At 42.7% G+C, this 72,089-nt stretch overlaps 1 protein-coding gene across 2 annotated transcripts; it reads left to right on the forward strand.

The window, feature by feature from the left end:
• The first annotated feature begins 25,394 nt into the window (after window positions 1-25,394).
• PLPPR4 (phospholipid phosphatase related 4) lies at window positions 25,395-57,643 on the forward strand. 2 transcript variants are annotated; one of them, XM_065672709.1, is made up of 7 exons: window positions 25,395-25,472; window positions 40,394-40,579; window positions 45,054-45,183; window positions 46,850-47,045; window positions 52,237-52,294; window positions 53,942-54,115; window positions 56,208-57,643. In XM_065672709.1, exons 1-7 carry the CDS (start codon window positions 25,395-25,397, stop codon window positions 57,543-57,545), a joined length of 2,160 nt encoding a protein of 719 aa, XP_065528781.1. In that variant the 3' UTR covers window positions 57,546-57,643. The 2 variants fall into 2 exon arrangements, with proteins under 2 accessions (XP_065528781.1, XP_065528782.1); XM_065672710.1 differs by lacking the exon at window positions 53,942-54,115.
• The last annotated feature ends 14,446 nt before the right edge of the window (window positions 57,644-72,089 follow it).

A 72,089-nucleotide genomic window follows, 5' to 3' on the forward strand; every position in this document is an offset into this window, starting at 1 on the left:
GATTAGTTTTGGTAGATGTAAATATCATTCATTACTGCTCCCATTAAAGACCAATTCCAGCTTGTGTTCAAAGTTAAAAACTCAACCTGTGAAATTTGCTATTTCTAAATCTTTTTTTTTTTTTTTTTTTGCCAGAAAAAGAAAGAAATGAGCAGTGCTGATGTTCACCAAAAAGTACACACAAAGAAGCAGCAGAAGCCACTGCAGGAACATGCATATCAGAACTGGTTTGTATTTAACAGCTGCATTTCAAGTTGTCTTGAACTGCTGATCTGCAGGATTCCCGATGCTGATTTTTGGGCAGCTGGGCTGAACACACTGGAATGGTTTTATTCCCTGCCTTTCTTTTGCAGGTTAAGGACTTTCCTCATGTGGCTCTCTGAGCAAATTCTGTATTGCCAAAAAGATGCGCTGGATCTTTTCCCAGATGGGAGCGGATCCGATTCTTTCCTCAAAACCAGAGGTCACCATGTCACTGGTGAGAGTCCCCATGATACGGCAACAATCTGCTCACCAACGATTTCTCCTTTAGTCCAATGTGAGGGAAGCTGGCATGGATACATCTCTATATGCTGTTTCTTCAGTTTCTACTTATTTGTCCTATTTCCTTCTGGCCAAATAAAGTCAGTTCATTTCAGCTCTTGAAGACTAAAACCTGGCATTATTTCTGTTGAGATCAAATTCACTGACAGTTCTCAGCTTCTGCTAAGACCTAATTTATGCCTAATAATGACTGTAAAAAGCCACAATTAAACTTCAAAGAACTTCAGCATGATAATCATCTTTCTACTTCATTAAACCAGTAATGACTTCACATTTTTCTGCAGAATTGTAAAGATCTCCATTAGCTGATGTATGGGGCTTTTTTCTTCTTTCCCTCTATTCACTAAAAATAATCATAGTAAATATTTTGGAGGAAAAAAAAGCAGAAGAAAGAAAACATGAGGGTTTTTTCCCCATGGGATATATTGAAGTACAGACCCATAGGTGAAGGTATAGGAGTCGACTGGCTGTGTTCTGCCCACACTGGCCACTGCTAAATCCCACAGACTCCTCAAATACAGGTACAGATTTCAAAATCTAAGTGAAACAGCACTTCCAGGTTGTGTTTGCATCATCTGGTGATAAATTGTATTCTTCTTATTCAGGCAACCGGGATACCGCACAAAGGGTGGGTGTGAGCTGCGGGGTTCTGCTAAATCCCATACTATAACTGAAGGCCAAGTAAACAGAAAATGTAACCTCAGTATGTGTATGGGAGGTTCATCACAAACAGTTTGTGCTGTGGATCTACCCATGACAGATTCATTTTCTAAATATGTTATTGCAGCCAGTGATTCAGAAGTAGAACACTTCTATCTGGCAACAGATGGTCAAGATGCATCTTATCTGTAGGAGAGTCTTCCGCTAAAGAACCAGTTCTCGCCACAATCTGTATAATCAGATAAGCAGCTTCTTTCTAGCATTACTGACATGAGAAACCACACCAGCACCTTATCTCACAAGATCCATCAACCTGTATACAGCTACATCCCTGCTTCAGTATTAAGCATCCTCCTATGTGTCATAGCCACCTCTGCATTTCACTGCTCATTTCTAGTGGGCAACCTGCATGTTACACATGTAGCAGCCATGTAGTTTCCCTAACATGCTAATTGGTGCTCTGAACCTATGAAGCATTCAATCCTATGTTGGGATGAGCTTATCAGTAGCTTATCAGTTCTTATTGACTGAGGGGCCCCTGTAGCTTCCTAGTAGTGTTTGCCAAAGGTTCGCAAAGCTGTTCCCTCAGACTGAACCTACTGAATTGCTTTTAATCACTCATGCACAAGGCGGCAGTGTCTGTGGGAGTAACAGATGGCTGCTAACAAAGTTGGTTTATCCTACTTCCTCCCTCACCATTCCAAATACGTACAGCCCATTGCTAGCTTTCTTCTCTAAAGGTTTTGGGAAGAATATTCCAGAGCTCAGCACACCCTAACAAACCATTCAAGATTCCCTCTTTTTCAAAATCCAACAGATTCTGTTTTGCAAGAGCTAGAAAAGAAGGAAACAAAAAAGGGTGACATTCCCCAAATGAGTTGTTCCTTAGGAGATGTTCACTCAGCTCTACAGAAAAGGGCTCTAACATCAGCTCTATTGGAGAGTTATGAGTCATCAGATGAGAAAATTCAGCTCAACCCATTTTTATGTGATCTGGTAAACAAGAAAAGCTCTGCAGAATTAATTCAGTGCTGGCTTTGGTCACGGAATCTGAGGCGACTGTTGCCATGGGTACATAGAATCAAGTTTCTAAAGGGGATTTAAGGACGTGATAGAGGAGAAAAGGCAGCATGGAAGATTCAGGAATTGTAGATCTCTTGAAGAAAATAAGGATCTGAAACACAGAGAACGAGGAAAGAAAAGTAACTATTCATGCCATGTAGACAAGGTAAGAGCGAAGACAGCCCACTGAAGCAAGAAGAAATTGGCAGACACAGTGAGGGGCAAAGAAGAGCAATGAGCTCCGTAAGACAGGAAGAGGCAATGAAAATAAGCAGGGACTGGATCATGAGAACAATGTATTGCATTAAACAAAAGATCATGACATCACTCAATAGAGGACTTTTCAGGAGGAAGGACTTTCTAAGGAAGGGACAGTAAAGAAATACAAAGGATAATATTAAAGAAAACATCAGCTGAGTTGGTGACACAGGTACAGAAAGTAGCTTAAAAAGCCCCCAAAACAGGTAATTTATAACCTGAAATCTATGTGCATAAATGAGAAAAACCTCTAGGGGGAAAGCACGTTGAGTTAGCAGTTACGACAAGTACACCAGCATCACAAAGAACTTGGTGGCCAGGAGAGGGATACAAACCTAAATATAGCGAGATGTCATTTTACAGTAAAGGTGGGACAGACTCTAAAGAAGTAAGAAGGGCTACTGTGGGTGAAGCAGAACCTAGGTAGGCCAAAACCAGTGTGTAAATGCAGTTCTGCTGAGTAGTGTCAGAAGTGTGTGATCACCTCAACTGCCTCTTTGGATCTTTGTTGTGAGATCAGTTGCAGTAAATGTCCATGTAAGTGCTCTTATCTCAAAGCACTTACCAGAAAATACAGGGTTACCTGCTCAGATGCATTCACCGAGGATGTGATCAGCTTTTAAACATGATGATCCAGCTGAACCTTCAGGTTATAAAGCATTAAATCTGGGATGTCTTTCCAGGGAAGGATCATTAAGATATACTCTCTACTACTTCTGCTTCTTCCTTAAGCATCTTTTAATGGGCACAGTCAGAAGCAGGAGTCAGGCTTGACAGCCCTCTGGTCTAACTCACTGTGTCTGTGCTTCAAGTTTGATATTGAAACACACCCTTGTAGTGTAACAAGAGGGAATAAGAACATTTACATCCCTGTTACTGATTGTCTGACTTCTTTATCTTATGGAGTACGGAGTGGGACACAGTGATCACACAACGAGCCTTCACTCCCTACCCTTTTTGCAGACAAAGCCAGAGGGCTTAGTTTGATATGGTAATAACTCCACACTCTTGGACAGAAGATGACTTGAGAGTTGGAAAGTGCATGGAAGTTAGTCTTATCCGTGGCTACTTCCAGGACTTTACTGTGTGAAGCAACAGTGCAGTCTAAAGGAACATCCTGGAATATATGCATCATTCATAGAAGTGACTGAAAACCAAAGTTCATGCACTATGGCAAAAAACAATGGTAACTTATTTCAGCTGGATTACTTCCTTTTCCTATTAAGAAAGGAGGTCCCTCAGCTGTTCCCCATCACACTTGTGCTCCAGGCCCTGCACCAGCTCGTTGCCCTTCTCTGGCCCCGCTCCAGCACCTCAACGTCTCTCTTGTAGCGAGGGACATACCCTGGAAGAACACCCATTTGGGCAAAGAGGAATGCAGGCGAAAATGACCTCTGCACAGTCACAGCTCTTTATTTAGCACATGCTGTATTGAAAATCGAACTTTGAAAAGTTTTGGACTATGGATATAGCCATGATCCGCCTTCAGCTTAGCTACAGCTATGACTCCTAGTTCTGCTGGGCTTCTGGCTAACTTCCCTCACAGAAATGCACAAGTGGCAAGCACAACATAGTAGAAAAGGGGGCAAATGCATCCTGCTGTCTCAGCCAGTCACGGGTTTTCTTTCATGTTTTTCTTTATTATTAATACAGTGTCTGTTCCAGAGGCCTAGATGGTACTGCAATAAAACCAGTACACGACATAGATGGAAAGACACATTAACATCTTGTTGCATATCTTTAAAAAGGCACCTATTGTGAATAGACTTTTGTCAAAGGCAGCAGTAGTAATAATAGAACAGGCAGTGACTACCTGACACTGAGATTTGACACTGACATTTGAAGGATCGCTTGAATTGTGCTATTTGAAAGATTCTGGAAGAGCATTTATTGCTTCTTGATAAAGATTTATTTTTGGTGTTCTCAGTTATTTCCATGCTCAAAAAAAAAAAAAAAAAAAAAAAGGATAGAAAGAAGACTAATGACCCTTCCTTTCTCTGCTGAAATGAATGGGACTTTTGGCCTTAATGTGCAGTAAAAACAAATCTCAGCATCCTGCTATTTTCTAAAGAGGTTTGTGCCTTTCCTTTGGGCCTATCACTTGATTCTTCCGTGTATAACTTCCAACATCTGATGATACCATTTCTTAAGATGGCATTTATACCTTTCTAAAAAATACCCTTTGGAGCTGTTGACACTGATGGCACCCAGACTCACTAGTTCGTGAAGTGCTAACTTCAGGTGCTCTCAACATCTGCTTGTTATTTATCTATCCAGCAAATTCTAAAGTGTGTTTGCAAGACAACAGAAGGAATCCTGCCAGATTTTCTTGCCCTAGCAGTATATCTGCTTCTGTCTGTTCACAGAGGGTGGATACTTTCATCCTTTCAGATTTCTACAGACGGCTTTTAGGCAATGAAGCCCTCAGTCTTTAGAGAGCTCTAACTTGGTGTTGTCTATATCTAACATGGACTGACACTAGTACATCAGACTCTTCCTCAGTGCAAAGTTTCTAAGCTTCCTACCATGTCCCCAAAAGCGCAGCATCAACTTCTGGGTCTCAGCTTTCATCATCAACATCTAAAGGTCTGTGTAAGTTTGGGGATAAGGACAGGAACACAACGGGCTTTTTTCTACCATCTACAGATCACTCCAGTCAAGTTGAAGGCTATGGAAGAACTACCACAGGAAGGCTCATCCATAACCTCCCGCTCCAAGAGGACTGCCAGCTCCAGGATAAATCTAGAGCTGCATGAGCATGTGTAGTCTCTCTGCTTCCCATCTACAATGCCTACTTTATATTTGCATCTGAAGGAAAGAATAAGGCAGAATGAACTGGTGTCATGGGTTCTAAAGAAAATAATTACATAGCCCACTAGGCTTCTGAGAGGCATTCAAGACTCTCTGGCAGTGACAATATAGGAGGAAACGGGAAACAGATAAAAACCATGCGGGTAGAAGCCATTATCAGTTTGCCCAGGATATTTCTGGGACTCGAAGCAATGTAAACCATGCCACTGTCTCCCTTTGAATGCCTTTTTAAACATCATAAAAGTATAACAAAATCATTACATTTTCTGTCATACAATTTAAAACACAAGACAACTATCCTGTAAATCACAGAATCCCAGGTTGGTTTGGGTTGGAAAGCACCTTAAGCTCATCCAGTTCCAATCCCCGCCATGGGCAGGGATGCCTCACACTAGACCATGTTGCCCAAGACAAATGATGTCAGGTTTAAAATATCACCACTACAGAATCACCAGCTAAATGGATAGCACATAAAAATAAGTAAACACACAAGAGGATCTTTGAGATCCAGCAAATCCCAGATGAATTTTTAGGAACAGTGTAGGTATAAGTTTAAGAAAAATTCTAAAGCGGAGAAGAGGACATCAGAATCAATTAAGTCATTACTTTGTGCCTGCAGAAGCCTGGCACAAAGCCTGCCTTCACTTCCAAGCGTGATATGAATTTATGAGCACTCAACCTCCTTTGTACTGTGAATTTGCCTATGTCTCATTTTACTGGGCAATATCACTGGTGGACTAGACAGAGAGCTGGGCTGCTCAATCACAGTACTCAATTTCAGGAGCACCTATACAAACATGTATATGAGTACCACCACAACAAACTACAGTCCATTAAGCTCATTAACATCTTATTTGAAACAACTCCTAGGGCTAAAAAAGAGGAAAGGAAATGAGAATCTACTCACACAGGAATAAGTAGTGCTGACATCACTGGTCCACCAGGTCAAGTAGATCTCTGATGACCTTACACTGCTGGTCACTCCCCATAAGCATACCAAGAAGTTGCTCAATTTTTCTCTGTACAATTCCCCTCTTCAAAGTATCCAAAGGTACCTTACTTTGTATTTGATTATTTCCAAGAATAACAAGTTTTTCCTAAGTATTCAGAATCATAGAATGGCTTGGGCTGGAAAGGACCTTAAGGTCATCAAGTTCCAACCCCCCTACCATGGGCAGGGACACCTCACACTAAACCGTATCACCCAAGGCTCTGTCCAACCTGGCCTTGAACACTGCCAGAGATGAAGCATTCACAACTTGGCTGGGCAACCCATTCCAGTGCCTCACCACCCTTACAGTAAAGAACTTTTTCCTTATATCCAATTTAAACTTCCCCTGGTTCAGTTTGAACCCGTTACCCCTTGTCCTATCACTACAGTCCCTAATGAAGAGTCCCTCCCCAGCATCATTATAGGCCCCAATGTACACAATGTTTCTCATGTACACAGAGGAAACCTCAGAGTAAATAGGTAGTAGAAAAATAATGGGAAACTGAAGGTTATAATTCCTGGAAGATGACCAGGAATTTGCGCTTGATTCATTGAAATCAAGCGCCTTACCACCCTCAAAGCAAAGAACTTCTGCCTTCTATTTAACATGAACTGGTCACTGCATTTAATGGAATTGCTGTCTCTTTTCTATTCTCAGAGGAAAAGCTTCTGTGCAAGGGGGTTTCTGGTGGCTGGTGAATGAAATCTGCTTGATCAGTTCTGATATTGCCAAGTACCTATTTAATATTTTCCATTTTCAGTAAAACATTCACGTTCTGCACCAAATCCTACCACTTGGGTGATGCAGACAACTGCTTCTGTGGAACACTGCGTGTGAAGGAAGCAAGTTTTGTGTGGACATTTGCAACATTTCTTTCTATTTTAGTTTTCCATAGCAATTCAGGAACCTTAGAAGCACCATAGAGGAAAAGAGCAAAGATCCATCTAGCTTTATGTCTTTCCTGAACAACCACTACTACTCCCCAAAACATTAAACTCCAGGAATGAACTGACAGAAGGATGCATTTCTTCCCTGAGTAGCTGATCATTTTGTGCCCCAAAGCTTCAACATTCTTGGTGCTGCAGCGCATGCAGAGCACACCCCAGATAACATATGTAAAGTTCAGTACAGAAAAGCATCATATCTCTCATAGGTTGAGCTGCACAGCTCTAGTGCAGAAAATACCTTCCGTCAACATCCACAAGTAATTTGTGAGATGGGAATTGTATATTAGAAGACAAACCAACCTGAAAAAACAGGGAAATACAGAGCAGTTTATTTTTATATCCCAGCTATTGCCTTCCAGTACTTTATTCCCCACTCAGTAAGCCCTTGACATCAGCAAAACCCTCCCTGTTCACATCCTGAAAGCTCTGCACAGATTCATCCTGTTAGATGAACACCCCTAGAAATCAGATTCCACTTTTCCAGGGGTGTTGTACCCAGCTCTGTTACAGCTGTGAGATGCTTGTTCTCCTGATTCACATGCCAATCCACCACTCAGCACATACAGATGTTAGCCACACAAATACACATGTACCAGACTGCAGGTAGTCTGGTTTGTGTTCTACACTCTAATGGATTGTGAAGACACAAAGGTTACTTTTTAGCCTGTGCTCAGTAGAGCAGTCTTTAACTGTAATTAGTATTCCTAAATACTAATCAGCATTTCATCTATGTGAGTTCTAACATATTCTGTTCCCCAATGCATTACAGAGCATTCCACTGCTTATTTCAGTCTCTTTGCTTCATTTCTTCCAGAGAACAGATAATTTTATGTAACTAAAAAAGTATAACTGGCCTTCTTAGCAACCTTTTCTATTCTTTCTGCCTGTTAAATCAACATCAATAGAATCAGGTGCAAAGTAACAGGAGTTTTCTGCCTCCTTACAGCTGCTGCCAGGAGTAAGAGAAATAACAGGGTAAAAATGTAAAGCTCCAATAGCTTCTGATTGCTTCTAGATTACATGGACTCACTGAATGAAAGAAAAGCCCAAATGTTTTGGGGGGTTTCTGAAGCAATTTTGATGCATATTCACTGCTGAATTTCACACTGCACTGTGTTGATGAAGTGGAAAATCCCAGCAGGGATTGCCAGCTGAATCAGGATTATGTACACATGACTGGCAGCCCCTCACAGTTAAGAAGCAGCAAAGCAAATCACTGCTGATTGACTTTTACAGACCAATTACGCTCAGAAAACAACACATTTCTATCTCCTATACAGAATTCCTGGTTTGCTGTTGGGATAGCAGGACTAGAAATGGATCTTCCTCATGGATCCCACAGATGAGAACCTGGGTAAAAATACTAATGACACATTCTGGCACCATGAAAAGAACTGAAAAGAAAAGGAGCAGAGCCTGAGATGACAACAATCGCGCAGGTAAGTGCAGGGAGGAGACCAATGTCCTTACCATCATCAGCAGTGCTCAGCAGAGGGCTCCAGCCCTGCATGCACAGTTCACTGCAGGCACCCACACACAAGAAGGAAACTGCAGTTTGTCCAATCACAGGGAATTTAAACCTCTGTCTTGTAATTAACAGTTATTTGTTGGATTAAAAGGAGAAGAAATAGGTTTCCTGTTTTCTGCTTATTCCATTATCTGGAGATCATTGTTATTCCTCGCAGAAGAGAAAAATCAATGGTGTTTCTATACTGAGGAGCTGCAGAGACTGAAATAATATGTCTCACATCCTTTTAGTTTCTGTGAAACATCCAGCACACATTAAAAAGCAGACAGCAGAGCAGGCACCATGCCTAGGTTTGTGTGCCCATGCACTCTGTATTAGTGACATACCATAACTCGTTCTGCTGGAATCATCAGAGCAAAATACTTGTTCTCTCTCATTAAAGATACCCTTAAAAACACACCTGGGTGCCACAGAACAGTTTGGGTTGGAAGGAACCTTCAGAGGTCCTTTGGCCAGAACCACATCCAACTTGGCCTGGAATGTCTCCAGGGATGGGGCATCCATCACCTCTCTGGGCAACCTGTGCCAGTGTTTCAGCACCCTCACTGTAAAGAGCTTCTTCCCACCCAGCCTGAATCTCCCTCTGTCTGTTTAAACCCATCACCCCTGATGGGCCCTGCTCAAAAGACTCTCCACATCTTTCTTCAGGCCCCTTTTAAGAGCTGAAAGGCTGCAATAAGGTCTCCCCAGAGCCTTCTCCAGGCTGAACAACCCCAACCCTCTCAGCCTTTCCTCACAGCAGAGGTGCTCCAGCCCCCTAATCATGTTGTGGCCTTTCTCTGGACTCTCTCCAGCAGGTCTGGGTCTTTCCTGTACAGAGGACTCCAGAGCAGGATGCATTACTCTTGATATGGTCTCAGACCACATGTCAGTTTCTGCTCCCACCTTTTCCTTTACTGAGTGCTTTCTAGGCCATAGAGAAAACACTGGAGAAGTCAACTACCAACAGCACCAACAACTACTCTCAGCACAGAAGAGCTCTTTTAAAGTATGCCAGTAGATCAGTTCTTATTCTAAATTAAACCACCTTTGCAAGAAGATCCAGAGTCTGTAACCCACCCTTTATGTAGTGCTTTCTCAAATGTTGTCTAGAAGTCATACAATTATCACTTCCGTTTTATTAGTCATATGTGGATGATCAAAAAACTAAAGCAAGGTTTCTTTGTGCTTAGCACTGTGTATTGACCCAGCGGTACAGCCTACATCCACTGATTATTGTGGTCTTGAATGGTAGACTAGAGGACATTTGTACATCCTTAACATACACCAACACATGTTGCCCGGTTCTGTAGTAGTTACTACAGGACAGCAACACTCCTATTGCTTTTCAGGTCTTTAAGATCTTTATGCCATTTCTCTAAAATCTTGTTGACTGATAAATAAATTTTTTCAGCTTTCTCCAAATGTAGAGAATTTTGTATATGGGAATCTCTTCTATTATCAGGAAGGTTTTTATTCCTCAGTGTTTATTGTAAGCAAACAACCCTCCCTCACTGAACAAACATTCTAGCAAGGCTGAAATCACAAACTCTCCATTTATGACAGGTACCCTGGAGCTGAAGGTTTTCTTTGGTAGAGATGTTGGCCAAAGACCCGAGATTTTGCTTCTCATGATGTTCAGTGCGCAAATATCTGTTCACTCGGTAGAAACATCCAAACAGAAAGAGAACTGTCCTAATGCTGTATGTAATATGAGAGACCACTCTACTGGTTGTGCTGGAAAGCACTAACATGCCAACAGAAGATGCCCTGATCTCACAACTGCAACTGCTGGCAAACTGCAATATGGAACAAGGCAGAAATATGAGGGTTTCTCAGGACAGCCATCCATGTACGTACCCACGCAAAGCCTGGGATTGTTACCATCCCTTTTCTTTTTGACTATAGGTAGATGATGATTGTACATTTATTTTCCTGACGAATTTGAAAGCTCAGGAAAAAAAAAAACAAAACAAACATCCAGAAAGGAGAAAATGCAGCATTAGGATAGAAGTGAAGTTCATAGAATCCCAGACTGATCTGGGTTGGAAGGGACCTTGGAGCTCATCCAGTTCCAACCCCTGCCATGGGAAGGGACACCATATACTAGACATCCCACTGCCAGAGATGGAGCATTTACCACTTCTCTGAGCAACCTACACCAGGGCCTCACCACCCTCACAGTAAAGAGCCTCCTTAAGGGAACACTGCATGTCTTCCACACCTCTAATCTAGTATAAACAGGGAATCCTCACTCTTTTGCCTAAAAATTCCCCTAATTTCAATACACCTATTTAAGACAGGGAAGATTTGAAAAACACCGTTCTTAAAATACACATCCCTATCCTTCTCTGACTTGTTTTTATTAAGCAGCAAGGGAGATCAGGAGTAGGCCAGGAGAAGTGTATGCACAAAGGGGAGCTGGAATGAATATAGTCATAACAGCTTTTACAAGGTAGTACATTCAGGACTTAAGACTGTCATCTGCTAAAGAACCTTATCACTGTAAAAAAAAAAAAAAAAAAAAGAGTACATAAGCTCAATAAAACTATGTATCTACTTTAATTACACCCCCAGCAATTTGAAATAGAAAATGTGCATTTTAGAGCTAAGGAGAAGTGCAGTTTCTCCTCTCCGGTTTGCTTGGTTTCTGTGCTAATGGGAGTTAAAGTTTTCTTCTCCCTATTAAATAATAAAACACTCTCAGCGCTATGATAGTCGTTTTCATGACTCTATTACTGAGAAAGAAATTTAACAGTTTATTAGCTCTTTCAGAACAAATGTAGCTCTGCACTGAAACCCTGCGTCATCGAATGCAGAGATTTAGTAACTGGTAGCTTAATGTTAGAGTGCAGTTAAGACAGTCCTTACCAAGAACCAGGAAGCTCAACCTCTACAGGTTTAGCACCTCTTTTATCCCAGTGAAGTCTATGGGGTCTAAAAGACTCCATTTTAGAAAAAGGAAGAAGAAAGTCTGTGCATGGAGCCAGATTTACCAGCTACATGATACAGCAAAGACCACCATGAGTTCAGCCATGCCTGGTGTGCTTTAGCAACTGGAGCACAGATAGACCTTGATACAAACATGAGCTCTGTGACAAGGAGTGCTCCACTCCATGAAATATGAGGTTGTGATTTCATGTTTCCACCACAAACATGACTTGGTGTTACGTTCATTGAAGCTCCATTCTAAAGCGTGCAACTCACAGTGGGTCTTAGTTTAATGCTCTATGTGTGAGAAGCATTCTTCTTTTCTAATTAATCCTGGTACTCAAAGAGATGTCTTTTCCCTGGCATAGCAGAGGGATAAAATACATACCAAGGCCTGGATTCATCCAATTGTACTCCATGGAAAACCTGGGGACTGAGAGCCTACACTTGGGCAGAACTAATCTGTGCCCAGATACCTGGCTTAGTTGTCTGTGGCCTCCACATGACATGGAACAATACAGCACCAAGCGAGAGTATTGTCATACAAAGAATAATAGTCACCATGAGAATGCAGCTAATACACTACCCAGCTCACTGGAGAGGTAGCAAAATCACCCCTCTCTAATGCTGTGCAAGACATTAAATATACCTTTACCATGAGTTCTTTTCTCCTTACACAGCTATTTCCATTAAACACAGACCACTGCACTTGTGAGCTGCCAACAGAATAAAAACGATCAGTTGACCACAGGACACTCCATAATGACAATTTTTCTTCCAGAATTGATAGACTTCGTATAAGTGACAAAAAGCAGTTTTTCTCCAAGCATCTTCCATGTATTTTCACCACAACACATATCCCTGATAACTGCAATGATCTATGTGCCAAAATAGCCTTGCTTTTCCAAGCAGGAGGGGGAAAACCCTCAGAGAGGAAGGTGAAGACAACTGTATGTGTTTCAAAGCACATATTCCCTTTGGCACTGCATCTTCAGGCCAACTCCAGGTCTTCCCAGTTCTCAAGTTTGGGACAAGCACACAGGACATTCAGAGAACTACTCTCGGCTTACTTCCAATTTGAAAATTAATGAGACAACGTGACTTAAAATATACAGTAAATAAATGCCCCAAATCCACATCGAAAGGGAACGTGTATTTTATTCCTGCAAAGCATCCTAAATGGACCTTCTGCATTACAAATATACTAAGTCAAGGCCTTTTGCTCAGTGGAGCTCTACAAATTTGCTTTATTGATAACCTTTTCCTTCTGTAACGTGTAAGTTTGGAGAGACATAAACCCAAAGCACTAAGGTATGCTCCCAAATCCTCCTGAAAACAAAAAGCACCCCTCTGAAACACCAGGAAGTAATATTTGCTTCTGACAGGTTTTGCACACAAGGTGGTTATGTTCTCAGTAGTATCTACCAGGCAGATAGTCTGAAAGCTTCATTAGATCCACTGACCTCAGCCATATGCTAGTTTCACTGGCTTGCAATAAAAATGAAGCCAGAATCAGGCTATTCCTTGGTTCAGAATGCAGCTGCATGGAAGCCATAGCAGCACAGCAGGAAATAGCAACATTGGTACAGCAAGGTTTGAAGATGTGAGAGATGAATTAAGGCTTCAGAAAGACTGCTCAAAAGCTAGCTTAAAAAGTGTTGGCAAGCCTGGACAGAACTGCCCTGTGTGTACAACAGATCAACGTGAGCTTTATGGAGGCATCATTTAATAGTCTTCCTCCTTAAAAGAAAGGAACACAGCTTCATCCCACAAAGCCATCTCCTTAGAGAGACAAAGGAGTGCAGGTCCTCAAGAAACACCTAAAATTACAGTTTGTTTCAAGTTATGAACTTCAGTTGGGCCCAAATTTTTCCCTCTTAAGTGCAGTATTAATCTGAAAAAGGATTATGTTAAAATAGTCAGGTTTTCACACAGTGGATATCATCTCTATTGAAATATTAAAGGCTGAACTTGATGACCTTACGGGTCTTTTCCAACCTAGCTGATTCTATGATACCAGGACTCAGTAACTTCTATTGACCACAGCCACAAAACTATTGCCTTTACTTCTATTTAACTCCTAAGAAAGCATGAAGCAAGCCAACATCTTTTTGCTTGGTTGGCTGGTTTGGATCAGCACAATCATTTGCTAAACAACACATTCTCAAAGAGATTGGGGCTGTTTTGCTAAATACCATTAGTGTCCCCCAGGTCCTAAACACAATATAACGGCCTGTAAAGTCTGGGGGTAGGGTTATCTCAGTGAAACCTCCACCACCTCATTAAATACAACTTAATGCAACTGGTCAAAGGAGCAAGGCCAGAACATGGACAAGCTTCATTTTTGCCTTCCTGGAGCCATTTAGCCATGTAAATTTGCCCAAGGAAGTTGTGAATTCTCCATCCCTGGCAGTATTCAAGGCCAGGTCGGAAAGAGCCTTGGGCAACTGCTCTAGTGTGAGGTGTCACTGCCCACAGCAGGGATTGGAACTGGATGATCTTAAGGTCCTTTCCAACCAGTCTATGATTCAATGAAACTGTAACCCAATTGATAAGCCAAGCCAAGCCAGACTTAGCAGAGGGCATGGCTGAGCAGGTCACTTGTACAGAGCAAGCTGCTTGGGCCTAATGCTCATCGCTGACTCTCCCATAGACAAGCAGAAGGCAAGGGGCACAGCACAGGGGTCAGCTCAATGTCACCTGAAGGCATTGATTTTATCAGGCATAAGTGAGTAACTAATTCTAATCTGCCTCAGTTTAATTGCACGTGGGGATTCTTTGGAGGAAAAGACTCTGCATGATTCTCCCATCATCCAAGGTAAAGCACTCAGGCTGCAAGTGAGGACAAAATACTGCTGCTAGCTTTCAGCAGTGTTTACAGGGAGACTCCTGAAGGGAAAGCTATTGTCCAGCTATGCTGATTACTGCAAAATCCAGTTCAGGGCAAAGTGGCACTTAGAGGAATGTTCCACTTCCAGGAGGTTGAGTAGGTTACTTGAATGAGGTGGGAAAGGGCAGGGGTGAGGAACACCTATCAACACTTTAAGCTTTTGCATTGAATGCAAAATTAATGATGACTGACGAATTAAATGAGGCATAAAGTGCACCTCTCTGCTCTGTATCTTACTGCAATTGTTCTTGCTGAGATGAGATTATCTAGCAGCAAATTACTCAGACAAATGCTTTCCCTTTTCCTTTTCTGTGAAGTAGCCTGTTCACTACAGAACTTGTGGCAACAGGGCTGACCGGAACATCTATGTAACTGGCACCAATGGGTGCTCCTCCATCCTATTCCTGAAGTCCACCCAACTGCTGAAGTAAAAACCCACTGAGGAGTGTTACACGTAAGGTGGAAAACTCCTTTTCAAATACACATTCTTCTTTTTTGCCCTCCTGCACATGCCAGAGGTATGTTTCTAGACACACTTTTTAGAAATGACAGAATCCCAGACTGGTTTGGGTTGGAAAGGACCTCAAGCTCATCCAGTTCCAACCCCCTGCCGTGGGCAGGGACACCTCACACTAGAGCAGGTTGCTCCAAGCCCCTGTGTCCAACCTGGCCTTGAACACTGCCAGGGATGGGGCAGCCACAGCTTCCCCTGCTCATCCTTGTGGCCTCCTCTGGACTTGCTCCAACAGCTCCATGTCCTTAAGCTGGGGACACCAGCACTGCACACAGTGCTCCAGGTGGGGTCTGACCAGAGCAGAGCAGAGGAGCAGGATCACCTCTTTTGACCTGCTGCTCACGCTGCTGGGGATGAAACCCAGGACATGGGTGATTATAATATTTTGTTATAAAACTGCACAAGAATCAGCTTCCATCTCTCTGCTATTCAGTAATTCTCCAAACCACAAAAAGCTGATCTTTCTCAGAGCCAATTGCCATGACATTTGATCACTGCACACCTCACACTACTGTTTCACCACATTTCCAGCATGGGAACAAACTGGAAGATCTCAGCAATGTTTTGCCAACCTTCAGGTTTTTTTTCTTTGCCATTTTACATATTAAAACATTCCTTGGACCCCCAGAAAAGACTGAGGAAAAAAGTGTTTCAGAATTCAAGTACAGCAACAGATGACAAATCATTACATTTATATAGGAATCTTCTGTGTTATATTTAAAAGGAAAACCTGTGCTGGAATTCATAGCACAGTACTAATAATAACCCAGATTTCTGGCTTTCTGTGACATTTCTACATTAATCCCTTTGTGTCATTAAAAAAGAGTCACTGTATTAAAAAACCGAAGACACCAGCCATGGAAAACACCCATTTAAAGGCATCACCTCAGGTTCACTGTCTCCCAGAGGAACCTTGTATATTATAGGGATATTTTCTCTGCAGACGCAGCAGTAGCTAACAACTCTTGTATAACTATTTTTTGACAGCGTGATTGGAAGAGGTTAGACAGAGTAGAGGGTGAACGTCCTATTATCACACCTGATTCCAAAACTTCTAGGGATAGCAGAGGATTCCCGTAGCTCCCCTGGGAAGAGGACTCTGGCTATAATCAGAATGCACAGAGGCAGAGATTTTAAGTATTCATTCTAGGTCTCCAACATAGAATCATAGAATCAATCAGGTTGGAAAAGACCTTTAAGTCCAGCCATTCCCCAGCACTGCCAAGGCCACCCCTAACCCATGGCACATCTTAAGCTGTTCCTGAAAAATTCCGATTCCCATCAGCATTGTTAGAAATTGCACCTGGGTATCCTCAGTTACAGCAACAAGGAACTTTCTTGTAATGATCTCACAGCATTCGGTTCAACTATGGTTTACAGAACCCCCGTATCACCTAAGGCTGAAAGGGATGTTGTCCTCATGGTACAAAATGTAACTTCTGCATAGAGAGCTCATGAAAGATCCAACAAGAGCATGGAACAAAGTTAATGAAAGAAACACCACCAGTTTCATGCACTGTCCAAGTGGCACCCTCCTGCTTTTTGGAGGGGGATGTTACAAGCCCATTTTTCTGGGTTTCAGGAATAGTCCCTCTCCAATAACTCTTGGAAAGAGCAGCATAAGTGGGGAAACTGAGTCACTGGGGAAACTAGCTCACTTCACACAAAGAAGTGTCAGATATACACATTAAGCAAACTAGACCACAGACAAACTCTCTCTAACCCTCTGTGTAGACACACTGCTCCTTGAAACAGATGCTGAAAATATTCCAGGCAAGGAATATGGTGACTTAGTTGAGAATGTCCATGAAAACAAGGTATTGCTTGGAGCAGAGAGAGGTAAAGGTTGATCCTTTGTACCTGTCAATGTCTCTCACCACATCTTTGATACACCAGATATCCATTACATACATTCTAAACAAAAGGTGAGCAGACTGTGCTTAGGTGTCAGTTCATGACACTGACAGCAATTCACAGAAGCTCATTTTTTTATGCATTTTCCCAAACATTTGAAAACAATCAAATTATATGAATTGGATATAGAAGAAAACATATCTGCATATGCAGAGGACTCTATCTAGGCAAGTGTTTAGGGATGCAGGACACTGGCAATCTGTAATTCCATCTCCATGCAAAAACATGCTCTTTCTGCCAAACTTTGCAACAAGAGATACTGCTTTCCACTCTGTTCCTCATCTTCAGCTAAAGCAGGGTCTGAGCTGCCTGCACATAACATCCTACTGACTCCAGCACCTTGAGACTGCCATTTGGGATCAACAGATACCTCCCCATAGACTGCAGTGGAGTTACTAGGATAAGAGTCTTCCTGGCTATGTCTGCAGGCATGCTGCTGAGAAGCTCAGTGCCAAAATTAAAGCAGGAAAAAGTAGAAGGACAGGATGGAATGGAACAGGACAGATGGGACCACCAGACATACCTTGGACAGCTCCTCAGCGTCACTTCTGCCTGTGCAAATGGGATGGTGTCACAATGACCTTGGTACAGGTAATGTCAAGAGGGGTATGGTGAGCTCAGGGCACACACACAAGAGAAGGGTGTTGTATTGCTCTTCAGGCTTAGTCTCCTGGTTTCTGCTTACTGACACAATGAACTCTTGCCCTAAGCAAGGCTGGCTGGCTGGCAGTACACAAGAGACAGCAGGACAGGCAAAAGCAAAGTGGAGCCCTGTGGAGAGGGAAGCAGGGAGTCTGGAAATAGTCATGGGGAAAGCAAATGAAAGAGGGTGAGAAGATTAAAGTGGAAAACTGAAAGAGCTGGATGAGAGAAAAGGAGAAGGAACGGAGGATGGGGGAGGAGGCAAGAAAAGTAAGAAACTATGTAGGAGGGAGCAAAGGCATGAAGACAGAAGAAAGATAAAGTGTGTAGAAAATGGAGCTCTAGAACTGAGACGATGAAATGGCAAGGAAAATTATATGGAAGAGACACAAGAGATACACATCTGGAGAGCATAAAGTAAAAGGAGAACATACAAAAATGTGTAACCTGTATTATGGGCAGTGATACCTCCTTCTGGAGCATCACATCCTTCCTGCTATCTCCAAACCTTACATCTCTATCCCAAGACAAAGCAATAATCCCTGATTCAGCTACCAATCCATTAACAGATTAATGGATACACTTTAACCCTTAGGAAGGTGTTAATAATTTCTATCCTCTTAAGAGTGATTGTAATCTTGACATCAAAGTGATTAAAAATGTAGCATTTTAACACTGTCAATTAAGACGATGGATGCAGTCATTTGGTTTCATCTTCTTTTGCACCATAACTAAACCAGCCAATCGTATCTCAGAGTCATAAACAATTTCCATCTGGTATTCAAGAGAGTGACAGAGTTCATCTGCATATTCATCACGTGGCAGGTACATAAATAAGAAAGGTTTGCTGATTACTTGCCCTACTTCTACTCTAGTGACATTCATAACCATTAGGATCTTCTAATAGCAGGTCAGACTACCTGAATTTAACCCCAGTGTGAATGAAAGGACACATTCCCATACTCTTATTGAATTATGATCAATTAAATGCAGAATTTTCCATCAAAACAGTAAAATTTACTATTGTCCATGTGATGGGTTAGGTGCAGGGAAAAACAGCAAAAGCAAGTTATTGCCATGAAAAAGATAGATGACCACATCCAAAGAACAGGAAAATTCAGTAAGCAGGAGCAAAAAGCATCACCTCCTTCATGTTTCCCTCTTTTTAGACATATAATTTGCAATTGGTCACAGTTCCCTATTTATCACTAGAATTTGTATCTGGAAGCAGTCTGCCAAGGCAGGAAGGCAAATAATAGTAATGTAACACACAAGAAAACCACTTCCTACCAAACAAGTGCTTATATTAATGTGCTGTTTTCAAAGCCTTTTAAATCCCAAACAAATAAATCCCTCAATCAGCATAAATGGACTCTTGGGAAAGATGAAGGAAACTGCACTACTGTATGTTTGAATTAATTTGGAATTAAGAACATTCCTGTAAGGCTTTTGCTTCTTCCAAATCCAACAGTGTGCTTTTTAATTCGAGTTAGATTAAAACTATCAGTAACTCTGTTGCAGTGCAATTCAGGCGTAAAGCTGAAAACCAGGTAAGGTGACATCCATCTGTCCACAGGGGGGAAAAGAGATTTTAAACAGTTCCTGTTATCTCATTAAACTGCATATTCATTTAAGAACCTAGTATGAGAAATGCTGTGGGCTTTTTAAAGTAGTATTTCAAGGGAAGATTGCCTTGCTTTTCACGGATTTACAAGTGGTTGGATGAAGTCACTTTTTTGGCTCTTGATTGCGTACATCTATGTTCAGTTTAATTTCCATTAATCAGAGTTAAGGCTTCCCTCTTTCTTGTCTGTTCCCATTTGGATACAATTATCCAAATAATAGGATAATTTGGATACTAAAACATAGGATACCAAGGCTGACTGGAGAGCCTCTGCTGAGCCACCTTCACATGTTCAAGTCACAGAAGATCTTTCACTGAGGTTTTGAGGTTGCAGAAACATTTTGAGCTATTCTGCCAGGTTCTAAGCTGTCCAGAGAATGAGGGATGTCAAAGCAGCCTGCCTGATGGGCTTACCTCTGCTATGAGGGCACTACTGCTAAGCATCATCTTTTAAAATCAAGTGTTAAATCCTTAGCTATTTTCACTCATGATGTTGCAAACTGTACAGTTGTATCTTTATTTATACCAAGGAATAATCACCCAGGTACTAAAAATGTATTTATGTGCATAGGTACACATAGGGTAGGTTCTTATGCCTTGGTTTTAGTAACTAGCAGTGAATGAGTAACTAACAGAAAATGAGGACAAAACGGTGGGGGACAGAAGTTTTCTTCAGTCCTGAGGTCACCTCATTTGTGCCCTTAGCACTGGGATCACAGATTTCCAGAAGAATTTATGTCCTCATAGGAAAGTTAACATCGGACTTCAATATTGCAAATCCAACATATTTTGGTCTATTGTGAATTTGAAACATCTCAGAACACTCTGCAAAAATACATATTTAGACATTTTACCTGCCATGTCCTGTGAGTAAGTCACCACATTGTGTTTTTACTATTCACTTGCTAAATTCCCTTCTCAAAGCTACGCTTTAAGAAGTTTGTCTTGTTCACAGGATTTGAAGCACACATTTTCCATTAAGAGGTGTGGAACCATGTTGTGCTCATGCATGTTACTTTCAGGGAAAAAAATGAGAAGGAAAAAACATGACATCAGTCTTGGAAATGGCAAAACTAAGTTCAGAAGCAAATACATGCACTGGTTAGATAAGGATGGATTAATATCAACAGGCTATTGCAGCAGTAGTGCTCAAAATGTCAGATACGTGCATCAGCCCCTTTCTGACACAGTATTTCATACAGACTGCAGGGCAAACAGGATTCCTGCTGGGAATTCTGTATTCCCATTGAGTCAAATGGGTACTACTGGTAATTGCATGATGCAGTTTGTCACTCGACCTCTGCCTCAGCTCATGCACCAAGAGGCTGATGCTTAATTAGCTGGTGATGAGCAGCTGGCCTAGATTCAATCAAATCTCTGTTGTTCAGATCCAAGCAAAACCTCTGTGACATTTAACCACATAAAAAAATCCGGATTTGTGCCTTACTGATACCTCCACAAAGCTGCTTTCAAGAGCCACAGATGAGCACCGGTATTGTAGAAACAGTCTGGGATTTCCACATTCTGCTGGTTTCATGCCTGTAACTAAGATCTTAAAGGCAGATGTATCCAGGTAACCATTATCAGCATCAAAATAATAGCATAGTGGGCATAATACATAACAGACTCCTTTTCCCACATTCCACATTAGCCAGCCACAAGGCAGCTTCATTAAAGAGCCATGTAGCCATTCAGACTGATGCTGACTTAAGAAGAAGCAGTTCATACAAACGACAGTCCAGCACTATGCAGCCACATAGCTTGCAACCCAAAATTTGCCGTAGGCCAGAAAGCACAGGCACTTGTGTGTGAAACACACTGTGTAGATGTGTTCTTAAGTAGTATTTAAAGCTACGAATTCAGAAGAATGATCCTAGCATGACTCATGCAAAATTCATTTTCTAGACCAAACACTGCAGTGTAAAAGGCAGCAGAAAAGCCAGGAATCAGTCACTCATCTGCTACTTTAAAGCACTGACCTATATCTAGTAGCCAAAGACATTAGAAGACACAGCTTTACAGCAACAGGAGATTAAGCATAGTGAGGAAACAATTGCTTGATGCAATTACAGCTTCCCAGCAGAACTGAACCCTCCCATTTGCACTGTGGATCTTTGTTGTATGTTTGGAGCTTGTTCCTCTAGGAATCTCCCAGTGCTGTCACATGCCATCTATCCAAGCGTGCTCTATGCGGCTCACATGGGAGCTACAGACAGGACAAAGAGGAAAACTTGCACTGGAAACATGGAAAAGGAAAAATTCCAAATTCCCCCAGCCAGCCATTTTCCTGAGGGACTGGGGGAAAAAGAAGTGTGTGTGTATATATATATATATATATATATATACACACACACCACACAGAGCCACATTTCTGCATTCTGATATGGCAAGCAAAGCGGAACAAAAATCATCTGTCAGTTCCACACAGCAGAACCCAGTGCCCATATGCCACTCTTTCTCCAGAAGAGTATTACAGTTTCAATATGCTGAGTTCACATCATTTATTCCATGCTCAACTGGCAAAATGAACCCAAACCATCCATCTATACAATAAGAAAGAACTAACCCTCTTCCGTGTACATTCCCAGAAATGGCCTTTGTGCAAGGAAACAGTGGTGACCAGGGGAAAGGGAGTTTTCTTATGCTACTAAACAGTAACAGCCACTGCAGCTGCAGCAGCAGCCTCTGCTTGCTACAACCCCAGTGCCACTCTCTGACCAGCCACAGACCCACCAGCTCAGCCAATTCCAGTTCTTCCTCAAAGGATTCCATCCTGCTTTTGCACAGTGGTTATTCAGTGACACAGCCCTGCTTAAGCAGTGTGCTTTCTGTTCCCATGGCACAGTGAAACCACAGTCACTGCCTGTGCTCAACACTTGCCAAAGCCTGGGAATACAGGCAGACTTTGCCGCAGGGGGAAGAGAGCACCTGGGTAAAGAGGTAAGGACCTGCAGTCATGTTTTATGCAGTGCAGCTCTGCCAACACACTGGGCTGGGCTGCAAAGTGATGGCAAACCATGTTTCCAATAGCTGTGGAAGCTGCTGTTTGCCTGACAAGTGCAAAGGAAGGGGCGATCTTCATCTAGAGAAGCTCCTCTGATAGTACTTCTACAGGGGGAGCAAAGCTTTGTTTTAAGAGCTCAGCTTGACAATCCACTTGGAATCACCAGGGGCACCCACTGATGGCTACAGTTTGGTTCTGTTGAAGAACCAATCTCTCTTCTCAAAATCCCATTCCTGATGGGTCATAAGAGGCCTGTGCTCCAGATCTATGGATTTTAGCTTCCAGTTCCCCAAGTTCTTTACCTTTTTCCACGAACTCGATGGGTTTTGCTGAAGCAAAGCGTAACCAAAAGGATTTATGCTTTGTGCTAACATCTTTCCATTACATTTTTCTGTTACAGAGATTGCTTGAAGGTGGGCAAAAGATGAGCTGTCAGAGTGAGTGCAGACCCTGTACATGACTGTCCTACGCATAGAGAATGACAGACTGGTTTGGGTTGGAAAGGACCTTAAGCTCATCCAGATCCAACCCCCCGCCATGGGCAGGATCATCTCACACTAGAGCAGGTTGCCTGGCCCTAAACACATAAATCATGCATCATACACCACAGTGCCTCCTGAGACTCTTGATTGAAAAGGATGGGAGGTGTTTCCTGAATTTTCTACCACCAACACATTTCCCTGTAGAAGATAGGACAGATGAAATACTCACTGTGGTGGGCTGACCAGGCTTGATGCCAGATGCCCACCAAAGCTGTTCTATTACCCTCCTCCTCAGCTGGACAAGGGAGAGAAAATGTAAGGAAAGGCTCATGGGTTGAATCAGGGACAGGGAGATCATTCAGCAATTAGTCACAGGCAAACACATTCAACCCAGGGAAATTAATTTATTACCAGTCAAATCAGAGCAAGAGAATGAGAAATAAAGCCAAATCTTTTAATACATCTCCCCACCCCCTTCTTTCCAGGCTTAACTTCACTCCCAAATTCTCCACCTCCTCCTACCTGAGCATCACAGGGGGATGGGGAATGGGGGTTGCCATCAGTTCATCTCATGCTGTCTCTGCAGCTCCTTCCTCCCTGGCAGAGGACTCCTCACACTCCTCCCATCTCCAGTGTGGTCCCTCCCATGACAGACAGTCTTCCATGGACTTCTCCACAAGTCCTCCCCATGTGCTGCAGTTCTCCATAAACTGCTTCAGTGTACATCCCTTCAATGGGAGGCAGCCCTTCAGGAACAGGCTGCTCCAGCATGGGTCCCAGCTCTCACCAGCAAACCTGCTCCAGCACAAACTTCCAATGGGACAACAGCTTAACAAAAACATTTACCAGCTCCAGGTGGTATATAGGGTCCTCCATGGGCTGCAGGTGGGTATCTGCTCCTTCGTTAATCTCCATGGACTGCAGGACAACCTCTGCTCTGGTGCCTGTAGGACCTCCTTTCTCCTCCTGCACTGACCTTGGTGTCTGCAGTGCTATTTCTCACATATTCTCCACTCCTCTCTACAGCTGAAGTTGCTGTTTCGGTTTTCCCCCCTTCTTCAACCTGCTACCCCAAAGGCATTGCCACCATTGCTGATGGAGTGGCCTTGGTCAGTGGTGGGTCCATCTTGGAGCGGGCATTGGCTCTATGGGAAAGAGAAGAAGCTCCAGTCAGCTTCTAACAGAAGCCACCTCTGTGTCTCCCAACCCTTGCCGTGCAAACCTAATACATTCATTTACACATAAGCCATTCCACACTGTCATATCAATGCTGAAGGAATTTCGTAAGGACATAAATGTATGATGAATCCATCTGAAGGCTGCTCATACTTCTAGAGCAACCCAAGGTACTTTTACGTAAATCTGAATCACTCTCATAGTTTCTAATAACTGTCGCAAAAGCTGAATGTGAGAGCATTGAGGGGACTTGTGTGTTTCCAGATGTCAATATATAGACTAATCAGTCCAAAAGCTTTATCATTACACTCAGCAAAGGATTTTTCCCATTTCCATCAATATTCATGTGCTCTAAAGAAGACATACAGGAACCTAAATGTCAGTCTTGAGCAGTGGAGAAGAAATACTCTTACTCCATTATGTTAGCTCAGGATAAAAGGTCCAAATGAGTGCAGCCCTCTCTGGATATCACAAGATCAAGAGAGATACAGACCCGCTGCATGGATAGTGTCAGATGCTACCCTCTGAGGCTTGGGCAGGTAAGGCAGAAGCTAGGACCGCACTGCAGGCAGCACAGAAAAGGACAAACGATGGAGCAGCACCTTAGCTGTATCTTGGTTCCTTAATTTAAGAAAGTGCTTCCTACAGCTGAGTCCCAGCACAGAACAAGTTGAAAGCCCAGAGAGAAGGTAGGAAATGCACCCTAGCCATGTCCAGACTTTGCCATCACTATCATCTTTAGACTAGTGCAAAGCAGACCTGCTACATCCTTGAGATGAGAAGTACATGGAGCTGTTGGAGCAAGTCCAGAGGAGACCATGAGGACGATCAGGGGCTGGAGCAGCTCCTGTATGGAGACAGGCTGAGAACATTGGGGCTGTTCAGCCTGGAGAAGAGAAGCTGCGTGGAGACCTCACAGCAGCTTCCAGTGTCTGAAGGGGGCTACAGGGATGCTGGAGAGGGACTCTTCATCAGGGCCTGTAGCAATAGGACAAGGGGTGATGGGTTCACACTGAAACAGGGGAAGTTCGGGTTAGACCTAAGGCAGAAGCTCTTCCCTGTGAGGGTGCTGAGGCGCTGGCACAGGTTGCATAGCTGCCCACTGCAGCCAGTGCATTCCTGTGTCCCAGCACAACCCTGTGCCCTAGTGTTTCCCTATATACTAGCACTACTCTGCGTCCCAGCACATCCCCACGTCCCAGCGCTTCCCTGTGTCTCAGCACATCCCTGTGTCCCGGTGCATCCTGGCTGCGAAGGAGTTAAAGCGCCCGGGACCCCGCAGCCCGCAGCCTCCTGACGTCAGCCCCGCGCTCGCTTGGCGGCGGGGACGCGCTCGCAGGCGGTGCGGAGCCGGGCGCGGGGCTGCGGGCGGAGCGGAGCAGCGCGGAGCAGCGCGGAGCGGAGCGCGGCTGCGGCGGGCGGCGCAGCGCCGGCAGCATGTCCGCCAAGGAGCGGCCCAAGGGCAAAGTGACCAAGGACAGCGTCACGCTCCTGCCCTGCTTCTACTTCGTGGAGGTGAGTGGCGCGGGCGCGGAGCCGGGCGCGGGGGACGCTGCCGCACCGCGGGGTGCAGATCCCTACGTGATGCTTTGCCATTCCGAAATCAGAGCCCCTCAAAAGGGGCGGCATAATGAACCTCTTCTTGCAGCCTGGTCACGAGGAATTGTTGCTAGGAATTGCTCGGAAAAGGGAAGATTTGGGCAACTAAAGCATGTTGTGTGCAGAGGCACCCTGCAGGAGGAGGACATGTTCAAGAAGGGCTGGCTGCTAGGCGAACGCTGCTTGGCTAGAATAAAAATCACATCCATGAGGGAATGCTTGGGAAATGTCCTCACAGTGATCTTCAGTGGTGCTTTTACCTACCCCTGGATTACGTGCTTCCTCTCACAGAGCTAAAAATGCCTGGTCTGGAAATGGAATGTGGGTCTCAGCACATCTTACACAGCAAACCCTGCTATGGCTGCTCAGCTGGGAGCAGGTGGAGTTGCAGAGGCACTAGCTGCTTGGTGTGTCACTTGAAGATATCTAACCCCCTGGAAAGCACAGTCACTTTGGTGCTTCCAGGAGATCAGGAGCATACACAGATTAAACTTAAGGGAATTGGTGTGATGGGGATGTGTTTCATGGCACAGCGGTAAGAGGGAGGTAAAAATGGTTTATGGATTGAGCAAAGGGTGTCAGGGAGGTGACCAAGGTTCTTTGAGGCACCATGTGACTTACCTCGGAGAGAGATTGTGGAAATAAAGTGAAGAACTTAATGGTAAAATAAGGTGAAAGTCAACGGTAACTAAATAAAAGCATAAATATACACATAATTCTTAACATAGGAAATATTAACATACAAGCATTGGGTAAAATAGAAAACAAAAAGTGTTTTCTTTCACGTGCACTTGCAGGGCTTTGGAGATTCTCTAGGAGCTAGAAGGGGTTGGGTTGAGAAGGGATTTAGGTGACAGCAGAACGTCCCTGTCCCTGCACTCGCCAGCTACCTGGAGGTGGTCAGGAGCTAACCCAAAGTAAGCCACACCAGCCTGAAAGTTTGGCAGAGGCTGGTGAGATGGAAGCATCAGGCACATCCCATCTGTGGAACTGGGCCTCCTCCTGAAAAGCCCTTTGATGGAGACACTTGCTGTGCCATACGCTTACATTAGCTTTGTATAGGAGAGAGAGGTTAAACCTGGAGAAGCCCCAAGAAGAAGGCAGGAGCTTCCTTGCTCTCTGTGCTCCCTTTGTTGCTTTGGGAATCCAGCCGGGAAGGGAGATTGCTGGACCTCAGCTAGCACATAACTCTAATTCAGGGACAATACAGAGATCCTGCAAGACACAATGGAACTGCGCCTTTTGGTGGGCACAACTGTGCCTTGGCCTGTAGCAAGATGGGATGAAGTACAGAGCTCAAAAGAGTTGCCTGATGTAATATTAACTGCGTACTCGTAGCTCCCCTAGAAGCTCTCTGGAGCTGTTACAAGGAATAAGGCAAGGGATTCTGCAAGCAATGGAGAACTTTGACTGAGCTCTGTCTTGCCATATGAAGCAGGCAAGTTCCCCTCTCTGGCATGAACGTTTAAGACCTTCAGCAAGTCATTTATAGCTAGATCTAAAAGGAGGTGGAGATGTCTTCACCACCCAGCTGCTCTGAGAGCATTCACTTAACAGAATGGTCTCCTAAGCAACTTTTAGGACTTCTATGTTATTCAGTCACAGGAGCAGAGCCTAGAGCCTGTGTGGGCCCTAATGAGTGAGTTCTAATTATTGAACTACAGATCTATGGCTCCCTTTGACCTGATGAACCTGTAGGTATTCAGTACAAGGAAAAGCAATATCAAGGGAAAAGACTGACTGCAATGCACGAGAGCCTAAACATTGATTAAGAATCCCTTTGGTGAGTTCTCAGCTCTCCCATTACCCAGCAGGAGGATTTGAAGCCATTTCCCATATTTTAGCTGAGCACTGAAATCACTCGAGGGAAAGACTGACAACAAATCATATGGTATTTAGAAAGAAATCCTTAGCTTGTGTTACTTGTGTCCACCCACCCTGCCTTTACCCACATGTGCCCTAATTCTATTCAGACTACTGAGAGTGCGTTTCTAGAGCTTTGTAGCACAGGCACAGCACTTCAACAGCAACAGAAAAAGGACCTGATGGTTTAGATTCTTCCATTGCGCCTGGCTTAAGGAGAACCAAAGACTGAGTTGTACCTCACAAAGAGGGATTTAATCCAGTATAGTTTAGTTGCAATGAGAAGGTTGCAAGTATAAAGGATAGAGGAGTTGCCCAGCGTGGCTGACTGGCATCATTATGTGATACGGATTTTGTTTGTAAGCAGGAGGGAAGTTCTTAATGCGACCCAACAACAGCCAACTATATAAAAACAAAACTTACCTGATTTAACTAAGGCTTTCTGAATTTTTAAGCTATTACTTTCATGAATGGTGGTTGAATGGATGATGGGAAACAGGATTCCAACCTGTTTATTTCTGCCACTCATTTACTTTATTTTTCCCTGTCCCATTCCCAGCAGACAGTCCCTCCCCCTCCTAAATTGCAGCAAAAATACCATATCCGTAGCATGTTGCTTATCTTTAAACAAGAAAACTGGGTTTTGCTGTCATCCACTTTGCATCAAGACATGGGAGGTGTAGGCCAAAGGAAGAGCAGATTGCTTAGGAATTGCATCACCCAAAAGTGCTGGTTTTTCTCTCTAGACAGGGAAGATGTGGAAAAAGAATAGTGGGTCAAGGAGGAAGTCAAAATTCCAAAGTGGCAGTAAAGGGATGATTTTGTATCACACAAATTAAATATACAGTGAAAAGGCGATACTGTATATACCGTATACTGTAATACCTACTATAATTCAAGAGTACAGAACAAGTGAAGAGAGATTCTCTGCTTCAGAAGGACTTTATCTTTAGAAATAACAGCAAATACAGTTCCAACAGTGAGGATTTTCTGCTATGAATATCCTTAAGAATTCCTGTTACAAATGAGACTGACTCCTGCCAACACATGTGTTTGGTGGCAGCAGCTTTCAGGACTGGATGAAACCTGGTTACACAGAATGCATGCAGGTCACTGCACAAGAAACTCTGGGCCTGATTCTGGTTTTAGTGTGATTCAGAGTAATTCAAAGTAGCAGATTTGAGCAATGCCAGAGTTAAAGCATGAAAGCAAGATGCCCCTCTGCAGATGAGTGGTATCACTACAGCTATTCTTCATTTACTCAGGAACAGCAAAAGGAAAACCAGGCTAAAGCTCTGGGAGACATAGAAATGAAAAGGAATTGAAATGAAGAGATAGTGCTTCTGAAGAAAGTGGATGGCTCATTCTCTAAAGAGGGGCAAACCAATGACCATTACAAAGCAAATCTTAACAGTTTCAGTTACATATTTTCCAGTTTTGTGATTCATAAAATAACATGATGATGTATCCTGTATCTCAGAAGAATGTTTTAGAGGTTATTTTAAGATAGTGGTGAGAGTTCTGCTTAGCAGAGCCTCTGATCAGCACACACCCCTGCGAGATGGAGAGGTTTACCTCTGGGCATCACGTTTACGTGAAGCACATGGTAATCAGCACTGCCAGGCAGTTTGGCCTGTTTTATCCCTAATCATACTAGTGGCATCTGAGGGTTCTGTAGCCTGAATGGGTTATCTGAGCTTCATATGCATACCTGAGAAAGACAAAACTTGCCAATGCAAATTCACAGGTCAAGCAGGAATTAATTTTCATAGTAAAAAGTCTATGTACTTCTGGGAGATACTGAAAGTGAGTGTTCCTGGAATACATTTTGCTTTTTGCTAACTGACCTTCAGCATATTCAGGTTGTATCATAATTATAGTCACTTGCAGAAGAAATATGGCAGTGGGTTAATATGAATCTGGAAAACTTCCCAGCTTATGTAGTTTCTATTCCTGGCAGAATGGTCAGAGTTTAGAGGCAGCACAGACAGATACATTTCTTCTTGATGAAGGAAAAAGACTGTCTTCATCCACTTCCAAACCTCCCGGTTTAAACTCTGGTTTCACAGAAGTCGCTATGAATTTTGCCTTTGACCTCAGGGCCACTATTGCTTCATCCATTCATGTGGGAGTGCAAAAGGCCAAGGTGTTGTCAACCTGAGTAACTTGATGCACCTACTCTACAGCTAAATTGTGTTCCTGTGGCACAGCCTTCATCTGTTGGTTGCTTAACTTCCAGCAACTAAAATCAGAGACATTTCAGACAGTGAGAAGTTAAAATCAGAGACATTTTGGATAATGAGACAACATCCTTTGTATAGCCAAATATTTTCCTTACGTTGTCTTCTAGACTCTTGTCTATGATGCATGCATACAGATACAGGTTGCTTCTTTTCCTCTTTTTCCAGAGCAGAGCCAGGAGTTAACCATGGTAGGATTGTTTGGGAATGCTTCTTTCAGTACTGGAAGACTACTTCTTTTTCTTGTTCCCCAAGGGAGCTGGAATCCTCACCAGCAGAAAGCACAAAGATCTGTTATAACTGTAGGACTGCAGGCTGCAAAACACAGGATGTCATCAGCTTCCATTGAAATAAGTGCATGTGGAGAATGTTCACTGTGTCTCAGCACCAGATGCTTTAGGTTTTGTCTGTACCATACACTGACAGAGCTGGGTTTGAAATGTAAAGTGTCTGTACACATCACTTGGTGGCTCAGTGCTACTTCTTGGTCACATCTGCATTTTTTTCCCAGCTATTCGGCCATGCATGAACCACCACATTTAAATTACGCACTTTGTCACCTGCAAGTCATGCAGAGGTGTGAGAGACATCGGGGTAAAAGCCAAGGGAGTGCAGTGATTAGAAAACAGTACAGAGAGAGTAGGCTATAAGGCTAAATATTTCTTCCTCAGAACAGGATGTTTGGGTCTAGTGTAAGGATGAAACTGTACCACTGTGTGTTGGAGACCCAGTGTAGCCACATTTCTGTCTAGACTGATTTTCTGTTATGCTTATATTAGCCTTAGAGGGAAAAAAAAAAAAACAGTAGAAAACCCCAGAAGCTTTCATTATACCCATACTGTGCAAGCAGCACAATACTTTCAAATACACTACTTTTTCTCTCAAAAGAGCCAACCATGTGTGAGGGGAAGGACAAGAACCACACTTAGCAGTCTGCTCATTGAGCTGCCCTTGTCATGTGGCTGACTCACAGAGGACTGATGTCACACTTGGTTAGAACACTGCATTAGACACCAGCATCCCCCAAATATTAAGGGGCTGTCTGAGGCCTGAGGATGCTCCTACGCATTCCAAGCAGCTTTGTAATTCATTGGTGGAATCATCGACGCTACATGCTGCACATCACTTCTGTGCTTACAGAAGAGCTGTACAGCCTGCATAGTGTCAGCTCTTAGCAGAAGATGACCAGAAAAGGGCCATCTTCTGCTAAAAGGGAGGTGTCAGGTCAGGCCCGTGCCAAGGCTGCCCTGTGATTTAAAGTGCCACAGTTAGATCTCCGTCTGGTTTTGGCTACTTGCTTGGTAACTGTAGAGTTTGAGTAGTTCATGGGGAAACAAGGCCCTGCTCCCTGACCTAGTACCCCAGCAGTAAAAGCTGCACGTGGAGTTTAGTGGCATGTAGTGTGTAGTGGCATGTGACTACCCCAGGACACAGTCCTGCAGGCATGCATGTAGTGGCATGTGGTATGTAGTGGCATGTGGCATGTAGTGTGTAGCTACATGTAGCAGTGTGTAGTTGCATGTAGCAGCATGTAGTAGCGTACAGCAGCGTGTGGCATGTAGGATGTAGTGGCGTGTGGTGCATAGCAACGTGTGGCATGTACTGGTGTGTGGTGTGTAGTGGCATGAGGCAGTGCATGGCACATGTTGTGTAGTTGTATGTGGCATGTAATTGTGTGTGGCATGTAGTTGCATGTGGTGTTTAGTGGCATGTGGCATGTAGTGGTATGTGGCTACCCCAAGAAACAGTCCTGCAGGCATGCATGCAGCGGCATGTGGCATGTAGTGGCTTGTGGCATGTACCATGTAGTGCCATGTAGCATGTAGTAGCATGTAGCTGCAGGTAGTTGTGTGTAGCAGCATGTAGTGGTGTGTGGCTGTGTGCGTCATGTAGCAGCATGTGGCATGTAGTGGCATATGGCTACCCCAAGACACTGTCCTGCAGGCATGCATGTTGTGGCATGTGGCATATAGCAGCATGTAGCTGCATGTAGCTGTGTGTAGCAGCATGTAGTAGCTGTGTGTCTTCAGCCAAAATGAATAAAGAACAGCTTATTATGAACCCTGAGCTACACAGGAGCTGAGTTGGTACAAACAGTGTGTCTTGCTGATGATCCCATCACTTGAAAGCTCAGCTGGTAGGAAGGATGCTAAGCACGGGAGTAACCATGGAGAAAGGCTGGCACCCTTTTGTACGCATGGAGGACAATAAATTGCAGTGATATGTAGGGATGGGCAGCTTTGTCCCATAGAGATTTTGAGGAAGCTTCAAGCTGAACTTTAGGAATACTCTGACCCAAAACCAAATGCCTTTTTCTGAAGTGTTGCCTTTAAAACTTGTGATCTGCCATAACCCTACACCAGGAGCATAAAAGAAGTTTCATCATCAACAGTAAATGCAATATCTTAAATCTAATTGTTTGGAGGTATTCATTGATTATAAGTAATCATTGATTTACTAAATCAATATTAATTAAATATTGATTAATATTATATCATATTATATCATAATGTAATCATATAACTGTAATAATAATATAAGGAATCATCAATTATGTTTAAAGTCACACTGAAAAGAAATGCATTCATAGTATTTTTTTGTGTTGCAAAACTTTTGCCTAAGGATTTGCATCCTCTTTAATGAACATCCACTTAATTCTATAGAAATATTTTAAGGTAGTTTTAAGTTGTTCCTACCTGAGAATTAAACACTTTCATTTTGTTGGTTTCTCCCTGTGAAACCAGCACTTTCAGGGTTAGCGTGCACTGAGATTTCTGACATAAATAGGAATTTTCTCAATGATGTATCATCACCTCTATTTTCGGTCTTACACATAAGGCAGAAGTTCTTCCCTGTGAGGGTGCTGAGGTGCTGCCACAGGGTGCCCAGAGAAGCTGTGGCTGCCCCATCCCTGGCAGTGTCCCAGGCCAGATTGGACACAGGGGCTTGGAGCAACCTGCTCTAGTTCAAGGTGTCCCTGCCCATGGCAGGGGCTGCAACTGGATGAGCTTTAAGGTCCTTTCCAACCCAAACCAAGCTGGGATTATTCTGTGAAAGATTTTCTATTAGCATTTGGCAAAAGATCAAGAGGTTTGAGGAGCTGCATGACGATATCTGATGTATTTTTAAAGCTAGACTCTAATTGACAGTCATCAAACAATTGAATTAAACTCTGAAACCAATGCTGGAAATAAGGATAACTCAATTTTCCCAAATGGCAACAATAATAGGTTTCAGTGATAGCTGGGGTTTGAAATGAATCCAAGTTGAAATTAAATCCTATAGTGTTAAATCTAGGAGAAGAAAGACCCCCATATCATGGCTCTACAACTAATTTCCACAAAGCTTAGACAATGGTGAGGTAAAAATCCTTCAGGGAAAAGATCAGTTCCTTACAGCTTTGGGCAGGGTGAAACCTGCATCCAGAAAAGTATGTGGCAGAAAAGAAGCAGCAGAAACTCAAGTGCAGAGAGAAAAGCAAAAAGCCTTTCTACAGATGCCAATCTCAGACTTCTGAAAAGCTCGAATTCCTTCTCTTATAAGCCTTGTGCAGTGAAGAATTAAGTTTAGAACATCAAATAATCTACAAACCTGACATTTAGGTCAAGTGAGTCTACAGCCATCCTGTGCTTAGCAGCATCCCCCAAGAGTCCTCATGACGGCCCAGTGTGCAATGCATTTGAGCTTGGGGATATCCCCAGCCTTGCACAACAGCCTCGCTGAGGGTCAAGGTACAGCACTGGTGGAGCTCAGCAGGACCCATGGATTCTAAACAACAAGAGAAAATGGCAGAATTAGGGACTCTCCCAGCACAGCACAACAGGACAAGATTCATGGTGGGTGAAAGCTGCAATCACTGTTGGTAGTTGGCTAAGAATAAGAATACCTTGTCTCCTCCAGCCCACCACAGCTCTCTTTTTTGGCTCATCCATCTGTTGTGCCTTGTCATTTAGCCCATGAATTCTCTGGCACAAAGACTGGCATTTCTGATATATTTTAACAGCATCTTCCACAATGCCACAGCCTTGCAGTGTGAACACAGTGCTGTCATTAAACAGACCATCCTTCTCCCAAGCACTTGGCTGGTATTTTTCCCACCAGGAGAAAGTGCTGGCATTCATTAGACACCTCTTTGAGGCAATCCTGTTTGTTTCCTTGGTTGCTTACAAAGATTCCCAGTAAACAAGAGAAACACCAGGAGGCAACTCCCATGCACAGGAACTCTTGGTGCTGTGGAAAGGCTGCAGAAAGACCTAAGGATCTGTGAATTTCCTGGCTAGTAATTATCTATAGCATACAAAAGATCCCAATAGTGTATCAGGCATTCCTTAACCATTTCTGACCTGTGGGCTAGTCATACTATCCTTATTCCTCATCTGACTAATCATGCCTTGGCTTCCTCTGAAAGCTACATACGTACGGCTTCTCTCTTTTCTACCTATCTTCTACACAGGCAAAATTAACCCACAAAACAATTCCACAGCCTTTGTATTTGCATCCAGTCTCAAGGACAAGAAGTCATTCCAGCCAGCTCACTGAGCAGGGACTTCAATATTCCACTATAATTACAAGAGAGGCATTTCATTCCCCCATACACACACACTTAGCCTGACTGAAATACAGCCCAGGCTAATCACTGCTGTAGCTCATGTTTAAAGAGCTTACTGGCTACTGCCAGTAGCCACCAGCACAGCCCAATACACCACCACCACCACAGGATGTGCCTATGAGTTCATGATAAGAGATAAGGCTTGTAGTGCATTTTAACAAAGCAAAGACAGGTCACAGAACTGCTACCTAAGAAACAGGTTCAGACATTTGAGTATGTACAAAGCCCGTGGATTTTAAGATATATGGGCCCTTTACTTAGTTAAGTACTGGCAGATACAGGAGTTGGATGGATAACTACCAGTGTACAGCTTTAGAGAAAGGGAATTTGCAGCAGCTACTGATTCCCAGAGAGTTCTCAATTATGTATGCATCCAACTGCATCTCCTTTCAAGGGAAGATAGGAACTGCAGAGTGTGTGTGCGTTCTTGTTACCTTTCTTTGGTTTGAGCCTTGCTGTCTCCATGGTGTCATTTAGAACCCATCAGTATCTGACTGCCATTGAGTTGGCTGTGACGCCTGCAGAGAGAAAGTGGGTTTAGTGAAGCTCTGATGATCTGGAAATTCTCCAAGGGGAGGGAGCACCCTGAATTAGAAATTTAGGACTCTGCAGAGACCCTGTGGAATAGAAAAGTTAAAGGTCCTAGACAAGCAGTTCAATGTTACCTTAGAAGAATGGGTTTTGTGCTTGATGGAAGGCAGGAGACACAAGTCAGCGCCCCAGATGCTCAGCTACCCAAAGGACAAACTTGTGCTCTTTATTCATCCACTCCAGTGAGATTTTCCTGCTAAGGCTTGGCCTTCCACTGCCCCAGTTGCAAGAACCTTTGCTGTCATGCCAGACCTGCATTCCTGCCTTAGAGAGTGCAATGTGGAGGACTTGCAGATGTAGGAGAAGAGATGGGCATATGCTGGTACTGGAGACCTCAAGGCTACAAACAACTCACTCAATGGTCACATAAAGAAATGCAGAACTGCAGCTGGCAAAACTGGGCTTAGGGGTAACAAAGAGCACAAAGAACACCATCCAACGTGTCAACCATGCCACGTAGAGTAAATTGGGATGTAACATGAAGAGAAAGACCAAAAGATAAACAGCAAGGTGTAAAAGCACATTAGCAAATGTAAAAATGAACCCAAGTGCTTCCTAGGGTGAGGAAGAATCACCATCATCATCATACTGCTCTGACAAAGGATCTGAGTTGTGATGCACTGGAGTCATAAATAGTTCATTTTATACAGAATAACTACGTGTTACTACTAGATCTAGATACAAAATCCATGCAGAGCTCTACCATACACAGATACGTGAAAGTAAAACAAATTTGGCATTGCCTGATTTCTAATGTGGCTGGGAAAACTGCTGTTACAATTAAACCAAATCAAAACAAAGCTCCAGGCAGGTCAAGACAAATACGGACAAAATACGTTTGAGAATCCCCAGTCCTGAGTCTTTGCAAACTCAGTACTGAGTTAGTAGCAATGACAATACTGTATTTAGTGGGCTACAGCTCTACAGGCTCCTCTTTCCATACACTCAAAGCCATGGAAAACTAATCATAGGGAAGTTTAACAGAAGCGTTTCCATCTACCCGGGGGTGCTCCAGCAAGTTTGGTGGTTAAGGCACAGCAACTGGGTTTTGGGCAGGACCAGTGGGGCTCCCACGCACTGGCTATATCATATGACCAGTAACAAATTGTGCTGGCACTGTGGATCCTGGATAATCTTAATCCTCACAAGTAAATCAGGAGCACCCTGGAACTGCATGAGAAGCAATCACTGCATGGCCCACAGGAGAGGGATGGGCAACCTGAAGAACTGCTACATCTCACTTCTGACCTCCTCTCACAGCCATCTCTTCTTTTTTAGCAATCTCTTCTTCTTTAGCAATCTCTTCTTCTTTAGCAATCTCTTCTTCTTTTTTAGGCTAGGACAAGGGGTAATGTGAATCTCTTGATTCTTTCAGTTCTCTGCAATATGTGATACATGTCTGGTAGCTGTTAGCCAGCAGGAAGATTTGTTACCTATCTCATCAGTTCAGAGGAGTCCTATGGCTTAATAAAGGCTCTTAACTTCCAGCTTAAGAAAATAACAGGAGGACAAAGAAAAACTTTGTTCTTTTAATTAAGTAAACCCCAAATAAAACCCTTTCAGCAGCTCTGCTGACTGTCGTACTAACTTTCAGACTCTAAACCAAACAGAGTTTGACCACTGTGGTCAAACCCTACATTTACAGGTCTAATCTACAAGCTAAACAGGGATCTTTCTCCATTAGCCAACCAAGGAAGAAAGTATAAAGACTTATTAATCGACATACATGAACTGAGGGGGGATGGGGGTGGTGGTGGTATTACTCTAATTAGGAACAGGAAAATTCCTATTCCAGTTTGTAATTAAAACAATACATATTCTACCATCTAATTACATTTGACATTTTCAAGGTGTTGGGAGCTGAAGTCTATAATTACAGAACTACTTCTGCCTCAAGCAGAATACTCCATAAATATTCATGTATTAAATAGCCACTTAGACTGTTTAGAAGATTTTAGAAATGTTGTTTTTTTAGAAGCCTCGACTTTTAGAACAAGCATTTTATATCTGTAGTTTTAAAAAGATGGGAAGAAAAATGTCCCATGGGATCTGACATATAGGAAATTGACTAGAAACCTATTCATTAGTATTAGATACAGTTATGTTTCATAGTCCTCTGGAATGATTTCTTTTCTTTTAGCAGAATGGGTAATTACAGTCAGAAATAATATGGGAGTCCCGTAGGGAAGTCAGAAGACAGGAAAATGCAATTCTTATAATTCCTTGATTTTGTAATTAATGATAAAATTACAGCTTAGTGCAGTACTTTAAAAAGAAGTTATCCACATCTTTTATTTTAGTGTCTCACAATAAAATAGCACTTCATATTTTGCCTATTTTTAATAGTTCAATATTGCCATTTAAAACAGTTGCCTGCTTAAGAATACCATAATCAAAGTAGAGGTGGACCTGTGAGCAATGCAGAGCCTGTTGTTCAAGGACAGGCTTCCCTTTTCTTGACTTTGGAGAAACGGAAGGACACAGAATGAAGATGAAACTTGGAGTGCAACGTGCTCCATGAGCTTGCCTGCTCTGTGTTTCCATTCTAGAATGAACCATTCACACATCTAGATAAAAGGGCATGATTTCTGAGAACAGCAATAGGCACTTTGCTTACTGTGTCCATTTTGCTCACTGGAACAGGTTTCTGTTCTGTTCTAAGATGCTTTGCCACATGGGACCTGCACCCTGGCTAAGTCATTAGGTATGACTTTCAACTAGTTAATCAGAGAATCACTGAATCACAGAATGGTTCGGGTTGAAAAAGACCTTAAGATCACCCAGTTCCAACCCCTGCCACAGGCAGGGACACCTCACACTAGAGCAGGATGCTCCAAGCCCCTGTGTCCAACCTGGCCTTGAACACTGCCAGGGATGGGGCAGCCACAGCTTCTCTGGGCACCCTGTGCCAGCGTCTCAGCACCCTCACAGGGAAGAGCTTCTGCCTTAGATCTAACCTGAACTTCCCGTTTCACATTGAACCCATCACCCCTTGTCCTGTCACTGCAGTCCCTGTTGAAGAGTCCCTCTCCAGCATCCTTGGAGCCCCCTTCAGACACTGGAAGCTGCTCTGAGATCTCCATGCAGCTTCTCTTCTCCAGGCTGAACAGCTCCAATGTTTTCAGCCTGGCTCCATACGGGAGGTGCTCCAGCCCCTGATCATTCTTGTGGCCTCCTCTGGACTTGCTCCAGCAGCTACCTGGCTGGCCCAGCATCCAAGGCCAGGTTGGATGGGGCTTGGAGCAACCTGAACTAGTGTGAGGTGTCCCTGCCCATGGCAGGGGATTAGAACAGGATTACCTTAAGATGCTTTCCAACCCAAACAATTCTATGATTCTGTGATCCCTGCACATCTGCAAAATGAGTAGAAACAGTCTAGCTTGTGTTGACTAATTTTGCATGCTTGCCTTACAGTCACTCAGGGACTGCAATCCAGCAGGAAGTGAGGAACAATGTTATTTAATGCACCCAGCTAAACAGCTGGAATTCTTCTGTGGTGGGCAGGAAGCATGACTCAAGTTAGTTACACAGTATATAATTATTCCATACATATATGTCAGATTACATCACAGTTATATATTACGTATTCATACTATATGTATTACATATTGTGTATGTTATGTGTTATGCACAGTCTGTATCTGTAATACTGTATATGAGTGCAGACATCCATATATCCATATATATGTACACAAACACAACTTACTGAAGCAAACTTACCAGATGCCTGGTGTTATTTTTGTAATGCTCCTAGCACTTAGGGATGCCATTGCACCTTCCCTCCCATTCTACACCATCACAGCCTCTACACTATGTGACATGACAGTGCAATCAACTTGCACATCAACAACCAGACAGGCAAAATTCTTCCATTCTCCACCTTATTCTTCCTTGGAATTAAGACACAACTCACCCTCTTGCAATCTGTCCTTCAGGACATCAGAGATAAGATGTTCTTTTCAAACAAAAACTAAGTTATAGTAAAAGATGTTTCAGTGACATTTTGCTAGAACCCTCCTTTAATCACCCAGAATTAAATCTTTTTGCACAAAAGAAGTCTGAATTTTAAAAGCCCAAGGTCTGAAAAACTGAAGAAGGCCAGTTACTGCAAGAAGCCACTGTCCCTCTGCCATATAGAGCAGCTTTTATTCATCCAATATAGATATTTATCCAGTTTACCTCTGCTTTTTTATTCCATTGTAGACTGGAATGAATAACACCAATTTTAATCAATCAATTACTTTTGTAAATGAGTACTAAACATTGCAAGAATAATATAATCTAAATATGCCTGAAATTATGTTAGGACAGTCCCTATTTCTCATAATGTGAGGTGCTGGATGTAAGAGTTTTCTTCTCAAGAGATGTGACACAGCCTTATCAGATTTTTATGATTTTATCTAAATGAGTCTATTTAGTAGTTGCAAGCTTTTGCTTTTCAGCTGCAGCTAACAGTGAGGAGAAGTTAATGTCATAGCCAACTTAGAAAGAATAGGAAGCAGATAGGCAGTCACATCATATTATCCGTAGGTACCTTCACTGCAGCAGAGTCACAGGGAAGGAATCACTGCACCTCAGTGGAGGAGCAGGCAGTTGTTCCAGTGGTGTTCAGTGGGGACTCTGGGAAATAACAAGCAAAACCTGTTTCTGAGCACTTACAAGTAGGATACACAGAACAATCACATGCTGCTGGTCACCTCTGAGTGCCCCCATGCTCTGCTCACTTAGAAACCAATGGCTTCAAAATGCCTTTTTGCTACTTCTTCTCTCAAACAACTTCCTTCCACAGAGGCCTCGTGGTTGAATCTGTGCTTTCAGGAGCTGGTGGAATTCAGCCCCAGAGGGGCCAGCTTCCCTCTTCATAAATTACTGGCAGTAATTGCGAGGAGTAAAATCACTAAAGAGCTGGAGGATAAAAGACTTGTGAACCAGAGTCATTATGGTTCTAAACAGACCATGTCTTGCCAAAGTTAATTGCTTTTTTGATAGAATTACACAATAAATGTGCAAAGGCAGAACACTGTATTAGCACATATTTAGATTCCAGGGAAGCGCTGGATACAGTATTTCATTATTTTGAAATGTAATGCAAACTGGCTTTGATATAAGCACTGCCATATACATGACAGAGAGTTGCTAAAGCACCAAAAAGGGTGCTGATGAACAGCAGCACACTGAAGCCTCACATGGGACACAGCAGTCCTGCTATTCCCTTTTGAAGAAAAAAAACCCAATTAAATACAGTGGAATTTTGTCTATTAATGTTTCATAGATGAAAAGGCCAAATTATATGTGCTGAAGGTTGGATTGGGTGTTTTGAGTAGCCTGGTAGACAACAGCGTTATTTGCCATCAGCTGAACAGTATCATATCTCTAGAGAATTCATTATTTAAAGATGGCAAAATGCATATGACAGGGAGCAGTGAGACGTAAATAGCAAACATCACAGAGATTTATTAACAGGCTATGTCGTCTTTGCAAAAGTATTGCTATTCCATTTGCAAACAGTAATCTGTTGCTTTCTTCTCTTCTAGTTACCCATATTGGCATCCTCTGTTGTTAGCCTCTATTTCCTTGAACTTACTGATGTCTTCAAGCCAGTTCACGCTGGATTTAATTGCTATGACAAGAGTCTGAGTATGCCATACATTGAACCTACGCAAGAGTCTGTTCCCTTCCTCATGTTGCTTAGTCTGGTTTTTGCTGGACCATCAATTACGGTGAGTTTAAGGTGCCACTGTCACTTATAAAAGATTTTGAACAGAGTTTCGGTTGGCATAAAGAAAATCACAGAATCACAGGATATATAAATAAAATATAAATAATATAAATTAATTATATAAATATATAATCTACATATAAAGAACACAAAATAGCTCCTTTGGTTTCAGTTAGGGTGCAGAGTGTCATCTGGGCTAATTACCTTAGGATTTTCAAATCATCTTTTATTCTTCTATAACAGAACCAGACTTATTCCTTAAAAGAGTCCCTGTACCTCTTTCAGTTGGACTTGATGATGTTAAAGGTGATCCTATGTTTCTGTGATCCCGACAGTGGGCATTCATGTTAAGAAACAGCACTTACAGTTGGGTGAGAATAGCTTGAATCATTCTGTTATGCTATGCAAATACTTGAACTGTTACAGGCAGGGCATCTCCGTACTCTGAGATACACCAGCAGTTCAAGCTTGTGTTGGAAATGGAAGCCTCTCATTTACAGCCACTTGTGTAAGAACTAGCTTTCTTCAGTGAGAAGGTATATCAATCATGTCAGTGAAATCAATTACACTCTACAAAATAGCACTGGGGCTCCTCTAAATTCAGAGTTAGTCATTAAAAGCCAGCAAAAGGAAGCTGGTTAAATCACTCACCCAAAGGGAGAAGATGATTTCAGCAGAACACTAATGTCTGATATTATACTGATAATATGAGCAGTTTGGTCACTGTTTTACAGAAAAACACACACATAAATTGTCTGATAGAGGTGAGTATTGTCCCTGCTGGAATTGCTGCGTCAAATGAAATCTAAAGGCTTTACCTCTATATATATATATATATATACAGGAGGGAACTCATTGTGTGTGATTTTAGGCAGCTCAGATAGGAGCTTTATTCTTACAGCACTCCGGTTTGTCAAATGGAGAGAGAAATTCACCTGGAGTGGGTGATTCCAAGCACCCAAAAAGCTGAATCAGCCTTCTGAAAGGGTCTCTTCTCTCCCCAGACAACAGTGACTGTGCATCTTGGGTAGACACTTCTCTAAGGCCAGCTGCAGATGCATCTCTGCTGCCAGCTCCTCTGAATTCCCTTAAATCCAACCAGTTCCTTTGTTTTCTAATACCAGCCAATTTGCAATTATAAAACCTATAAAATGCGCATGCCCATATAAAAACCACCATGTGCCATTCCCTCCCTGCCTTCCTGGATGATTTTGTTTTATTTGTCCTTCTTTTCTAACCGAGCTCTTCTTGTTCTGTTTGATTTTTGGTTGCTGTAAAACCATTTTGGAGGGATTTTGCACAACCATCAGACTAGAAGTTGTACTTATTTGGGAACTGGGAGCTAAGACTCTGAGAGATCCTGGTGCAGATACTTGCAGCAAACACCAGATACACCAGATAAAACCAGAACTTGCTGGTACTGCAGTCTGGCTGGTTTTCTTCAGTCTAGATAGTGTTTCTGATAACAACAAAGTGGACTTTCCCAAAACAGCCATAAAAGTAATCTACATGGGCTCAATGGCCACAATAGAGAGGTAAAAGCTGATTTTTACTTCAGATAATTTATTTCAAGCCTAGGTAATATCAGAAACCTTCAACTGAGATGAATGATGCTCAATTCATTACGGAGCGTTCATTAAGGGCTTTATTTACAGATGAATTATTTGAGCGTTGCATGAAATTATGCAATAGGAAATGTTGCTCTTGCTTCAGCCATCCTCCTAGCAGCAGTACAGACAACTAAGCCCAACCATGCCCACACTGGAGCATGCCTACCAAACGTAAGATCAGTAAAGAAAGTAAATCCTGAAGCTTCAAAGTATGACTGCTTAAAAGCTGCAAGCCTTAGGGAAGGTCTAGATCATTTTTATTAGCATAAGCATAAAGGTAATGCTTGTACTAGATGGAGAATGGTCTCTGGTAGTGCGAAATACACAACTTCGTTTTATTAAAGACACTGAAGATGGTGTAGAGCATCAGCTCTTTATCTGAAATAAGAAATTACAGGAGGGGTTGTCCAATTATTCCCTTTTTCTTTGAAAAAATAGGCCAATGAAGCTCAAAAGATCACAATTGTGCCATTGTCATCTTGCAGAGTTTAGCATTTTATGATTTAATTTGCATTAAAATTTCAATGAATTACTTTATAAAATCTGTAAAAATCTAGAGAAGAGAGCATAAACTCTATGAGGAATTGATGATCTCCAGTAACATCTCCTATGTAGCCAGGCTAAGAGAGCTGGGCTGGTTCAGCCTGGAGAAGAGAAGGCTCCTGAAGGGGAGACCTTAGAGCAGCTCCAGTGCCTAAAGGGGCTACAGGAAACCTGGAGAGGGGCTTTGGACAAGGGCCTGTAGGGACAGGACAAGGGGAATGGCTTTAACCTACCAGAGGGGAGACTGAGATGAGCTCTTAGGCAGAAGTTCTTCCATGTGAGGGAAAGAACACAAGCAAATTCCAGTCTCAATCCCTCCTTAAAGCCTTACATAAATGCCAGCATAGGACTTAACTGCTTTTCTATATTATTATTGTTTCTATACTCAGTTTTATCCAATACTGGAGAACATCTTAAATCTATTCACTTTATAGTAAACTTTCTTCACAAACCTAGCACATTGTAATTTCTTTTCCCAAGCCATTAATACAGAGGGTTTGTATTTGGGTTTGGGGCTTTATGGCTTGTGGGTTTTCCCTTTGGTTTTTTTTTTTGGCTGATTGTTAGTGAGCTACGAGTGCTTTTAACCAGATCTGTTACGAAGCCCTGAAGTGCTACAGAAAATTATTACTACCTGTAATATTTTCGCATGTCTTACAGCATGCGGCATATATGAATTTTTCTCTATGCATTCATAAACCAGAGGAGACTTCAGTGCAGAACAACTGGATTTGTGTGAAATTACCAACATGGATATTTTAGATCTGTAGTAGACATATATGTGAATTGCAATGTGACTTCTGCTGGCTTCTAAGAGCTCTGAATCTGATCCTCTGCCATAGCTTCTCTCTGTTCATTGCGAAATGTTAGGACCAGTTGTTTAATCGTATCAGTATAGGTTCAAACCCTTACCAGCCACTGACTGAAAACCTACTTAAAGGTAACAACGTGCTTTGTAACAGAGATCACCAGGAAATTAGATCACACTGATTTGGGAAATCAGTTTGCAAGGAGAAGCATTCACTGCTGGCAGTTTCAGTCCTTCTGCCTCTTCTGCTGTGGGAGTTGGTTTCCTTGGAAATACCAGCCTCCAAATTTTCTTTGACATAGGCCTCGCTTTTCCCAATTTTCTCCTCTATCACACCAGCTAATCCATCTCTCTGGTGTTTTAACCTGTGCCAAACAGTCCCCAGAGCATGGCTAAAAACTATTAGAGTTCCTCTGGGTTTTAAGGTCGAAATACTACTGATTTCTCTGGGAAGTTTCAGCTGTAAAGTGACCAAATGGAGACAGATAATAGCGACCATGGTTCTCATCTAATGAAAATGCCTTAAATAACCCTTACCACTGACTTTTCCATGTAATGAGACAACCTTCACTACTGCCATTTTTCTGGCAAAGAAGTAACATTTCAATTTAGCAAACCTTTAGCTAAGAAAAAGTTAGACTAAGCTTGGCCATTGTATCTCCCTTCTCCTATGGTGAGGAGTCTTAGCACGCGCGAACGTTCAGCATCATTCAGATGCTTTACATTGCATTGTAAGCTTTGTGCATTGCAAGTATTAGTTTCTAGTGCATCCATGGCTGGCCAAAGTGAATCTCCTCTTAGTGATGAGGACTGCCTCACCCAACCTTTATTCTGAACTCTGCACAAAGCCTGTACAGATTTCCAAGTTGCTGAACTATAAGAAGCCCATCAAATCTGAGACTGAACATGTATAAATGGCTCTGTATTTTCCAGCAAGTAACACCATTTGTTATTTATATTTCTCTCTTTATAAACCTTTTCCTAGGGCTTCAGCCATAATCTGTTTTGCTTGATGTGTTCAGAGGAACCATAAGGACAGAACTTTTTCTGCTGCTGTGGATCTGGTTAAAAACCAAGCCAAATTAAACAAATACAGAAGAGCAGACTGCCACATAATTAGAAGCTGCTAGGGACTGCTAGGCTCGAGGCCAAGCCTGAGTGCTAAAACCACCTCAGGAGCACTGGGTTATTGCAGTGGCTCTGGATTATTTTAGAGGCGAGATTCATTTTGTAGAAGCATCACATTTAGGGTGTGGATCAGACCCCTGATCCCACTGAGCACTGTATACTGTGTGCCACTTGCATTTCATTTCAGTGCCAGTTCCCTGCCTGCCCTCACACAGGCTAAGTTGCATAATTACTGAACATTTACATACTGATACAAACCTTTCAAAGCAGAGTACATGCCCAAGGATGACATGGGTTGTAGGATAGTTACATTTCAGCCTTTAAATTCAAATAGTGTCTTCTGAGTAACTGCTACATTTAATTTAATGGCTCCTTTGTTATTGCAGATAATGATAGGAGAAGGAATACTCTACTGTTGCCTGTCCAAAAGAAGAAATGGGATTGGAACGGAGGCCAATATTAATGCAGGAGGATGTAACTTCAATTCGTTTCTCAGAAGAGCTGTCAGATTTGTTGGTGGGTTTCAAATGTTAGCCACAAAGAAGAGCATTCCATACACATTCAGTTATCACCATGCAGGTTTCCTTCTCTGAAGCTGCCTTTCAGAACAGTGCTGGGCTGTCACTGACGTAGATCTTCCTCTGCCACAACATGTGAGAAGAAACTGTCAAATGCAGCAACAGAGCAGCCCCATCCATCCTCAGGAATGCAGCATCTATGCTCTCTGTTTTCCCTTTCCTCTCCTGTCAGTGTTTCTAAAAGAGTAATTTGGTTTTCCTGCTCTGCCCACATTGAGCTGGCTCCCTGTTAATGGTTTCAGTGTATAGTTTCCCCTGCCTGTCTTCAGCAAGGATTCAACCCACCTGACACAGTATTCAGACAGTAAAACTGCATTAGAAGCTCTCAGTAGAATTGACATTCTTATGCTGGGATGTGTTTATCTACCTCTTGAAAAAAGGTTAGGATCTGGTAACCTAATGCTAGAGAGGAACATGTTGAATTGGTTTGCTTTATTGTAATTGTCAGTTATGAAAACTGGACTTTGTTCCCCTTCTTACAGCTAATTTCCTCTACCAATGAGTAGCTGAAAGAGACTTTCTGTTCCAGGAATCTTGCACTAGAGAGGGCAGCCTAGGCAAAGACAATGTGCAGGACAGCAGGCTGAAAACCCTCTAGGAGGATTATACACTAAGTTACTGTTGACTGGCAAGCAGGGAGGTAACAGGAGAGGTTATACTATAACCAGTAAAGCATCCTCTTAAGATTAGCAGTGAGGAAGTGAGCAGAGGGGGTGGTACGTCACAACATCAGCAAGGACAACTGTAAAGATATCTCATGCTCTCTACTTCTCCTCCTGTATGGCATTCAATTCCATCACCAAAACAGACAAGCCCAAAGATGCATGAATTTCATTCTTGATTCATACTTGGAATTTGCAGTTTCTTTCATATTCTAATGACTTTCACGTTCTTTCCATTTTAAGATGGAAAATGAATTTATTTATATGGACACCAGTAGGGAATTCGTGTTAATCTTTAGGGGAAAAGCAGTTGAAAATGCTCAGTAAAATAACTGCCTTTACAAACTCTGAATTTGGGATTATTAACCAGACAGAAACACTGATCAGTTACCAAAACAACTTCAGTATTTGGACTCATGGCTAGAACTTGCTACTTAAGAAACATCAGAGGTGTGAAGGTGGCCAAAATTATTGCCAGCTGATGAGTACCTGGTGGTAAAGACAGAACAGGTCCTCAAAGCAGCGATTTAATGGTCAGGTCTCCATGCTGTTAAAAGCCTGTATCCCAGTGGGCCAAGGTCAGGATGAGCATATATGCTGTCCTCAGTTAGCTGTCCTGTAGGCAGTTCAGAAAGCTGCTCTCCAAACTGAAGCAGCTCCAGTGTAGTTCACTTTCATGGAAAGAAGTTGGAGGACATCGAGCTATCAGAATGTTAGGTATTAACAGGAAGAAAACAAGCATAAGTAATCTTCTTTTTTAACACCAAAGAATTCAACTTCGCAATAAGCTTTCTTAAAACAGCCCATCATCATCTTCAGTTCAATTCTCTCAAGTCCAACTGCACAAGCCACTAGAATTCCATTGAATGTATTTTGTCACAATGCATTAATCTAATTCCTGCATATGATGAAGTTAAGAAACTCTACTGATTTCTTTCCTAGGTGTTCATGTGTTTGGTCTTTGTTCTACTGCTCTTGTCACTGACATTATACAGCTATCGACAGGATATCAGGCACCATATTTCCTGACTGTTTGCAAGCCTAACTATACATCCTTAAATGTATCCTGCTCAGAGAACTCCTACGTTGTGGAAGACATTTGCTCAGGAGCTGATCTCAGTATTATCAATGCTGGAAGGTTGGTTCTCTTTTTCCTTGTGTACATTTTTAAGTATTCATTTTATTTGCTACTTTCTGCCCCAGTTTCAAGATTTAGTTTGTTTCTGGCTAAAATTGCAATGATTTCTTTCAGGTTTTTTCTAACAAAGGTGAGAACAGAAGCGTCTGTTTAGCGATGTGCCATTTTCTCTATAAAAATATTATGCCAACAGTGGGCTTTGGAAGACTTTGGCAGATTCCAAAGCACAGGCATTAGTAGCTGTTTCTTTTCCCTCCTTCAAAGGAGATAATTTCCCATACAATTATAAATATCTGTAGCTTTTGTGGCTTCTCCCAGTGGGATGTGGGTAAGTTCCCCATAACAGGCAGCAGCAGAAGTCACCCAGTACTTTATCAGAGACCTCTGTCTCACACACATTACTGTGCTGGCTTTTTGGTCTTAGTTTGTGAGGTTTTGTTTTGAGATGTGTTGGAGGAGTTTGTTTTCTGTTTCTCTACTTGATTAAGTTTTTTATATTGACAGCATTGAAAAAAACCCTTTGTTAGGCCCCAACGGCACAAATCTGTGTGCTTCCAAACACATGCCTTTTCTTTCATGGTATTTTAACTGGTGGTGTAACCTTGATCATTTAGTCTTTACCCTCCTTACTTAGATACCAGTGGAGAAATTAGTATTCTTTATAACAGCAGGTTTTGACCATGCCTATCAGTCAAGTTGAGCTATAAACCAGACTATATCTCTTGTTTTAAACAAGCCTGATGTGATAAAATAGTGATAATTCAACTACTGATGGGACAGGTCATAAATTTAAACAGGAATCTGAAGGTGTATGTCAGTAAGCTGCACTGTTCCAAAGCATCTGCTACTTGTTAGTTTAAGGACTTTATTCGTATGAAGTGTCCTAAATATAAGCACTACTGGGAAATCATGAAATTTCACTGAATACAATAGTTCTCTTCCATCTCTTTTCCGCACGAAGTTAAACTTTATTGCCTGTTAGTCATGGAATGTTTCAACGCTTTTGCAGTCCTTCAAAATCTTGGTGCTTTTTAAAACCTCCTATTCTCAAAACAAGTTACAGAATAATTATAGAGTGTTTGAAATGATGACAACTTCTGTCTCTGACTTAGCTGCATCGTTGCTCTGTGTACCTGATTCATAGACATGAAGTTGTGTTACTTCTGGCACACTTACTTCACTACAGCTTTCCACTCCTTTCTTGTTCTGTACGCAGCCCCAAATACGTCTCTTAACTTTATGCCTCACTGCATCACCTTTCTGTCACATGGATATTGGTTAAATGTTCTGTCCACGTATAAAGCCACCTCTCCCCTTGTTTGTTTTCTTTTCCTCTTATTTCAGTGGTCGACACACTTGGGAATCATGAAATCATTCACTCTGTATCTTCCAGCAATGCTTGTCAGCTGTCTCCTTTCACTGGGACAAACCCATTTCACTGATGTTTAAAGACCCTTAATTATTCGATGTATTTGGTTTTATATATATCTAGTGGGCTAAGAATAATTAGCACTGATTAATTTGCCCCATCTTTTCATTTCACGTATGTGGGCATGATCCAGAGCTGGAATAAAGGGTTGTATTGGCCCTAATAATTGGGTGACAGTGATTTTGGTGAAAGGCATAACCAGAATTGCTTTATCAGCCTTCACCTCACTGTCTGTTTTCCCATGACCAATTGCTGTTACTGGGATGCTGCCATCGAAGCCCGATGCTCACAAGCAGTCTCTTGCACCTATGTGGTATCCATCCCAGGGAAATCAGTGGAGCTTTACACGTGAGCAGGCAGAGAAACTTCAATGATTTCATCTTCTTCATTTCACCACCTCCGAAATGATGCTACTGCTCTGAACTGCCTGTAGCCATGATAAAAATGCTGTTCAATCCTAAGTTTAAATATTATCACTTCCAAACCCCAGCAAAATCAGTTGTAAAATACTAAGACTCAACAGCCTTTTTGTGTGTGTTTCTGTTTCTATACGAAGATGACTATTTATTGGTATCTCAAATTTATTCCCATCATAGAAGATACATTTGGTGATCTATAATATTCTGGCACCACCCTCAGTTTCTCCTTACTTCAATTTCATTGCATTTTGCCTTATTAAATTGTTGCTTCCTTATGCCTGTCTCAACTCTACCAAAGCGCTCAGCACTTGCTACTGATTCAATACTTCCTTCAGTCATCTACTATAGGAGTTATGGTATAACTTCTCCAGCCCAGGAGGTTCATTTACTTTAATGATTTCAGCCTGTAAGGGGCTGAGGTTGCTAATGGCCTTCATTCTTTAGCTGTACTCCCCAAAAACCTGTCTCCAGAAATCTACCTCTACACTCCCCAATGGAATTTACAGAGAAGAACGTAATTATCCAGCTGATTATATAAAATCATTTTCTGCAACATCGTAAATATCCAGGAGCCTCCTTTGTCCATCTTTTTCTTCTTTACCTTCAAAAAGCATTTTCAGTCATTTCTGTTCAGATTTCCAGCGAGTTCCCCTGATGATTCCCTATCATTTTGGATGTTCTCACTCAGTATGACTCTCAGCATGACTCTTTCTCATTGTCGTTCCCCCTCTACACATCCTCCTGCATGAGCATTTAGTGATACAGTGTCACCCCAGTCCAGGACATGTTTTCTTTGAGACCTTTGTTCACCTTTTCAGTACAGAGCTGTGCAAAAAATGCTACATATTTTTGGCTTGAACTATTTTCATTTTAATGAAAAGATAACAAATAGGGGAACAAAAGCAGTGGCACCATTACACAGTGCATCGAGGCTGCAACATGCTGTGCTTGCCCTGAAAGCATGCGAATAGGAAAGAGAATAAAAATTGACTGTAGCATAGCGACACTCCTTATACACTCAAAATGCCTTCGAATGAAGGGTAAGTTCTGACTGGCACTAAAGAATCAAATCTACACATTAGCTCCACAGAGACTGTAAGTAGATCTGTGCTTCCACTAAAACCTGGGCAGGGTAAAGGAGGTGATTACCCATTACAAACATTCCCATTTTGTTCATGTCTTTATTCCTCCTGTCCTCCAGCTTGAACTTGTTCCCCAGGGATACCATTGGTGAAAGGTTTGTTCAGGGGGAGGAGAAAGAAAAAAAAGGGGAAAAGAAACGGGAGAAGAAGGAAAACGAATTTAGGTTTAAATGTCTTTAGAAACAGAAAAGGGATCATGCTTATTTCATCTTGGCCAGAGCCATGAACCTGCTGCAGCCACGGGCTTCAATTCAGGTCACAGATTCACATTCAACTACATGCACATGTTGAATTCCCAATGAATTTTTTCAAACAGATAAAGCCAAATGCATAGGAAACAAATTCAGAAAGCAGACTGCTGCTTGGCAGAGGAATGTCTCATCTAAAGGTGAAGGGCTGTGTTCCAGCCTTTGCTATCTTATCCTGGCTCACTCAGGGGCTTCCCGGAACATGGCTGGCCATGGAGCCCCATTGGGATATCAAGACAAGTTAATTGTTCAAGGGTTATCCCAAGCTGAGCTTTCTCAGGTGAAAGTGGCTGCAAGATAGACATACCCTTCTTCACCAAAACAGCCAGCACATGATGTGTCCATGCCCTTTGAAGAACAGAAATGCACAGGTATAAACTGCTGTATATCTGCACTGCATCTTACTCCCTTCTAGAGCTCAGAGGTCATAAAAGCGTTTTGGGGATTCTGCAAGCTATGTACTAGGTAGAATAGGTGCTACTGAATCCACTCCCAGCCAAGCTTTTCCCTTTGCTGTGTAAAGGGAACAATACTCCTTAATGTTCTCACCACTGATGGAATGGGTCTATAAGAAGCATGCTGAAATGATAGAGAGCCTCATGGGATGGTTCCGTGTAGCTGCTACTTGCGCAAAATCTCCTTTTCTTGGACAGAGAAGTAGAAGCTAAGCTGTTACTTCTGATTTCCATACCTGTTGTTTCTGATTTGAGACCCAGCCCACATCATTCAAGTCCCCAGGTTTTCCATGGGAGCCCTGATCCTACTGCTTTGCACAGTTTGGACATATTTTCATTTACCAACTTGGTCTGGGCTTCAAGAATGGGCCTGGTAAATCCTAAAATGCCCTCTCCATGTTGCTGTGCTCCATTCACTCCATTCATGTTAGAAAGTGTTTTTTAAAATTAACAAAAATAAACCAGAAGAGGCAGCAAATAGAGATGAAGTTTGCCTCTCCCTGAGCAGAATGTCCCACTGTTGCTAGAGCAACAAAGCAGAGGCCCAAAGATGATGAATTCTGTTGCTGAAGTTAGGGTCTGACTATTGAAGTGTACGAGTCCTTACTTTGAAAAGAGTCAAAGTGAAATCACTGAGAAAATAATCATTAGATCAACATAAGGAGGTCATGGAGCTGCTGGACCAAGTCCAGAGGAGGCCACGAGGATGATCAGGAGCTGGAGCAGCTCCCGTACAGAGACAGGCTGAGAACACTGGGGCTGTTCAGCTGGAGAAGAGAAGCTGTGTGGAGACCTCAGAGCAGCTTCCAGTGTCTGAAGGGGGCTACAAGGATGCTGGAGAAGGACTCTTCATCAGGGACTGTAGTGATAGGACAAGGGGTGATGGGCTCAAAGTGAAACAGGGGAAGTTCAGGTTAGATCTAAGGCAGAAGCTGTTCCCTGTGATGGTGCTGAGGTGCTAACACAGGGTGCCCAGAGAAGCTGTGGCTGCCCCATCCCTGGCAGTGCTCAAGGCCAGGATGGACACAGGGGCTTGGAGCAACCTGCTGTAGTGTGAGGTGTCCCTGCCTGTGGCAGGGGTTGGAACTGTATGAGCTTTAGCTCCTTTCCTACCCCAACCATTCTATGATTATATGATCAAGGTTCATGCATTCATACTCACTGAAAAGTTATTATGGGAATATATAGAGAGAAAGAAATGTATAAATATTTGTCTCAATCAAGCATTCAGACTTTAGCTCATTCCCACTGTTCTTTCAATATACTTTTCTTACTATGCAAAAAGTATTTCATGCTAAATGGTTACTTCAAAACAAAGGCATTTCATTACCATTGGTCCTTTCTGCAGATTACAGAAGTTAGAAATTAAATGTTCCTGATATGTTGCTTAGGAAGTGTAAACTGAAAATGACTGTACCACCCAGTGGTTTTTTTCACATGAACACTAGCACAGTGTATTTAAACTGAGAAGCATAATTTGAGTGTCCTTCCTTGGCAGAAAGTCATTCCCTTCTCAACATGCCACCCTGGCAGCCTTTGCAGCAGTGTACATTTCGGTGAGTAACTAACTCTGTTCATTTTCATCTATACAAGACAAAAGTCAGAAAGTAATTTGCTGTATATTGTAAAGTGATGTGTTTCTTCAATATCCTGCATGGATGTGAGTTTTTATCCTCCCAGTTTGAAAGCAAAATGGAACTGTTAACAGTTAAACTAAACCCAGCTCTATTAAGACAACAGAAAAGTTTCAATTGCTTCACAGCCTTTGCTAAGAAGTACCAAACAGCTTAATGTTAAAGTATGGCTGATTATTCAACTCATATTATTCACATGTAAAATGCAGTATTTATCCATTGTATGAGGTGATATTTTAACTTACCATTCAAATTAACCATGATGTGTTCTGCCTTTTCTCTGTTGCCGTCTTTACTTGACTGGCTGCTTTTCAGCTTGAGGCATTAAGGAACAACCACTGATGTGATGTAGTTTCATTTGACCTCCATAGATTTGCAGCATGGATGAACTAGCACAAACGCTCCCAGAGGCCTCCAAGGTGCTACTGCAAAGCAAGTGAATAAACCCCATCAGTAACTAGCAGGGAATCATAGGACATGCTGCAGCAATCACAGCTGATTTTCCACATCTGACCAGTGACATTTTTACAGTAGGGGCTACAATGCTTGTATGAGTGACCACAAATTATTCCATCACTCATCCCGTAAAAACCAGAGGAAAACAACAACAACCAGTTAATCAACCTGGATAATGGAATTGTGCATGAACTGGGAGTTTGCCAGTATATTTTTCTGCCCATGGAAAGGCCAAAACTTGGAATAACACTGATGAACCACCTCCACTTAATTTCTGTGACCTCCCTGACATCATGGTCCCTAGTTGAGCAATAACTCTCTAAAGCATCTGGTGGTAGCTGCTGTTAGAACAGGTTATTGCTTTCATCTGGTGTGACATCTGGCTTCTGCATTTCAGAAGCAGTAGCTCCTCAGTCACATTTACAAAACATTTAGGCTCTGACTGTGAACAGGATTTAGGCATAAAATCTTTATCCTAATTAAAGAAGACAGGCTGAGGAAACTGGGGCTGTTCATCCTGGAGAAGAGAAGCTGATGGAGACCTCAGAGCAGCTTCCAGTGTCTGAAGGGGGCTACAAGGATGCTGCAGAGGGACTCTTCATCAGGGACCGTAGCGATAGAACACGGGGTGCTGGTTTCAAGCTGAAACAGGGGAAGTTCAGGTGAGATCTAAGGCAGAAGCTCTTCCCTGTGAGGGTGCTGAGGCGCTGGCACAGGGTGCCCAGAGAAGCTGTGGCTGCCCCATCCCTGGCAGTGTTCAAGGCCAGGTTGGACACAGGGGCTTGGAGCAACCTGCTCTAGTGTGAGGTGTCCCGGCCCGTGGCAGGGGGCTGGAACTGGATGAGCTTTAAGGTCCCTTCCAACCCAAGCCAGGCTGGGATTCTGTGATGTCAGTAGACAACACTGTGTATGCTTTTGGAAATCCATTCCTTGGGATTTCAGATCTCCCTCTGGTAAGTAAGCAAATTTAAACAGGGCTGTGAAATAAAATTAGGCTGATTATTTTCAATATTACTCTGGTATCTATGGGTGAAAGAAACACTGAATGTGAGAAATTAATATCCTCCTGGGTAAATCTCTTCAACTGCTTCTTAATTTCTTTCTTTTTTCAAGATGTACTTCAATTCTACATTAACAGACTCCTCAAAACTTCTGAAACCACTCTTGGTCTTTGCTTTTATCATCTGTGGAATTATATGTGGTCTGACTCGTATCACCCAGTATAAGAACCATCCAGTTGACGTTTACTGTGGCTTTCTCATAGGAGGAGGAATTGCTCTCTATTTGGTAAATATAATATTCATGTAGTCAAATTTTAGGAAATAAAACTGTAATAAGAGTACTGGTATTTTTTATGAAAACCTTTCATCGTGATCACATGCCATAATTAAAAATGCAGTCAAAATGTGTTGAAGATGATGATGTTGGGGTAATCACTTTAAAACTTCACAGGGAAAAGCAAATATGTATTCAAATCAACAGTGCACAAACTAGTATATAATCATATGGTATCATATACACAAACAGCTCTAACATTATGTGCTTCATTAAATACTTAAAGATACTCATTCTACTCCACACTTACAAGCATAACACAAGAGAAACATTGGGTTAATTGGTATTTGTTGCCAGCCTGAGTTTATATTGCCAGGTTGGACAGAGCCTTGGGTGACATGGTTTAGTGTGAGGTGTCCCTGCCCATGGCAGGGGATTGGAACTGGATGATCTTCAGGTCCTTTCCAACCCAAACCATTCTGTGATTCTATGATTCTATGTTAGCTTTATGATCTCAAAAAAAAAACACAAAAAAACAAAAACAGAGCAACTAGCTGAGTAAATTGCTGAATCTGCAAGAAAACAAAGGCCATGTTACACCCTTGGGATTCTTCAGACCTTTGGGGGAAATAGGATGCCAAAGCCAGGTTATTCCTATGCCTTTCCTCCGTACTGGGCTGAAACAGATGGAGCACCTTGGAAGGGTCCTGTAAAGGAGTCTGGAGGATAGGCCTGATTGTATCTATTAGTAGGAAGCTCATGAAGCCTTTGCTCTTGCTTGCTGCCCTCAGTATGTCTTCACCACGCCTGCTGCTGCTCTAGCTGTTGAGCACTGTGTCAGCCCAGATACCTGTGAGAATTCAGGAGCCTTTCCTGACAGCAGTTCTGCTCCAGTGTTGGCAGATGAACAGCAGAGTCTTGACAGCCAGTGTGATGGTTTTGATGCCCAAGAAGTCAATGAAGACTTTTAGTATAGCACTAAAATTAGTTCATATCCTATCCACCTTTTTTCTTGTGATGAGGTGATCTGAGGTACATGTAGGTGGTCCTCAAAGGTGAGTGAAGGAAAAATGGCTTTCACACTGGTAGAAGAAAGAGCAAGCAGAGTAGATAAGAAACCCCATGAGCTACTAAAGCCAGTTTTCATGATGCACTGGGAGCAGAAGGGCACTCTCTTGAGAATATTATTTCAAGCGATTAAGCTGTTGTAGACTCTCATAAATGGAGCTGTTGTTCCCCTGTTTGAAATGCACAAACAAGTATGCTCTTTGTTAGGTCTTCTCCATATACTGTTGCATCAGAGAGGACATTGTCCTGGCTACCCAGTAGTCAGTAAACCTGCCCTGAGAACTACACAGCAGTAAGAGGAAGGGGAGGAGAAATGACGTGAAACTACAAATATCTCTGAAAGGAGTGTGAAGAACAAGGAACCTAAATGATTGTGTCGAGCATTTGACCCTTTCATAGAATAGCCTCCCTCAGTGGAGTCTCTTTAAAAAGGCAACATTTTACAGTGAGTCTGCTGAATAAGAAAACAGTGTATAACTAAATCTTGTTGCAGCTCTGCACAGCTTGGAAAGCAATTCATTTAAAGTTGATAAATTGTTCCACCATGTAGATACTGCATTACATGGTTATTATGCAGCAGAAAGGGCAGAATCACAGAGCAGAGAACAACTCATGCTGTAACAAGATTCAGTAAATCAGAGCAGACAGTAGTAAATAGTGTTGCCTGGAAGACTGCAAACATTGATTTTGTTCTTTTCATAACAAAGCATTCTCTCCTCAGCTGTATCTGTTGCTTTATAAAAGGAAGAAAATCGAAGGAGGCTCAATCTTTTCCTCGACTATTTGTTGCCATGAGCTCTGTGCCCCAATTATCCTGCTGTGACTACTTCATACATACCTAGATGCACCAGACCAAGAACAGAATGTGGAATAAGGATATACTGGGCAGGAAAGGCAAGCAAGCATACCCTGTCAGTTAAGCTGTTAATTCTATCAGTCAGTAATTATTTAAAGGCAGCATAATATAATTAAAATATCTTTAAATGTCTCTTCCCCTCCCCATTACTGACTGTTGATGCTTTTGTTCCAATACCAGGGCCTCTATGCCGTGGGGAACTTCTTGCCAAGTGATGAGAATGTGTTTCAGCCCAGTTTTCACAGAGAACCTCTAAGATCTTTGACAGACCTCAGTCAAGATGCCAACAGGATCCTGCCAGGTAAAAATGGAAGCAGCAGTGATGGCATTGTTTCTCATCGTACAGAAGGTATCCTCAATAGAAACCATAGAGATACAGGGTCTCTGACCAATATCAAGAGAGCAAATGCTGATGTAGAAATAATAACACCACGAAGCCCAATGGGAAAGGAAAATATGGTCACCTTCAGCAACACTTTGCCAAGAGTCAACACACCATCCATGGAAGACCCGGCAAGGCGAAACGCAACAATACATGCATCCATGGATTCTGCCCGTTCCAAACAGCTGCTTTCCCAGTGGAAGAACAAGAATGAGAGTCGAAAGTTGTCTCTGCAAGTCATAGAGACTGAATCTGGCCAGTCACCACCAAGGGCTATTGAGATGAGGTCAAGCTCAGAACCCTCCAGAGTGGGTGTAAATGGTGATCATCACGGCCCAACCAGCCAATACCTGAAAATTCAACCCGGCAGCGTACCAGGTTGTAACAACACAGGTCTCTCCGGCGGGCCACGGGTCTCTATTCAGTCACGTCCTGGTTCTTCCCAGCTAGTCCACATTCCCGAAGAGACTCAGGAGAACGTGAACACATCACCCAAAACTAGTTCAGCTAGAGCTAAATGGCTGAAAGCTGCTGAGAAGAGCGTTGCATGTAGAAGTAATAGCCAGCCAAGAATCATGCAAGTAATAGCCATGTCTAAGCAGCAAGGAGTGCTCCAGAGCAGCCCAAAGGGTTCAGAGGGAAGCACAGTCACATGCACAGGAGCCATCAGATACAAAACCTTGACAGACCATGAGCCAAGCAGCATTGTCAGAGTTGAGGCCCATCCGGAGAATAACAGACCTGTAATTCAGATGCCATCAGAAGGTGAAGGGAGTGGGTCATGGAAATGGAAAGGTCCTGAAAAAATCACCCTTCGTCAGACCTATGAGCTAAATGATCTGAACAGAGACTCTGAGAGCTGTGACTCCTTAAAAGACAGTTACGGGTCAGGTGACCGGAAAAGGAGCAACATAGATAACAGCGAGCATCACCATCATGGGATCACTACGATAAGGGTCACGCCAGTAGAGGGAAGCGAGATTGGCTCAGAGACTCTGTCCATTTCCTCTAGCCGGGACTCAACGCTTCGAAGGAAAGGTAACATCATTTTAATCCCCGAGAGAGGGAGCAGTCCAGAGAACACCAGGAACATCTTCTATAAGGGCACATCCCCTACACGAGCATACAAGGAATGAGAGGAGACATATCAGCTGGTCCATACCACCACAATCGCATCTTGACACAGGTTCTGCTCTCTTCGTTTGGAGCCAGTATTTACTTTCGATGTGCCAAATTCTTGCCCAGCAGCCCAACTGCTGTTGAACGCTGCTGATGTGCAACGTGCATGAGCCTGTGGGAAGTATGTGGTGGGGGGAAAGCACAATGCCAGAACCTAACTAATGTGAAACATTTGCAAGCAGCTTGTTTCTTCAGAATCAAAGCATTTATCTGAGGGTGACGATGTCAATCAAAACAACGGTCTTGAACACAGACACCTTATTTCCTGAATGTGCCAACTTTTTATTTTGTATGTGTCCAAAATTGACTGAATTTCTCACAGCAAAGGCTGTATCAAGTGGTATATATTCACTGCAGGATTTGCACCAAATCTTTCATCCAGGATGGTGCTGATGGTAACTTTACATGTTTTGAACAATACTTATTAGACTCTGCAAACACATGACATATTGATGTGCAGTTACTTTCAAAGTACTATTGCTAATACTATTGATGATGCTGGCTGCATTCATTTAGCATATAGGAAATATTTACAGCTTTGTTATAGTGGATCTGTCACATTCAAAGATTGCAAAGGTTTCGTGTAGTTCTTTAAGATGTCTACTGCAACAAAACCCGTGTGGGCAACGTTCCATTAGAATGGAATAACTATCTATTTTTGACTAGTTTTGCTGCTACTGCTCAACTTTTGTTTAAGAAGAGGTGCTACTAATGAAGAGGCTGCTTCTTAGTGGGCTAACCCGTAGAATTGTTTGAAATTGTTCTTTTTAAGGGGTCTTTTAAAGTACAACTCATTCAGATTTTGCATTTTAAACCTCTGATTCTGCCCTCCAGCAACTCTTCCATTTTTCTATTAGTTTTTAACCACAGAACGCAGGACACCAATAATTGCGAGATGTGCTAATGTGAAAGGTGAGCCATGAGCAGATAAACAGCCACTTTCCTGACCACCTTCCAAGGAGACAGCAATTAATATCCTAGCTCACACTTAGAAGCAGTCATTCACCTCACTTGCTTAGCATGCCACAAGAACAGTCACAAGTTTCACCCCAAACACAATCAATTCAGGGGATTTATGCTTCCCTTTAAAAATGGAATGCCTTGGAATTCCTGCCTCGGAATGCAGGATCACTGAGTGAGTGTTGCATTGTGCCACTGCTACTCTTCACCTCCCCTGAGACACCCTACAGAGCCTTCTTAAGCAGCAGATTTTTTTCTCACCACTGCCACTTGAGAATATGGATTATTTGAGTAAATTAAGCTTCAAATGTAACAAAAAAAACTTGCCTGCTAAAAATCTCTCCATTGCCAACACTGTTGAAAGGATAAGCTCCGAAAGGAACAAGCATAACATGCCCTAGGCATGCTGGGAGAAATGCCTCATTTGGCTGTGACTTAAATAATTTAAGCCACCAAGGAAGCCAGGGTTAGTGCTCACCCAGGACAGCTCCTCATCCTCTCCTAGATGATTTCCACCTGAAAGAGAACTACTATCAGGCACCTCCCAGGTCTCCTTGTAGGAGGGAGAAGGAGGGTTTAGCAGTCCCCTCACTGAGTAAGCAGTAGGAGGTCAGGTCTGTTCTGGTTTCTTGAGAGCAGTGTTTCATTCTAAGTCTTCTTCTGCTTTAGAGTATCAGAGAAGCAGATACATACTACCTAGTCAGAACCTGTCTACAGACCCTACCCCACAGAACTCTGACGAAAAGCTCGCCCTAGCCCAGCCAAATAGGAGGTGGAAGGAAGAACCATCCCATCCCAAGACGATAAATAGCACAACACACACAGACCAAAAAATCAACCAAAAACCCCCACCCACAACCCCCCCTCAAAACCAAACCAAAATCCCAATCCCAATCCTAAAGAATTTCATAAGCGTGAGGATGGCGTTTGCCAATCTCTATAGAAGGGATTCGGAGTCAATGGAAAGCTTTATATACCTTCCCAGTTACAAGGTGCTCCAGGCTTAGCTGAGTGCTGTCAGCAATGCTTCCCATGCCTGCCCATCACCCAGTGCTGCAGGACAGCGTTGGTCTTTAGGAAACGACCACATCCTGTTAGGTAACAGAAGACAACCCCATCATACGTTTGATGATTGGGAGGAGGTATTCTGCAGGTAACATGGAAGCAGGGCTGCAGCATATTGTGTATGTTAAAGGCATTTAGCTGGGAAAAATAATCGTAGATGCAAGGGAATATAAAAAGAAAGAGTAATTTTTTAGAAATAAATTCTCAGATTCTAGTATTTACAAGTCAGGATTTGGCTTTTCTTTTTGAAAGGATGAATCTTTAACTCCTTGGTATTTAATATCCAATTTTGTACACAATTCCTAGGAATTACAAACACTTGGATTGTCATGAGGAAAACCCTTTGGATTTAGTTTAGTGTAGGTACATGATGAAGCCGGTAGGATTAGCTTTAAAGGAACGGGTGAGACACAATCACTGTTGGCCTATCAATGCAAGGAAATAAGATGCAATCATTTGTTAGTTTGTAAGTGCAGGGCAAAGAACATAAGTAGATGAACCTGGAAATACTGGAAAATTGAAATGGAGAATAATGGCAATAAAGCAAAGATTAGAAAATGTTCCCTCTGGCAATTGAGCTGTTTTGGAAACAGCACGATTCCTGGTGGGAGTGTTTGTTCTTTATTCCTTGGTTTTAGTCAGATATATATTGGCATATGTGTTGCTTTTATTACTCTAAAACTTGCTGCACTCTTTCAAGTGCAGCGTGATATTTTTCCTAAGGTTTCCTATTTCTTAACAACAGATTTTAAAGCTCTTGTGTAATCATTGAAATTGTGTTCTTTACATAAATATTGATATATTCTTTTTTACTCCAAGTGCCAAAGGCTACTGTTTTTAATAATGGCTTATCAAATTCTATTCCGTTAGAGAGCAGAAATGTACTACTATCAACATTGGAACTCAGACCTCTGCATGTATATTTGATAAGGAGCCTTTTGTAAAATTAGTCTTTGTTTACATTCCACTGATACCTTAATTTCAAATTAATCAAATAAATTGACAGGTGACATCTTCTTAGTGTTCTGATTTTCTTACTTGCTAACAGGCACGCATTTCTTTGTCAGGCTGTGCTTTACTGAGAAAAGAAAATACTCAACCTATGTTTTTAAATGAGAATTCTCTATATAAAGTATGGTGTTTAATAAAATGGTATGCAATGTTTTCAAATGGAAAAGAATTTGTAAATTGCTATAAATGTATTTTGTTAAATAAGTACAGATTGATGCTACTGTGTGAGTTTATTGTGCTAACATCATGAAAATAAAGATCAAGTTCCTCGTTGATGTTCAGTCATCTCTGTGGTGAAGCAAAGTCTCATTCATAGAATCATAGAATCAGCTGGGTTGGAAAAGACCTTTAAGATCATCAAGTCCAACCTTTACCCTGGGACTGCCAAGGCCACCACTAGGCTCCCCCCTTTACTTTTCAATATTAGTTATTTCATGACATGTAAAAGTGCTCCTTGGTGGGGGAAACCTCAAAACTTTGTGGAGTTGCAAGAAGTTAGGAGGAACAGTGTCCAAACAAGCTTGTCTGCATCCAAAAACCATTTCACAAAGCAAGCAAGTGAATTAGGAACTCCAGGCCATTTGAGGACACATCTGTTAGATCACTCTGCAGGACCAGCTGCACTGTTAAGCCCCTCATGCCTCTAGAACCACCTTGCTAGTGCTGGGGAGAGCTGCAGGGCTCTTCCCAGAAGTTAGGATGGAGGAATCATCAGGTGACACAGAATCCCAGACTGGTTTAGGTTGGAAAGGATCTTTTAAGATCACCCAGTTCCAACCCTCCGCCACAGGCAGGGACACCTCACACTACAGCAGGTTGCTCCAAGCCCCTGTGTCCAACCTGGCCTTGAACACTGCCAAGGATGGGGCAGACACAGCTTCTTTGGGCACCCTGTGCCAGCGCCTCAGCACCCTCACAGGGAAGAGCTTCTGCCTTAGATCTAACCTGAACTTCCCCTGTTTCAGTGTGAACCCATCACCCCTTGTCCTGTTGCTACAGTCCCTGATGCAGAGTCCCTCTCCAGCACCCTTGGAGCCCCCTTCAGACACTGGAAGCTGCTCTGAGGTCTCCACGCAGCTTCTCTTCTCCAGGCTGAACAGCCCCAATGTTCTCAGCCTGTCTTCATATGGGAGCTGCTCCAGCTCCTGCTCATCCTCGTGGCCTCCTCTGGACTTGTTCCCACAGCTCCATGTCCTGGTGTTGTTGAGGACACCAGCACTGCATACGGTGCTGCAAGTGGGGTCTCACAAGAGAAGAGCCGAGGGGCAGGATCCCCTCCTTCAACCGGCTGCTCACGTTCCTTTTGATATGCCCTTGGCTGGCAACAGTGAAGAACAGTCTTGCCTAGAAGCCACACAAGGTATGTAACAGCAAACAGCCTCCAAACCTGTCTTGGAACACCCTGAAACATGGCAACAGAAGTGCCTGGAGTTCCTGGGATGGAAGATGAGGCATGCACAGACATAAGGACCCCAGGGATGAGCAGGGCACCTGCAATACACAGCAGCAAAGAAACCTGGCTCCAAGAAGCTTTCCCACGTGTCCCTGGACCTTTAAGCAGGCTGCCACCTTGTAGTTGCATGTCTTTCCAGCGGGTGACCTGGGATGGTGGAGGGACCGGGCAGCTGATGGCACTGCTGGGCTGCACTGCTGCATGGTACCACATCATCCATGTGCCATGCTCCCAGCGAACGCATACTGGAGCTGGCTGGTGTCACACCAAGCTGTAGTGCAGATCTGCTTCACTTGGCAATCCCTGTCCCAGAACTTCCCTGACAATTCAAAAGCAAACCAGGAAAACAGTGTGTTGGCTCTCAGAGAAAGGGAAGTGCACAAACAGTTGTGACACTGCTCCCTCTGCAGGGACTGAAGGAGCACCCTGCTTGTGGCTGGGGCTGGAGAGTGTCCTCACTCTTCTGCATGAGTACCCAGCTCCAGCAGAGACCTCTCCTTTGGCCAGCAGCAGATGCTGGTGCAGCAGCCTGTTACCTGCAACAGCAGATGACTGGTCTGAATGAGGCTGTGTGAAGCAGGAAGGCTAGGGACCAAGGCTGTGGTGTCCCACCCTTTAGGACATGTATTGATAGCCTGGTGAAAGGTACTGGCAGTGATGGCTCAGAGAGACTATGCGAAGGAGTGAAAGAGGGTAAACCAGTTCCCGCTAGGGTATGACCACTGACAGCTGATGTCTAATACATTAAAATCTGATAAATTCTCCTCTGTGAACAGCCCAATCCATGGACTACAAAGGGGCCTAGACAATTAGTTCAAACACTTTAAAAGGCACATTTTAAACATCTAAAGTTAGGCTAAAAATGAAGTCCCCTCTGAAGGGTATCTTTGATGTAGAGGTTATAGCATAAAGCTTGATCAAAGATGAGAAATTACCTCTGCTGACAAACCTTGTCTTACTCTCTTAGACCATTCTGCCTACAGTGCCACTGTCACTAAACTAAGAGAGCTCACAGGGATCCAGGTTGATGGCTGTATCTAATCAAGCAAAGGAGTTTTCAAAGCTATGAGTGATTAAACTGAAACATAAATCTATTTTGTGCTGGACTTTAAAAGAGCTTCAGAGGCCTTGATTTCAGAAACCACATCAGACAAGCTTGTATCATAATCAGTTGGGTATAGGCTTATGAAGACCTTTTATGTGACAGAGCAGTGCACAGCTAATTTGGCAGGAACCTTTTCAAGGCATTACAACCCTTGTTCATAAAATCATGATTAGAATCTGTTCACAAACCTTTACATCACAGACTGTATCAAGCATTGGACAAAACTAGTAAGTGTCTGTGTACGGCTTGTTCAAAATACAAGTAAGGGACATGGGAACTTACTCAAAGTTTGCATGTTCAAGCCAGGCTTTAGAAAGAGGAAGCTAAACAGATGATTCAAATGGAGGCACAAGTTGTGCAAGGCTGCAAACACTTGCCCTAATTGTGTTTTCTGCTTTGCCTGCAGTAATCTCTTCCCAAATATATATAAAGACATCATTTGGTTATACTTCCATTGAGGAAAACTTCCAGTGGTTTTGCCATAAAGGATAATAAGAAACTTGCACTAAGGTGAGAAGTCAGCCAGAATTCGAGAAGCCTGCTCAGACTCCGAAAGCACCTCTTCTGTTTGAGGAAAAGTCTCCCAGCCTTCAAAGGCCAACTGTCGTTTAGTTTTTCCAGCTCTATTACTTTCCCAGTGATGCTCAGAGAGGAGTGAGAGCCATAGGGATAGGTGGATTGGTAGAGCCTCTGCAGCTACTAAATGATGCATACAGGAAAGCTCTGCTCTCTCATCGGTTCATTCTGAGGAGCCTGGAACATACCTAGGTGCCATGACATCAAGAGAATCCCATTCTTTCCCTCGGAAAAAGTTCCTGCTTCAGACTGAGCTTGCTGATGGTGATGTCTGTTTCGGCACCGTACTAGGGCCTGAAAATAGCTCAGCTAGGAGAATAGCATCACACAACTGGGAGCTTGGCTCGTTTTAACCTGTAAATTAGAATACAATCAATGCTTTGCCAACAGCAGCTGTATTTGAATTATCCCTAAAACTAGCTATAATGCTTATGTTTATCCTAGTCTTCAGCCTATGTTTATCAAAGTCTTCAGTACCCACTCTGCTGGTGTTCTTTCATATACATATTCAAGTGATGCTCATTGCCTGAGCTATGTAATTCACCTTGAGAGCAGTCACCCTGGAACTTGTCTGCTTTACACCAGAAAGAGGTGTGGATACTTAAGCAGAGGGCCAGCCCTACCAGGCCTATACTTCTTTTTATCAGAGCATCATTGGGGGATGGAAATCTGTTCCCAGGCCCACAGGAAGCATTAGCTAAAACCTCTGGGCAGTATCTGTTGCAGTCTCCTCTGGTACTTCTGATCTTTCTATATAATCTGAGACAATTATGCCCGTACTTAGCAGAGAGGAGTCTTCACAGAAGAGGTTACAGCAGCCTGTATCTCCCACCCCTGAGAGTGTGCCAGCCTGGCAAGGGGTGACTTACAGGCTTTGGCCACTTCTAAGTGTGAGTTTCCTGAGAACTACCATGGGTCTGATGCCAATTTAATGCCTTGGTTTACTATCAGAAACCATGAGGTTTCTACTTTTGCATAATGAGCAGAAAATGGCATGTGATTTAAATACCCAGGACAGCTTGGACTTTATATATCCCACTCTGCTTGTGAGCTCTGGATGCCTAACAGATTGCAGACTTGTCTAACCTGCTAAACCATGGCAGACCATTGGAAGAGGTTTCTTCAAATGCTTTCATTTTAATGAGATTCATGAAAGACTCCTTTCACTGACCATTTTTATGATGCAAGGAGAATAATTCAGATACAAGTTAGCAAAAAAATATCTTATAGAATCACAGAATCCCAGCCTGGTTTGGGTAGGAAAGGACTTTAAATTCACCTAGTTCCAACCCCCTGGCCTTGTTGTCTTCCCCTTGTCCTTGTACTGTTGCTTGTCATGCTGGTTAACCACTGACCCACGCTACTACTACTGCAGGTCTGTCGTTTGGTAGGCTCTTATTGCTACCATTTTCAAAGCCCAAAGCCTCACACAGCTTTGAAACAAGGAGAGCCAGCGCTGCACTGAACCTCTGTGAAGCCACATGTTTTATGTAGTCATATTAAGGACAGAGCATCTGGCAACCTGCTTCAGGTGAAGATGTCCCTGGCTCACTGCAGGGGGTTGGGTTAGATGAGCTATGAAGGTCCCTTCCAACCCGAACTGTTCCATGATTCTATATGCTCGTATGTGTGCCATATTTTGACATTCTTTTTCCTTGTATCGAACATATTCTGGGAAGCACAATCCCTCCCTGTGTTATTAGACAGTGAGAAAGCATAGTTGTAACCTATATAGATGGCCATAAGTGACCCTAGAGGCTAACCTCTGCCAAGCGTTTGTATGCTAGCAGTCAGGGCACCAGGGAAAGCACTACAACCCAATATTAACTGCATATATATACTTCTGACAGGCTGGTACTGCTTCAAGACATCTATTTTTAATGCTCCCTATTCCTTCTCCCCCTACTAAGAAAGGATAAAAAGGTTCTGCTGAAGGGAAGTGCAAATAATGTGCAACACCATCGCATGTAGCTTTCAAAACAGGAGAGCGTCTTCCAAAGCAGATCAAATAATCAGCACTAACAAAACCATCAGTGCAAGCAGGGGCTAACTATTAACCCATGCGAACAGAGGAAAGGAGCAGCATTCAGCTGAGTGTGAAAATTCAGAGCCTCCAAATGAGAAACATTCTAGCTGGAACCTAGCAAATGTCCAAGCCCTCCCCTGCTCACCAATGTGTCTTTCCTGCCTGTCAAATCCAATGGAGTAACAGGCAATTTGTATAAACTTTGTATTCTGGAAGCTCCAGCAATTCCTTCTTTTCAAAAGCCCTTCATTCCTGCTCACTGTGAGAGGCCAAAAAATTTGTCTGTGTGAAGAGAACAAGTCAATTTGGCAGAAAGCAACCCATCAGCTCCCATTAGCACAACTCTTGGCTATGGCAGCTGGGATGGGCCAATGGCCATAACTAGGCACTCTCTCATCATCTGATTTAACCTCTCGACAGACAGTGATGAGCTCTTACTGGCCCAATTAGCACCTAGGTCTTGCCAGACTCTTATCTCAGCCCTAGCTGAGATGGTTTGGACAGATGAAGCTACAGAGCTAAAAGTCCTGAGAATGACACGTTTTATGACACGAACTGGTCATTTTCTCAAGGAAGAGGAAGGATTAGTTCTCTCTTACCATTTCCCTAGCAACAGAGAAAATGAGAGGCTCTTTTTCACTTAGAGAAGCGCCTTGATTTCAGCATTGCTGGAAAACAGGAGCATCTGCTTGTAACCAAGGAATCTTCTGAATAGCACAGGACTTTCAGTTAAAACCCTAAGAGCTTTTTAGACCTTATGTCTTATTATGGCAATTACTTCAGATAAAAGGAGCTCACAAAGCCTGAGGTACGGGAAGGCTTTCATCACACCACGTAGTGGTCATATTATAACCCTTCGCAAGGAGAGAACTTGCTCGACAAATACTATAAATAGGAACCTACGTAAGAGGATAAATAGTTCTTCATCTGCTCATAAATTCTGGCAAATCATCTTTCCTCTGCAACTTGAGTGAAAGACAGAATTAGAAAATCCTTCATCTGTTAATGAGCAAACAGCACCCTACATCCAAAAACTACCCTGAAAAACACTGAAAGCTTTAAAATGCTCCTTGACTTTTCTTTTTGACAGCAAGGTAGCACCACTGAACTCTAAGCATCATGCTGATACTGGACTGGGTGGGGGGGGGAGGTTGCTGGTTTGTATAGGTTTTTTTGCTTTTTCACCGTATTAATATTTAATAGGGTTATTTTCATTCCCACTAAATTCAGTCTCAGATCTCAAGTACCGCTTTCTGTCAGGGAGCTGAGAGAGAAGGTTAAAATGAATCATCATTCATTCATTAAATCAAGATAGGAACCCCTAGATTTCTTCCCAAGTGCTATTTGTTCTTCACCCAGAGTCACCGTGTTGTTTCCAAATGGATCATCAGGTAATGCTGGAGCAAAAAAGGAGAATAATTGTGCAGTCTCCAGCTAGAATCCCATTCTGTCATGATTGGTGGAGTCTCCAGACTAAGAGCTTCAGATCTCCTCATTCCTTATTGAAGAAATTAGCATGCCATTAAATAGAACCTAAAAATGGAAACAAACGCAATCTCCACACCTTCTTTACTTCTGCCCTGCCACTGTGCAGGGAGAGGTGGTAACTGAAGATGAATGACAGAAGTATTTCTCTTTAGCTCCAGACCAATTCCTTTCAGCAGCACTGTGCTGTTGAGCATTAGGGGACTGCTATGATAGCAGAGCTGAAAACCAGAGTAACACAACCCTCATGTACAGGAGGATCCTGGTTTTCAAGAGATTTAAAAATCCATGAATGCAGAACAACCTGTCTTCCAAAAATCTTCCACTGAAACCATGGAGAACAAAAAACCACAGTAACAAGGTGTTAACCATGTGCTATGGCCACATTTTCCAGATATTTACAGATATTTTGTGGAAGAGCTTAGGGTTTTTCTTTTTCCTTTTTGCCTGCAAAATGGAGTATTTAAAAATAAAATCATAATAGTTCATATTCAAACTGAACCCTCCATGCCAGACCTCTGAAGAATAATGATGCTAAAAATAAAGCGTTACCAGGGAAACTGGCAAATTAGCAACAGGGCCTGATCTAAAGCCACTGAAATAAATGGGAACAGGATCAGAACACACTGAAGAAAAGAAATCTGTGTTCTTCTTTCACATTTTAGGGGCTTCTGTTCCATGTCTTTGAAGAAATCAGATGAAATAACACAATAACCTGCCAATAGAATGCAGGATCTTCTTACTCACTGTGCCAGGTACTGTGAATTCAGCAAGAGGAACCTTTGCATAGGCATCTGTGGGGAAATGGGAAAATTAGGGACCACCTCCCCCCAGTCCCCCAAAGTTCATAGAATCCCAGACTGCTTTGGGTTGGAAAGGACCTTAAGATCATCCAGTTCCAACCCCTGCCATTGGCAGGGACACCTCACACTAGAGCAGGTTGCTCCAAGCCCCTGTGTCCAACCTGGCCTTGAACACTGCCAGGGATGGGGCAGCCACAGCTTCTCTGGGCACCCTGTGCCAGTGCCTCGGCACCCTCACAGGGAAGAGCTTCTGCCTTAGATCTAACCTGAACTGCCTCTGTTTCAGTTTAAACCCAGCACCCATTGTCCTATTGCTGCAGTCCTTACATTATACTAGAAAACTAAGGAAATCTGAGGGTAAAATGCAGCTGCCACTTCCAAATTAACTGATCACTCTGTACATGGTGGGAGGGTTTCTTAAGCATCACACGTCGTATTATTCCTATCAAAAAAGTACTGTTCACTACAAATGCCTCTGTCTTACAGTAGGTAAGCACTGGAGCCCTTGAAAATGTTAGGACTATGTGGATAGAGCTGGGGAAGGGAAAGGCATCTGAAGAACTCTGTCTCAGTTGCTGCAGTGCCATTTGTAAAAGACTGAAATGACAAGTTTGGGATGATTCAGATATGTTCCTCTCTCAACCACTGAATACCAACAGGTTGTGCCTCCTCTGAGAGCTCTTCTATAGCACAGCCAGCTGCAGGGATGTCAGGAAGCTAAACATCAGATGACTGCTTTCAAATGCAGATCGTTGTCTGCTCTTGAAAGAATTAAGGCTGAATGTACAACCCGGAGGTAGGTCACCTTCTACTGCACCTGATTCTACAGAACTGAGCTCAATGAGCCAGGTGGCACTGCTCGCATTGCCTAAAAGAAGTCATGGCACGTTTTCCTCTCCCCACTGGGAGCCCAGTCTGATTTGCCCTACTTCTGTGACCTGTTCTTGAAGAGGTAAATGAAGCTGGATCTAGGCCAGATCCTCAGACTTTGAAATCAGTCAGTACTATTATTTACTGAAAAGCCACTTTTCTGTAACATCAGTAAAATAAAAGCAATTAAAACCAATAAGCTAATGAGGAGGCAGGGTGCAGTGTTCTTAAAAGATCTGGAGGGACGGTAGATTTTACAGTCATAAATAAGATTTGTGGGCAAGATCTTGAAATTAATAAAAGTAATCAAGACCCTGTATATTTTATGTGATTTGTAGGTGTCAGTAATATGCTGTATAGATGGAAGTCACCATTCAAAGGAACTGCCCTTCACTCATCTGCAATAAGCTGAAAGCCAGTTGTGTGCTGAGCTGCTTCAACAGAAGCGTGAGCAGCAGGTCAAAGGAGGTGATCCTGCCCCTCTGCTCTGCTCTCAGACTCCACTTGCAGCACTGTGTGCAGTGCTGGTGTCCTCTACATAGGGAGGACATGGAGCTGATGGAGCAAGTCCAGAGGAGGCCACGAGAATGATCAGCGGCTGGAGCAGCTCCCATACAGAAACAGGCTGAGAACATTGGGGCTGTTCAGCCTGGAGAACAGAAGCTGCGTGGAGACATCAGAGCAGCTTCCAGTGTCTGAACGGGGCTACAAGGATGCTGGGAAAGGACTCTTCATCAGGGACCGCAGCGACAGGACAAGGGGTGATGGGTTCAAACTGAAGCAGGGGAAGTTCAGGTCAGATCTAAGGCAGAAGCTCTTCCCTGTGAGGGTGCTGAGGCGCTGGCACAGGGTGCCCAGAGAAGCTGTGGCTGCCCCATCCCTGGCAGTGTTCAAGGCCAGGTTGGACACAGGGGCTTGGAGCAACCTGCTCTAGTGTGAGGTGTCCCTGCCCGTGGCAAGGGGTTGGAACTGGATGATCTTAAGGTCCTCTCTAATCCTAATCATTCTATGATTCTATGAAAGTACGGGAGGAAAAATGGGCTGATGGAACTTTATAGAACCATAGAATAGTTAGGGCTGGAAGGGACCTTAAGACCATCAAGTTCCAACCCCTCAGCCATGGGCAGGGACACCTCACACTAAACCATGTCACCCAAGGCTTTGTCCAACCTGGCCTTAAACACCGCCAGGGATGGAGCATTCACAACTTCCCTGGGCAACCCATTCCAGTGCCTCACCACCCTTACAGTAAAGAACTTCTTCCTTATATCCAGTCTTATAGCTGTATTTAATTTTATATAGCATGCATATATAAAATTCATATAACACGAATTCCTGTAAAGTAGCTCTTTATACATATTTATTTCCATGTCTAAAAGTAAGCTACGGGTCACTAGCATCTTTTGTAGTCAGGCTTCTGTCAACACTGGGTATTAAGGGCATCCAATTTGCTCTCCTAAACCTTTTCCACACATCTTTCCATACCCTATATGTGCATCTTCTCTTTTTTCCTCAGTTTCAATAAAATTTCCAACTGTTCCCTGTCTTTACTGCACTAGAGGAGATTCTTCTTTATAGCCATGTTTGAGTCATTAGTGTAGAGCCTGTACATGTGTTGTTAAGTCATGAAGTTGAATAAACTTTACTGCTTTGTGCAATTCAAAGCAGAAATTCAAATGTAAATTGCTCTTGGGTTCAGTCATCTTTTAATCTCCCTGAGATATTTCTATTTTATTTTACCCGAAATCGTTGGCATTTACTTTCGAGTCTCTACTCATCTAAAGCCGAAAGAACAACCTGAGGTTGTTTCTTTGCCAGAGAAGCAGCTCTGCACACCTAATATTTAACACAAGAGCAAATAAATTTTGTGTCTCCCCATAAAATAATCACCTCAACTGATCCTACTTCATTTTCTATTCCTTACATTCTACTGGCAAACTACAAACAACCTATTTTCTTCCAGCAACATTTTACCTTACATTTCTGTGACATACAATGAGTGTAAACAAGAATGTCTACTAATGACATGTTACTATATAACATATATATATATAATATATTACTATATATATATATATATATATATATACACATTATTATGTAACATGCAGATAAAAAGGTCCAGCAGAGAATACTACTGTTTGGTGATACAAAATATCATTAGTATGCAAAATACAAAGTTATAAACCAAGAACAGACTGCAGCTTGTTGTACAAAACGATGCAATCATAACTGCCTATAACACAAAGAAGATTCATAGCCAGCAAAAGCTGTAGAAAGGGCCATATTCAGCTTTTCTGAATGGCTTAACTAATGTTCATGAGAAAACAGGAGATAACTGCAAGAAGAGCAAGTGATAGCACAAGCCCCTGTAAATGATCAGACATCACATTTAACACCTAGCTAGCACAGCCTCCATCATATCCACATTGCTATAGAATCAGAGAACCATTTAGGTTGGAAAGACCCTGAATATCATTGAGGCCAAGTGTAAACCTAATACTGCCAAGTCCACTATGAGCCCATGTCCCTGAGCACCACATCTACATGTCTTTTAAATGCCTCCAGGGATGGTGACTCCACCAGAGCTCTGTTTCACAGGCGGAACCCAAAGAACAGTGGTTTTGATGGCAGACACCAAGGTTTCCTTTGCCACAAGGAAAGGTAATATGTCATCGCCATGTCAAGGCAACGTTAAAAAGGAAAATCCACACCTGGGCAGACGCCAAGGTTTCCTTTGCCACAAGGAAAGGTAATATGTCATCTCCATGTCAAGGCAACGTTAAAAAGGAAAATCCACACCTCTATTTTTGATGTTTTTTTGACAATGTAAATGAACATAGAAGTGACATTTTCATATTTTATTTAGCAGACATAAAGTAAAATTAATCTTGAGGGTTATTCTGAAGCACTCAGACAACATTTTAGTTGCGCAGGTAGTCTACTTTCATGCTGTAAACACAGGACAGCAACAGAGTATACTACATTTGCCTTAAAATGTTCACTTGGAATGGCATCAAAAGAGCAAACCTCTGACCTGGGTGTTTCCATCAGCAGCTGATTTGTTACTTGAGTATGAAATGAGTTAATTTCTCTTGTCAAAACTGTTTAGAAAAATAAAGGATCTGATAAAAATTATTAAATATA

Source organism: Lathamus discolor, chromosome 3, assembly GCF_037157495.1.
Source record: "Lathamus discolor isolate bLatDis1 chromosome 3, bLatDis1.hap1, whole genome shotgun sequence".
NCBI lineage: Eukaryota > Metazoa > Chordata > Aves > Psittaciformes > Psittacidae > Lathamus > Lathamus discolor.

Excerpts from the sequence above, each read along its gene's own strand:
- PLPPR4 (XM_065672709.1), top strand. The coding sequence starts at position 25,395 with ATGTCCGCCAAGGAGCGGCCCAAGGGCAAAGTGACCAAGGACAGCGTC. Across the intron at positions 25,473-40,393 it reads CCTGCTTCTACTTCGTGGAG|TTACCCATATTGGCATCCTC; the intron begins GTGAGTGGCGCG and ends CTTCTCTTCTAG. Across the intron at positions 54,116-56,207 it reads GAGGAATTGCTCTCTATTTG|GGCCTCTATGCCGTGGGGAA; the intron begins GTAAATATAATA and ends TTCCAATACCAG.